This window comes from Diospyros lotus, chromosome 5 (assembly GCF_014633365.1).
Source record: "Diospyros lotus cultivar Yz01 chromosome 5, ASM1463336v1, whole genome shotgun sequence".
In the NCBI taxonomy this organism is placed as follows: domain Eukaryota; kingdom Viridiplantae; phylum Streptophyta; class Magnoliopsida; order Ericales; family Ebenaceae; genus Diospyros; species Diospyros lotus.
The window spans coordinates 25,208,758-25,280,846 of record NC_068342.1 but is presented as its reverse complement, the minus strand read 5'-3'; the positions used below and the strand labels follow the sequence as shown (position 1 = coordinate 25,280,846).

Genomic DNA, 72,089 nt, shown 5'->3' with positions numbered 1-72,089 from the left:
TCACTACCGCGTTCCACGATTCCTCCTTAGGACTACTCTAAATGTCCTATCCCGCACGGAAGATTTTCGGTCTCACTTGACCAATTTCCTAATGTGCTGCTCCACATCCTCGGCATCTGATTGTCACCTACAGTTCACTAAATTGCTCAGGCCCATGGGCCACTTGCCCTCAACGCGAGCCAACTCATTAGTCCTCTGCCACACAGTCCATAACATCAAATCCGTTACATCGAGCTTTGCACTCTTAACATCAAGGCTACTTAAAGCCTTCCCGAGCTACGATGGTTCCACCACCATCTTACCAAAGCCATCTTACTTGGTTATCCTTGCCTTGATAACCTCAAGCTCCTACCATAAGCCCTACTCCTCATGACTTCGCATCTCTTACCGCTTCAAGACTCTCAAACCATTTCACCTCTTGAGGCCTCATGATTTTACCCCACAAGATCACACCTCACAGCTCTCACTCAACATTTGAAAGCTCAAACTTTCCACGACAATGGATCCCAATCCATCATGATTCATTCGCCCCCTAGTTCATCCTAAAGCTTGGTTATCATAGATCTCTCAATCCACAACCATAACCATAAAGTACCTACCATTACCCTCTAGGTAAATTGAGACCTCTCATCTCTTCTTGCACACTCATAAATGCATTCTGTCACTACGCCCGGCCTGACCTTTTTGCACGCCTTGCTCGGGCTCCCATGACTTGAATATAAAATTCAGGGCTTCCACATTGCTCACCATGCCCCTACCCACTTGGCATCCAAAGTTGGCATTTCTTGTGCACGCATAGCCCACGGATGTCCTGTTGCCACAATTCACTACCCTCGGCCCACATACCGCTCATACCCTTCATTGGGTGACCTCTGCGTCTCCCTTTAAGGGTCTCGTAACCTTAGGAGTCATCTCGACCCCAGGCATCATAATGAGGGTCTATTCACCTCTCATCTCTCGACCTTAGGCGTCCCACCTGACCCCAAGTGTCAATGAGAGTTTAGATTAACCCCTCATCCATCATTCACAAGAACGGTTACTTTGGCCTTTCTCAACCAGGACTTCCAATCCCATGGCTCCCACACGCATATCTACGCATGCCCAACTCCTTTATCCCAAATCTGGATCCTCTTGGATTCCAGCTCGACTCACTTGGGATTTCCATCTCACACAAACACCCGCTAGGGTCCTTTTGCCACATACCTATCCTTTCTTAGGATATATCCCATTTCATCATGAAATCAACTAGGGTCCACTCATACCTTAGGCACGTCCCCTCCAGGATCGTCATAACAATATAATTATATGGCACCGTATGCATCCCTCATGCATGACTCACACCCGACTCCCCTTGGAGTCTTTCAATGAACTACCAACGTCATGCCTACCCCGGCCATGACTGGCATATGCTTCACATGCTCGCTCCACCTAGAGCCTCTCTACAAGCAACTTTAGCTTGCTCCATTTTCGGAGCTCGTCACACAACCTGTTGACGACTTCTTTCTTTGGGCTTCGAGCTAATTTCAACCTTAGCTCACCCTAGTTCAAGCACGCAACCCTTAGCACATCACCTCTACGAGAACCACTCCATTCCCTCATATGGGCTTGTACATCTCCCCAACATAGGTTGGTCCACTAATCCCTTCCTGGATTAGCTATACCTCGGGCTCTCCTTGTCCCATCATGATCCTTATCATGACTCGGCTTTGTGTCCCCACACAAGCCTCAACACTTCTATCGCAAGGAACTCTTATCCTTAGAATGCCTCATGAACCTCCAAATTTCCACATTCGGGTTCTTGATACCAATACCCACACTTGGGCATTTGACTCTTCATTGCTCGACCCGTATATCTCTTACAGTATATCATCTCAAACATGATATTTTCCCTTTCCTATAGCAGGAATATCCGAGCACTCCATTTCCATCACCGTAGACCTCCATGTCTCGACCCAACCCCTAGGGTCCCCGATCACTTGTGGTTCTACCTCCAAGGCCTTCATATCAACCTTTGACCACATTTCCCCCAAGCATCTTCCACTTGATGCTCCAACCACGCTCTGATACCAATCTGTAACGCCCCGTTCCCACTCGCGGGTGTTACCGACGATAATCTCCTGGATTCCTCGCCCCAAAGCCCGAATTTGAAGGGTAGACTATGTTTCGTGATGAAACGTCCTAGGTGGGGACTAGGCTTCATCTGGCCCTTCGCTTACCTAGGATCCATAAACACCCTAAGACCTCGCGAGTTTCTTATGAACGAAGAAATAACCCGCTACACCGCCTAAGGGCCTCAAGATGCTTCTTAACACCGGGCTAGACTAAGGGGAAACTCATACTCAGAAAATCCTCCAATTTTCCAACATTTCATCACTCGGGGACTCCTTCGGGGAATTTTATAAATTTTTTCTATAGCCCAAAATCTCCCAAAATTGGGCTTAATTATTCCCCCTTTTTTTTCCCCTAATTTCAGAATTTTTCCCCTTTTTTTTTTTTCGCGCGGGTCCCATGGCCGGCTGGGCCCTCCCTGGGCCCGGCCGCGCACTGGTTGGGGCGGCCCCAGCCGCGGCCACGCGGGCCGGCCGCGCGCCCCAGCGCCCGCGCCTGGCAGCCCCCCCTGCTGTCTTCTGCAGCTGCCTCCAGACTTCTTTTTTTTTTCTTTTTTTTTTCCTTGGGCATTTAAACACCAAATTTTTTAGAAATTTAAAATAAATAAATAACTCACTTTTCTTCAAATTTGCCTTTATTTCTCCAACAAAAATCCTTTTTATTTGCATTTTGGATGCTTCTCACAACACACCCCACAATGAGACTTACACCATAACTTAAGCTTCACATGCTATAAGCCAACATCTCATCCTAAAAATAAAATCAAATACTCTCAAGACATGAAATACACCCATGATCTTAGGCTTTAACAAGCCATTAACAATCAAATAAAAAAAAAATAATTTACAACATGCTTAGGCTTCCAAACCCAAGCTAAATTACTTGAGTTCCCTAGGGTCTTCATTTCATCAAGCATGCTTAACCTTCCAAGATCCCTTCCTTCTTGCACATGAGATACCTACATGGTGAGGATAAAAACCTCATGAGCCATTAAGTTCAATAAGGGTGCAATGACAAAAGTATGAACATGAATAAATAAATGTGATGCCAATGCATGTATGCAACATGGTTAGGGCTTCCACATCCTCACAACCACCTTGGTTTGAGGCTTTAATCTACCCTACCCCACTCAACCTCATGGCCATAGGTCCTAGAACAAACAACATGCCAATGCACGCATAGAATTCATGCATCATACTTACAACTTGCAAGCCACCATCCCATGGGGCTATCCCTTACCTTAACTCCATTCCTTGAAGCTTGAACCCATTCTAGCTTTATTCCCACTCTTCTCCTTGAAAGAACCTTGAACAAAATAAATCCCATGGATTTAGAAGAAATACTTTAGGAAAAAGGAAGGAAACCTAGCCTTTAATGGCTAGAAAAATAATACCTCCCTTACCTTTCTTCTTTTCCTTTCTTCTCTTGGGAGAAAATTCTTCTCTTTTGCAAAAATGGGAGACTTCTCCATCTCTTTCTCTCTTCTTTCATTCTCTCTTCAAATGGCCAAAGAAGACAAGTCTTCCTTACACTTGCTTATTTGTATTATTTCTCCCATTATTCAAGAACAAATTCTAGCCTTTGGATCTTATGGATTTAAGAGAATAAATCCTAGCCCTTCACCCAAAGCACAATCCATGTGCTTTGTAAGAACAAATCTTGGCCATACACTTTACTTTTCAAGAATACATCCTAGCCATTGAAAGAAACACAACCCATGGCCTTAGTCTTCTTAAATCTCAACCATTGGATTTCTTTCACTTTTCCAAGACCAAATCCCCACCATTCAAGAAAGCACAATCCAAGACTTATGGAGAGCTTAGATCCCAACCTTTGGATTTTCTTTGGAGATTAAATCTCCACCTTCCACCTCATCTCTTCTCTTGGATTAATAAACCCACATGGAAATCCATGCCCACTTGAAGGATTTAATTTCATTCATTGGATTTAATTCCACTTTCAAGGCAAATCCTCCACCCTTGGATTATCTTGAATTCCCATTTCTTTCTCATTTATTTAAATGGGACTATTTTCAAGCTATCATCTTGAAAGACATATATATACATAATACATATAAATTAAATCCCACATTGTCCAAACATTAATGGGTGACTAATTTCCCATTTTCTTTTGGAATTTTCTTTAATTCAAGTAATCATTACACCCGCATGGCTAAAATGGCTCATCTTATTTTCTTTTCCATTTAAATAAAAGCCACCATTTTTGCTTGAACAAGAATATGCCAAGTGTCACTCTAAGACACAACTTGGCTTCCAAGCTTTAATCTCATCCATCCATGTGGCACCACCAAATAAATACACCAATTTAGGAAAAATTAATTATTTCCACTCCCATAATTAATTTCCTCTTTTTCTCATATTTAATTCCTTTATGGAATTTCTCTCCAAAATTACTAAAATACCCTTTGTGAATTTTCAATCCCATTTATCTCCACATAATGCAAAATGGGAACTAATTCACTTCCACACTTAATTTCCATCTTGGAATTATCTCCAATTTACCAAATTACCCTTTATTGGACTTTTCATTATCCAAATTACCAAAATACCCCTCTCATAGGGCACCCTCAATCTCAAGGATCCAACACCTTCTCAAGGGTATTTTTGGAATTTTTTCACTTTCTTTCTCATTCTTTTAACACCTGTAACACCGGGTGTTACACGGGTGTCACAAAAGGGATATCTTGGGAGCCTATATAAAGGGGGGAGACTTGAGTGGAAGTGGGGTGTGGCAAGTATAGGGAGTTCTGGCCAGCGGTTGTCGAACCACTCCAGAATTAGAGATCTATATATCTCTTCTCTAGTTTGCAGCAAAGTGCACCCTAGGTCATCTCTCACAAGGAGCCTCACCTTCTTCTACCAACAAGGAGGACCAATATAAACAACAACTTGTTTAGGGGGGGGTTTCGACAGAAAACTAATTAACAAAACAGAAAGACAAGGATGGATGAAAAATCAGTAAAAGAAATGCAACCGGCTGTGTATTTGTCCCCTCTATGAAATCTTCCTCGTCCAATCTATAAATCTTAGCTTGTTAGATGTTTTAATCTCCCGATATCAAACTTAAAGCATCCCCAACAACCGTCCAAGGATTAGAATGATTGGAATAACAAAATGAATACAGAAACCTCTCCAACAAAATGCAACCATTCATTCACTCTCTATTCAACCTATCCGGACCTATGCAAGAACAACCATTCAAGCACATAATATTCATTTCCGAGATGTTATACCAACTGGCTATAACATTCTGTTCTCTTAAGCATTTAACAGAAAATGAAACCATGCAAATTCACACAAACCTGCCATGAACTCCATGCATTCACAAATCTGCTCAAACTGAACCAAATGGAAATGAACAAGATTAAAACAAACATGGGAATTTGGGTATATGGTATGTTCTAAGGATGAGGACTCCTTGATATTGAAGTGTTGAGGCTCGTGTGGGGACATGAAGCCGAAATATGACTAGTCCGGGAGGGGATTAGTGGAGTGTCCCTATGTTAGGGATTTACCGAGCATGTTCGAGGGAATAGAGTTGTCCCTTGGGAGTGGTGCAGTAGGGCATGCACGCTTGAGATAAAATGAGCTAAAGTGGGTGTTAGCTCGAGGCTTAAGGAAAAGACTTGATATCAAGCAATGTGACAAACTACTGGGAATAAGGTTGCTTGCAGTAAGGCTCTGTGGGGAGTATGCATGTAATGCATCAGTATGTCATGGCTAGTGAAGGCATGATGTAAGCAAAATTCGGAAGGACTCTGAGGAGAGTCGGGATGCTAGATAAATGTGATGCGATGTGATCGTATTGCTATGATGATCTCAGAGGGGATGTGCCTAGGGTATGAGTGGACCCTAGTTGGCTTCTTGATGAGACGAGGTCTATCCTTGGGAATGATAGGCATGTGGCAAGTGGACCCTAGCGAGTGTTTACATGAGATGAAAGTCCCAAGTGAGTCGATCTGGAATCCAGGGAAATCCAGATTGGGGATTAAAGAGTTGGTCATGTGTTGATATGCGCGTGAGAGCCATTGGATTAGAAGTCCTAGTTATGTAGGGCTAAGTGACCGTTCATGGGATCGATGGATGAGGGGCCAATCAAAACTCTCATTATGACGCTTGGGGTCTAGTGGGACGCCTAAGGTCGGGAGATGAGAGGTGAATAGACCCTCATTATGATGCCTGGGGTCGTGATGACGCCTAAGGTCTCGAGACCCTTGATGGGAGACGCAGAGGTCACCTAATGAAAGGTATGAGCGGTATGTGGCCTGAGGGTGATGAGTGTCTGGCAACAGGACATCCATAGGCTATGCGCGCAATGGAAATGCCAACTTCGGATGCCAAGTGGGCAGGGGCATGGTAAGCAATGTGAAGGCCCCGAATTTTATATTCCAAGTCATGGGAGCCCGAGAGAGGCCTGCTGGAAGGCCAAGCTGGGCATCGTGACTGAATGCACTATGGGTGTGCAAGAAGAGACGAGAGGTCTCAATTTACCTAGAGGGTAATGGTAGGTGCTCGATGGTTATGGGTACCGGAGCTTGAGATAGGCTCAGCATGTTGGTTTTAGTTTGAGAGTCTCTTAAGAGGTAAGAGATGTAAAGTCCTGAGGAGCGAGGCTCATGGTATGAGCTTGAGGTTATCAAGCCAAGGATAATCAAGTAAGATGGTGGTGGAACCATCGTAGCTCGGGAAGGCTTTAAGTAGCTTCGATGCTATGGGTGCAAGGCTCACAGTGACAGATCTGATGCTATGGACCGTGTGGCAGAGGACTAATGAGTTGGCTCGCGTTGAGGGCAAGTGGCCCATGGGCCTGAGCAATTTAGTGAACTACAAGTGACGGTCAGATGCCGAAGATCTGGAGCAGCACCTTGGGAAGTTTGGTCAAGTGAGATCGATAGTCTCCTGCAAGGGATAGGACATCTAGAGTAGTCCTAGGGAGAAATCGTGGAACACGAAAATGTTCTGATGGTTTAGTTGCCGAGCAGGAAGCTTGGTAGGGCGAAGCTACGGGTGCGAAGCAAATCAGTGATGGGCCTGAGCCATGCTGTTGGAAACTATTGTTGGGCCAATGTATGGGAGCAACACGGTAATGATGATTAGGTGTTGGCTCTCCGAAACATAGGGCAACACGATGGGGAACTAGTGTTGGGCCAGTGTATGGGAGTGACACGGTAATGATGGTGACTAGGTGTTGGCTCGCCTAAAGCACAGGGCAACACAGTGATTATGCAGATGGTCAGGGGCTAAAGATTTGTAAGATGCGCGATAGAGGTGACGAAAGTTGTGGCCAGTTCCACAACCCAGCTGCTAGTAATAAGAGCGGTTAGGACGTTGCACCCGAGTTAGGGGTTAAGCCTTTTACTTCGATAAGTAGTGTCGAAGTGGTTTGGCTAATGTTTGGGTGTTGTAGCACTTCGAGATGTTTGAGAAAGAAACCCGGGGAAAAGAAACGGGTCTAGCGTGGGAATAACGCTACAGTTGATGCCTACGGCCGACGGGTCTAATGCTAAGGACCACTGGATGTAGACGGTTAGTTCACGGGAGGGACTGCAGCCCTCTATGTGAAGTAACCTGTCTGCGGTGGAGACGATTAGACGTGAAGACCTGGGGTATGCTGTAGGTTATGTCTGGGCCAGACCTAAATTTCCGTGAGGGTTGAAAAAATCATCGTAGTGCCTTTTGTTGTCTTGGCAGCAGGAAGATTTGTGAATTGATTGGGTGATATCCTGTGGTATGAAAACGAGATGCGTGGCAATGCTCCTTGTTAAAGGATGCTAACGCAGTTGTGGTTAAATTGATCGCAATTGATCGGGTAAATTGAGATGATGGACCCAGTGTGATCTTGCAGTAATGCATGAAGATGGGTTGATTGGTGGAGTCGGTAAATGGCACTGAAATGTTACGTAAGTGCCGTGGAGGGTGAGACTTACGAGTTGGAAGCCAACCATGAGATGGGATTATTGAAGCGCGTGAAGGCTTCAAGTAAAGGGATCTCTAATCCTATGATGTGAGGTGTGGCAACCTGAACGTGTGGCTGAGGCACGGTTTGAAATCCATGAAGGCTTGTAATTGCACGGTCTAGTATTAGTCCTGATGTGTCGATGCGAAAATGAGGAAGTATCCTCATGTAGCACTGGATGGATTTTCGGTTGATGACACATGATCAGTTGCCAGGTGGTAGCACCTGATGGCAATGGTGAGAGCATGAGGCTCGAAGACTGTGAAGTTGTAGCCTTGTTGATTAACCATGTACATAAAGGTTCAGCGGGTCCTGGTGGTTAGACCAGGCAAATTTTGAGAAAGAGATCCAAGGTGATAAAAGATGGTTGGTCAGAGCATAATCGTGCCGCTTAAAGGAGTGTTACTCTGTAGCAAGAGTTATAAATAGTAAAGTTGAAATGTGTTATGGGTAAAACGTGAGAGGTTCTCCCGAGAAGAGTTGAGCAAAGGGCAATAACGTTAGAATGACATCCTAAGGCATTACCACTCTAACATGATGAATCACCCGGAGAAAGCCATCGTGATGGCAAGTGCCTGAGTAGGAAGGCGAGTCTTACGGCATCGTGTGGAAGTGTAAGTTCCACAGGAGGGACATGGGTGATTTCCAATGGGTGGAGTTTAAATCGAAGTCATAGTCGATGATTGCAAGTGTAGTGCCTGGAGGAAGGTTGTGTTGGTTATGAGCTGGGCGATCTGGTTAAAGCTAATCGAGTTGATTAGATGGAAAGTGAAGGCGAATTTAAGGCGTCTTCAGTGGGTGACGAGAGCTCGAAAGAAGAGCTTGTGGGACGAGATTGGTTTCCAGGAGTGGTGTTGAGGTGATGAAGTCACCTAAGGGCTATGAGCGATACAGCTCGAAGGACGCCTTAGTGTGTGGGCAATTGATGAGATTTAACCTCGTGGTTAGGGGTTAATGGGTGTGAAAGAAATCAGCTAGTGGAGTCGATTGATGACTGGCTGAGGGTAGCCGATGGCAACCAAAGGCGCCAATTGGTGATAGCGGCAGCAGCAATGCAGCGGCTGGCCAAGGTCGTGAGGCGTCGTAAGAGTAGTCAGTCAGTGGCGTAGGTGGCTCCTGAGTCGCGGTTGCAGCTGGATGTGGTGCTAAGCGATGGCAAGAGGTCATCTTAGCTGATGATGATGGCATTAGAGCCAATGTGGTCACTCACTGAGGTGTGAGCTGATTGAAGCAAAAGGTACAAGCAGAATCCGAAAGAAGCCAAAGTCTCTTAGGGAATAATGCTAGCTGCTATCAGCATAGCAAGGTGATATGAGGAAGGCAGCCTAAGAGTGAGGTCATGCTGGTTGTGATGACTTGTGAGATTCAAGGAGCAGCGAATCTTTTGAGATGACAAGGTGGTGTTATCGTCGCTGTCAGGGAAAAGATGGTGACAGGAAGACCAAAGGTAACCATTTTGTATGGTAGGACATCGAAGCCGAGTGTGCATGGCCATGAAGGCTAGTGCTTGTGAAATTTAAGATGCAACGACCGTGGGGGAGAAATTCGTTGTTGTCGTGGTGTTGTCCTTGCCGAGGAGGACAAAGAGAATTATTATGCATCGTTGAAGTTAGGTGTTTATTGCGAATTAAAAATGAACCTGATTTATGATGGTTGAAAAGTTTCATGCCTCTAGAGTAAGAGGCTCGGTTGAGAAATGGTGAGATTTGAAAGGTCCCAATGAAATTGAAACTAGGCGAGTAAATTTGGCTAGAAGATCGCTACAAGAGTAGGGGTGTAACCATGATAGCTTGTTGTGGTGTGGACCAAAGGCACGAGTCATCCTACAGGTGCGATGCATAAGTGATTGTGCAGATGGTAATAAGCCAATCACTTGTGCCACGCACCGTGGGTGATGACGAGGGCTGATTAATGGTTCCGCGACCTTAAGCACAATGGTAGGATCCTTGACTCGCGGTAGGGTTTAATAGCCAAGATAAGGCCTAGCATGGGGCATGATTGTGAAAGCTGAATTTGGTGAAGTATTGAAGAGGGGTTGCTCAGTGAAGAGTTCCCTTGTATGGGTAAGAGACCCCTACTAGCATGCAATATCGGCTAGTAAGTATCCTTATGTGCTTAATGCGAAGAACTCCTGGTTGGGAGATGGTTGTGGCCCGAGCATGATTAAGCTCGAGGTGAGATTGTAATAGTGCGTGCATCGCCAAGCTCGAGTTGGACTCGGGTAATGCACGTATGGTTGAAATGTGAAATTACCTGACATGGTGTTAGGTATATCGATTTTGCGTAATCGTATCGATAAATGAGGGTCGGCTGGTCAAGGTAGAAGACTATGTATGAAATGGTCTAAGTTGACTGGGTGAACCAAATGGTTGCTTCCCATGTAGTGCTAACAAGGTTAGTTGATCGGTAATAAGAAGTTGCCATGAGGATCAACTTAAGTTGTGCATGCTTGTGATTAATGGCAGTATGCCATGGTGGCGTAGGTGTTTGAGTGTCTTGTGGGCACTAAAAGAAACATTGCGGCTGATGATCAGTGCTAAGACGTTGCTGGTTGGACTAGCGTAAAATCGTGGCCATGTGTGATTGGCAATGGGAAACGTTGCCGTGTGTGATCGGCGTAAAATCGTAGTAGACTGATCAGTGATGCAATGTTAGTGAGAGTTGTTTCGGTTGATGCGAAAAAGGGGAAATGGGAAGTAAACCTACAAAGCGATGCTTAAAGGCAGAGAAAATCCATCCGGAGATGGATATCGTTGCAGTAAGCATGACCAGCGACCAGTGGTGCGATTTGGCGGAAGGCCAAGGCGGTATTCGGTTGGTGAATGTCCTCGAGAGGCGGATGACTAAAAGCCTAAGCGAAACCCTAAGGTGGGTATAACCCAAGGTAAAGGTAAGAAATGATTAGGCTATGAGATTCTCGAGCACTAGAGTTTGGCATATAGCCTGAGAATGTGATTATCTTAGGCAGGAGATTAAGGCAAAGTGAATTTCGAGGACGAAATTCTTTAAGGAGGGTGGAATGTAATACCCGGTATTACATGGTATTGTAAATAGATAAATTTTGATTATTTTGGAAGGACCTCGGGTGGTCCAGGAAGGCCAAAAATAAATTTCGAGCAATTAATTAATAAAATTACCGAATTGACGGCTGGGAGTGCCTTGGGACTTGGATGTCCAGGGAAGAGGGCAAGAGATTGGTGAGTGTCTCGAGATGAGGATAGTGGCGTTGAAAGCAGTCCGATCGGGAATAAATTTCGGAATAAATTCTGTATAAGCCCGAATGGGTGCCAATACCGAATGGTCGTAGGGGACCTCCGGGAAGCTGAGGGGACCCTAGGGGTGGTCCGGTTTGGCGAATAAGGCAACTCTGAAGTGTTTTCAAGTCGAATAGAGGTCCCACGCAAGCGTAGAGACGAAATCGATATTCCCGAGTAAATGCCGATATTTAATTTTGAGAAAATTAAGAATCTTAGTGGCTTAAGGGTAATTAATTAGAACCTTGAGAGGGCACAACTGCTATTATAAAAATCCTCAAAGTGCAATTATTAATTGGTTAAGTGGGATTATGAAAATTAAATGGGTTTAATGTGTTATATATGCATATTATATATATATATACCGATATATATGCGGCTGAGTGAGTGTTGTAAGCATTTCAAATTTTTTGAAATCAAAACAGAGGGAAAGCTCGGGAGAGAAGGAGAGTGATGGCCGAGAGCTTTCGCGAGGGAGCTATGGCCGAGAGATAGCCGAGAGATCAAGAGAATGAGAGAAAGATGGAGAGAGGGAGATCAGGCCGGTGGCTGGAAGAATAACCAGCGGCGAAGACGGCCATGGCCGACGCGGGGCATGCAGGGCGAAGTAGCGGGCTGCGGTGGCTCGCGTGGAGGCACACGGCGGTGCTGTCCAGAGCTTTAAGCAGTGTGGAAGCGGCCATCAGGGTCGCGTCTAGCAGCGGCGAAAATGGCTGGGGAGCTTCGGAAGCCATCAATGGCAACCTCAGCCCTGGCAGCGCGTAGGTTGCAAGAGAGCAGCAGTAGCGTCGCGGCTGGGGTTGGGTGATGGTGGCGACGTTGGCCGCAACTCCGACCAGTGATGGTCTAAGCGGCGAGGGCTGGTATCGGCTATATAGAGGAGCGGCCGTGAGCGAGGAAGGAGAAGAAGATGCGCAGTGAAGAAGAAGAGGAACAGTGCACGCGCAGGGGAGGCGCGCGGGAAAGAAAAAAAAATAAAAAAGAAAAGAAAAATAAAATAAAAGGAAATAATGGAAAATTCTGGAAAATGGGGAAAAATAGGAAGAAATTCTAGAAAATTTTGGAAAAATTCCAGAAATTAATTCGGGGCTTGAGGAACGTGTCAGGAGCTCAAAAATGGGATTTTGGGCGCAAGTGGCGGCTCAGGAGCCAACGCCGGTGTGGGCGTTTGATTGGTCTTCTTCTCCAGATTAATCGAGGTATTTAATTTAATTACGTTCTTGTTATTTTCATTATGTGAGATAATGAATTGTGTAGTGTTGGTTGGATTGAACCCTCGGGTAGGGTTGATTGGAAATTGTTGAGGGACGGTTTTTATGGTGTGTGTGGCAAAGTTGAGAGCATTGGTTTCACGCCGGATGTTGATAGAGTTGGGTTTGTGTGTATTTGCCTCTAGGTTCGATCGGGAAGGCAGTGATCCTAGAGGAACTTGCGGTTCAGGCTGGAGTTCGTGCCGAAGCAGAGAATAGGCTTCGAGCCAGGTAAGGGACGGCCCCATGTGGAGGTGGCCTTGCAAGTTGGTAAATATGCTTGATAATGTTTTTATGTTGCACTGGCATGTAGTGGTTATATCTTGTGTGATGCAAGAACTAGTGGACCTGTGGCCATATGGAGGACTAGTGGTGGGGGCTGATAGGTTGATGCCTCAAACCTTAGTGGGTTGTGAGGACGTGTGAGCCTAGCCTCATTTGCATGCATTTGGCATACATAAACATGATTATATTCATATTTACATGCATTGCACCCTTACTGAGTCTTTATGACTCATGAGGTTTTACCTCATGTGTAGATGATGCAAGTCCGGATGCAAGCAGGGATGGCGCCGGGAGGCCGTTGCTCGATGTCGGAATGGCAGGGGCTGGTTGTTGGAAGACTCTCCTTGTTCTTGATAGCTGGAGTTTGGCTGCTTAGCTTCTTGGATTGAGGAGGGTTGCTGCTCTTTGCTACCCTCTACATGCTGCTGCTTCATGTTTGATGATGGTGGAGGGGTTGGGATGATTACCTCTTTCCCACTTCGAAGCATGATGGCACTAACATTACCCCTCGGATTGGCAACTGGTTGTGAAGGAAGCTGCCCTGAACCTTGACTCCTTAGCTCATTGATGTTTGTGGCTAGCTGGCCTATTTGGGTCTCCAAATTTTGAATGGTGGTTTCTGTTTTTTGTTGGAATTGGAGTGTATTGGCTGCTAGTTGTTTAACAAGATCATCCAAGGTAGGTTCTGACTTGGGTAATGGTGGTGCTTGTTGCATGGCTTGATTCAACCTTGGTGGTGGAGCATGGTTGCTGGAACTTGGAGGATGGAACCTCTGCTGAAATGGTTGATTCTGGTATGGCTGCTGCTGCTGCTGCACATGTTGATTGGAAAGGCCGCCATATCTGAGGTTCGGATGGTCTCTCCAACCTGGATTGTAGGTGGCTGAGTATGAATCATACTTGTGTTGTGGCTGCTGGTGGAAAGGTGGATTGTGCTGCTGGAATGGTCTACCAGGGAAGATGCCAGCAACAGATTCATTATTTTCTTGCAACTGTGGACATTGGTCTGTTATATGGGATGGCAAGGAGCAAATGCCACAAAGTTGCTGCTGGGGTTGCTTTCTCTCTAATGCCAACTGCCTGACCATGGAAGCTAATTCCTCAAGCTTGTTTTCTATCCTCTGCTAGTCCATAGTGGCAGCCACACTGACTTCATTGATGGCTTTTGTAGGAGTGTTAATTCTGGTGCCAAACTGCTGAGCATTTTGTGCCATCTTTGATATCAGCTCTTGTGCAGCTGCTGGGGTCTTCTCTGCCAAGGCTCCTCCACTTGCAGCATCTACCAAGTACCTGTCCATGGGGATTAGACCTTCATAGAGATATTGAATTAGGAGTTGGTCACTTATCTGATGGTGAGGACAGCTGGAACACAACTTCTTGAATCTCTCCCAATACTCATGTAGAGTCTCACCACTCATCTACCTTATACCACAAATTTCCTTCCTTATGGATGCTATTCTGGAGGCTGGGAAGAATTTTTCCAGGAAGATCCTTTTCAATCCATCCCAGCTGGTAATGGCAGCTGGTGGCAGATAGTAGAGCCAATCCTTGGCGGATCCATCAAGTGAGAATGGGAAGGCTCTCAGCTTGATTTGCTCTTCATCTACTCCTTGTGGCCGCATGGTTGAGCAAACAACATGAAACTCTTTAAGATGCTTGTGTGGATCCTCTCCTGCAAGACCATGAAACTTGGGCAACAAATGGATCAGTCCAGATTTGAGTTCAAAGTTAGCATCCAACTGTGGGTATTGAATACATAGGGGCTGATAATGCACATCAGGTGCAGCCAGCTCTCTAATGGTTCTACCATCCAAATGACCATGATTACCATTATTGCCATTGCCATTGCCATTACCATTACCATTATTGCCATTACCATTATCTGCCATATTGATGAATTCTGGAATAGGTTCGGATGAAGTATTAGAAACACTGTTAAGGTCAATCCTATCCCGAGACTTAAGCTCTCTAGCTTGCCTTCTAAGAGTGTTCTCTAATTCAAGATCCAAGTCAAGTAATTTTTTCTTAGAAGACCTGGTCATGCACTAGAGATCAACACAAAAACAGCGCACAAAATGGCCTATGCATACCAAGAACTTAAAAGGTCAAAAACACACAAACACAAAAACAGGTCAAACAAGAAGCCTTTAGATGATTTTTTTATGCAATTTTTCACAAAATTTCAACACAAAAACATTGAGGGACCTAAAAACACTAAAAACCACACCAAATTAGCCACTGAGAAACACAAAATGGCCCAAAAAGTGGTCTAAATGTTGGAATATGGCCAAAAAAGGCTCTTGTCATAGAAAATCTGTGAGTATTGATCCCCACACCCCCATTTCTTTGGACACCAAAAATCAGCTCAATCGGAGCAAGTGGAAAGCTGTGAACAGTAACCGGGAAACTGAGTTTTTTTTTCCTCAAAACTTGCTCCTATTTTGCCTCAGAAACCACTCTATATGCAAGAAAACATCAAGGAAAGCATATGGACTTGAAAGAACATCAAGTAGGGATGAGAAAGAAAGAGGATGGCACTGGTATCTCAAGCTCAATCCTTAAATATTGCTATCTGTCATGGAGGTGGTCAAAACCGTTGTTGAATGGAAGGCTGCTGTGGGTGATCTCCTCTTGGTTGCAGCTGTTGGTGCCTATCTGCCAAAAGAAAAGGGAGATTAGTGTGGAAGGTAAAGACAACGTTGAATGGAGTGTTAAAAGAGAGAAAATAAAAGGAAAATGTGAGAAAGAAAAACGGAATATCCTCTTGGTCAGGTGATTTGCTGTCAGAGGCATAAAAGTGGGATTCGGCTTTCTCTAAATAAAGGAAAAACGGTTATGCTCCTTGATCTGCTGCAGGGTTGTCTTCTTGCTGTGTGAGCTTGCTTTTCAGCGCCTATCAGAGCACATGAAGACCAGAGAAGGACACAAGGTGTGATACTGAAAATCAGAGAAGAGAAGAGAAGGACTGCAGGTGTCTTTTTGCTTTTTCAGTTGCTGCAGGGTTGCTTTTCCAGTTGCAGGTCGTGCAGCTCTCTCCAACAGCCACTTCTTGGTTCAAAAATGATTCCAGAAACGAGAAAACATAAAAGGAAAATACACACAAACAAAAGGAAGATCGAAAAGGCAAATAAGGCTTTTCTGTTGCTGCTTGCTATCAGTTTATCTCAAGAACAGAATAGCTTTTCACCAAGAACACAAAACTGATAACCTTATCAACAACTGATAACCTTTTCACCAAGAACACAAAACAGAAAAAACAGATAAAACACTCAAACAAGAAAACAAAACAAATAGAAAATAGGGTCGGTCCTTTATGTTTTTAGAAGAAAAACTTGGCTCCCCGGCAATGGCGCCAAAATTCTGGCTAGCGGTTGTCGAACCACTCCAGAATTAGAGATCTATATATCTCTTCTCTAGTTTGCAGCAAAGTGCACCCTAGGTCATCTCTCACAAGGAGCCTCACCTTCTTCTACCAACAAGGAGAACCAATATAAAGAACAACTTGTTTAGGGGGGGTTTCGACAGAAAACTAATTAACAAAACAGAAAGACAAGGATGGATGAAAAATCAGTAAAAGAAATGCAACCGGCTGTGTATTTGTCCCCTCTATGAAATCTTCCTCGTCCAATCTATAAATCTTAGCTTGTTAGATGTTTTAATCTCCCGATATCAAACTTAAAGCATCCCCAACAACCGTCCAAGGATTAGAATGATTGGAATAACAAAATGAATACAGAAACCTCTCCAACAAAATGCAACCATTCATTCACTCTCTATTCAACCTATCCGGACCTATGCAAGAACAACCATTCAAGCACATAATATTCATTTCTGAGATGTTATACTAACTGGCTATAACATTCTGTTCTCTTAAGCATTTAATAGAAAATGAAACCATGCAAATTCACACAAACCTGCCATGAACTCCATGCATTCACAAATCTGCTCAAACTAAACCAAATGGAAATGAACAAGATTAAAACAAACAAACCAGGTTTTTGTAGCTCATCCGGGACTCAGATTTCACATGGATTCAAGATACACAACCGGTTACAAATGCTCTAGCCTATCATTATAGCAAGGAAAACAAAGTGGAACAAAAGATGAAGGAAACAGAAAAATGCTAACAATCAAAAACGGCCAGAATCCTCCCTCTTTTCTCTTGCCTCTCCCTTTGAAATAAGTGCTAAGAGGCCTTAAATACATAGCTAAGAAATGAAGAGCTAGGAAGGCTAGGGTTGGGCCTAGCCCAACAGAAAATAAGTGAGCCTAAAATCAGCAAAATTGAGCAGCCCAAGTCTGCTCCTTGAAAGTGAGCCCAAGCTCCTTTAGTTGAGCCACTTCTCTAGCCCATCCAATATTCCCTAAAGCCCGGATCCATAGAAGTAAGATAGAAAATAGTGTAAGGATGGTTTGAAGTATAATAAAATAGAAACAATGAAAGATTAGCAAAAATTACTTCAAATGGCGTAATAAGATTGAGGTGAAATGCCAAAATATAGCATAAATATGCATGCTATCAATTTCACCAAGTAAAACAAGGAGGAAAAGGATCAAGAGAAGCAAAGAAGAAGAAGGGTGGTGGCTGATAGTGCGCATATTTTATATTATTTATCCCTCTTATTCCATCTTCATTGCACTCTATTTAGGTTATTTCATTTGTCTTTTGTTTATTTTATTTTATTGGGCTTCACACTATTTTTATTCTTATTTGGCAGATTTGGGCCGCAGATTTGAGCTATTTCGATAGAGGCGCAAGTGGGCTTCGCAAGGTGGATGGACATCGAGATTGAAAGAGGCAACCATTCTTCATTATGGGTTATGGGCGAATTTAGAATCCATTGGGCCCTTTTTAATTAATTAAATTATGGGCCATATGTAATAAATAATCCCTAAGCCCATTTAGCCTAGGTTTTGTTTTTCCAAAACCCTATAAATAAGAGTTAGCAAAGAGGCATGAGGGTGGCCGATTTTGGAGGATTTTCACCGCTTCGATGGAAGGCTAATTCGCTTGTAATCTACTACATTCCCGTTCCCCTTACCCGGTTTGAGTCTCGATCATGTAGTCAAATCCTGTTAGGAACTCGATTCTCATGTTTTTATTGATGATTTCATTTCTTTTCCTTCTCTAATTTTATGTATGTTTCTTTTACGTGGTTGTGTGAATGCATGCATGATATTTGGATGGGTTTAATTGACGTTCTCGGTTGAGGCTTTGATTAGAAAGAAATGACATATATTGTACGAGCGATTGCTCATTTTGATTTAATCTTTTACGGTTGTAGAAGAGTAGAATCAATCCAAACAAGATATTTTCATAAGTGAGACGGGGATTACCGAGGTAAGGAGGTAGGGTTTGTAGCGGGTTACGTTTTAGTTGGTCGAAAATCCATCTTTGTTTCATTCTTTAGCGTTTTTAAGTTCAGTTTTCATCACAACCCCCCCGTTTGATCTTGTTTTGACAGTCGTTGACAGTTCGTTAGGAGACGACCTGGGGAGCATCCTAGCTGCAAACCAGTCCTAATACATACACTAATCTGATCGGCTCGACAGCTTCGATTAGTGGCGGGCAATCGACATCTCATCGAAAATCTGCTAATATAGCAGAAAAATCAAAGAGGTAAGTTGATTTTCTTTCTATAGGGTCGTAGAGCACGAAAAGGGGAGTCCGTAGGTTCAAATGGAGGGTGAAATAGAGCTAAAATAAGCAAGTTACAACGTTTTTAATTTTCAATTGCAGGGTCCGTCGTGAGGAAAGGGACGGCGCGTGCAACGCACACGCCAATTGCTGCTGCGCATGGCCAAAATTTTAGGGGCGTGTGAGGGCCCCTATTGACCTAAACATTTTCATTTTTATTCCTTAATTTATTTCCTATCATCCTATGTAAAAATATTTTAGGTTGGTACCTCGAACTGTGTGAAACTGCAGCTAAATCGAGCCGAAACCCTTGTGAACAGTAACTCGACAAGGACAACAGCTAAGGTGAATGGTTTCTTGCATATTCCTTGCTACATATTGATCATTTATTGAATCACTTATGTTAGATGCGAACCTACTCACTTGATTTCCTTGTTTAGCATGTTTCTTTACTTATTACATCACTACATAGCATGAGGTGTTGTGGCAAGCTAGTGGCCGTCATGAGTGGCTCTGTGGAGTCACATATTTGTGTTTGATGTGAGCATGGCGTGCACGGGGGTGATTGCAACACCTTGGCATGGCTTCCACAAAAGGGGATTTCACTTTGCATACATGCATTACATTCATGTTTTACTTCTTTCATGAAACCAATTCACTTAGATATTTATTATCTAACTTGGGTTGATGCCCCTGGAACGTTCCACGTTCCAGGTATGTTTGAAGTGTTAGGAACTAAGAAGGCAAGCAAGGCAAATGGGAAGGAAATTATGGACGCTTGATGTTTTTTTTCTTTTATCTTGTGGCTTGATGTGTAATCTTGATCAAGTTATAAATAAAGCGTTGTATCAGTTGATGGTTGTACTACTTAATGTTAAACTTAAACACCACCTAAAAGAAAGGCTTGTATGTGTTTATATCAACCTAGGAAACCCTTTCAATTCTTCTGGCAGGTTCGATCCATAGCTTTCGTTACTTGGGGTTTCCTAACACCCCTTAAGCGGTTAGGTGTATGTCTTCCTGTGATATTTGAGCTAAGGGGGTGTTACAGTGGTATCAGAGCCAGGTTACTATGATTTTGGTTAAGTTATGATTTGACTGACATTGAGGTTTTTGATGTGTAGTAGGATATGAACCCCAACGAGATAGAGAACCAATGCTAAAGGGCCATTATGGGTTGGTGGACTGCGGTGCTCTAGGGACGCATCATGCATCCTGTAGATGCTCTAAGGAATTTTCTTGATATGGTTGTTCCCGTTATACAACAAGTTCCACCAAGCCTAATGCTCCCATACAAAGTAGATCTTCAATTGGGCTATTTGGTATCTATACTAACCCCGAAAATGAAGGAATTAGCTCATCAACTTTTGGGACAAGCCCTTTACCCTGATATTGAGACATTTGCCAATCACTTGTGTGAGGCAAAACTAAATCAAGGAATTGGTGACATGCCAGTAGATGCAGATGACCTTGTAGACTTTCCTGAGGAAAGGGAACTGACTCCTCCAATCGCATCAGAGTCAGAAGAGGAATAGTTCTATCTTGGACTAGGAAATTTTGTGTGTTGTAGATATGTATGATAGACACCAAATCAGATATGTTGTAATATACTAGTGATGGTAGAATAGGTATAGCACTTACCCCTTACTCTCGGGAATTTTGGATTATACGATAAAATAGAATAGTAAACTCGAATGGTGTAAGTGATACTCTAGCAGTTGTGTATAAAGAAAATGTAATGAAATAGTTATAGTATAAAGTGCGATGGTCTAATATAAAGTGTAGTAGTTATGTATAGTTGGATGTGTACCTGCGTAAGTAGAAATGGTAAACAAAAATATAGACTATGTAAAACCCTTTTGGATTTTGGATAAGGTTGGGGATGGACAAATTGGGTGTGGGGATTAAGTGAATATTAATCAAATTAAGAAATAATTTTCACTTGAAGCATTTAAAGAAGGATAGAGTTTGAGAAAGACCTCGCAAGCACTTGGCAGATACAAGTATTTTAAGAACCTAAGGGCATTAGAAAAGTATTTTGTGAGATAGTGGTAGGTCTGACCATAAGGGTTAGTGTTATTTTCTTTGAGAATTTTAGAAGCCCCAATTATGATTTTTGCAAGACAAGTCTAGCTAATTTGCTTTATGGACTCAAACATGTGATCCTTAAATGTCGTTCTTATAAACTTTGTGGTTGTTTCAGATTGTGAACACTCGACGATCCCAAACCCTCAGACAAAGGGGTGGCACCCAGGAAGAGGAGGCACGATGTCCCTAGGAGGAGAGAGTAGAGTTATCCCAAGAAAACTCGTCTCAAGGTGAAGGTTAGGAAAGTGAGGACCATATAGATCGAGTGGAGCGAGTTCTAGAACATATGGTCACGTATATGCAAGGGACTCAGCCACCGGGTCAAAATGTTCCTCAAGTGTCGGATACCATCGACAGGTTTCAACGATTAAGTCCTCCTGTTTTTCGAGGAAGGGAAAACGCTGACCCAAGCGAAAGTAAGTATTGGATAGAACAACTCGAGAAGATTTTTGACTTCATTTGATGTGGGGACGGGGAGAAAATAATTTGTGCCACTTTCATGCTCCGAGATGAGGTGGACCATTGGTGGCAGATGATGCAAAGAACTTTACCCGACCCTACAAGACAAGGTATGTCAGTTGTCACATAGGTTGAGTTTAAGGAATTATTTTACACTAAGTATTTTCCTTTATGCAAAAAGTTAGAAAAGTGCCGAGAATTTATGAACCTAAAACAAACTGGGGATATGTCAATTACCCAGTATGAAGATAGCTTTTCTCGGTTAATTAAATACATACCAGTTTATAATTTTGATGAGGAGGCAAAATCTCAAAAATTTCTTGACGGGCTAAAACTTGAGATACAACTGGCATTAAGTTCCTTAAGGGCCCGTAGTTATGCAGAGGTGGTTATGCAAGCGTTAACAGTGCAAAGTAACCTTGTTCGAATGAATGCTTTAAGGGTGGAGCTGCAGGAGCCTGAGGGCAGGAACGCGGAGAAGAAGCATCACTTAGGAGTCCGAGGAGGGAATTTTAAGCCTAATAGTAGATGTCCCAAGTGTCAGAAGTTCCATCTTGGAAGGGCATGCCAGAGCCGGACTCAAGGATGTTACTCACGTGGGAGGAGTGACCACTTGGCTTGTGATTGTCCCAAGGGACCTAAGTGCTTCAATTGTCAGAAGGTCGGTCACCTCTTGAAGGACTGCCCACAAAGGAAGCAAGTCGATCAAATGGGAACAGGTAGAGGAGACCAAGAACCGCGACAAGGATGGGTGTATCTTCTGACGAGAAGAGATGCCGACACAAGCCCATCAGTCATACAAGGTACAATGATCTTTCTCAACACACCAGTACAAGTGTTAATTGATCCTGGATTTACACATTACTAGAGGATTTGGTGTGTCCTATGCTTGTGGCTACTTCTTTAGGGAAACAAGTAAGAACTAGCACGGGGTATAAGGAAGGAAAGGTTGAGTTAGGTGACAGTAAATTTGCACTTGAACTCACATCATTAGAAATCCAAGATTTTGATATAATCCTTGGAATGGATTTTCTCTCCACATACAAGGCCCGAATTGGTTGTCAGACAAAAACGGTAGAACTTCAAAATAACCAGGGAATTTGGGAAAAGTTTCATGGACAAGAAAGTGATGAAAGGATTAAATGGATAACAGCCCTCAAAGCTATCAAAATGCTAGAGAATGGAACCTATGGGTACTTAGCTAGTGTGTAAATAGAAAATAAGAAAGTTGAACTTGAGGACACGCTAGCAGTAAATGAATTTTCTGATGTGTTTCCCGAAGACTTACCTAGGTTACCCCCTCACCGGGAAATTGAATTTTCTATAGAAGTTGTACCAGGAAGAAATCCCATTTCCATACCACCATATAGAATGCCCCCTACAGAATTAAAAGAGGTTAAAAGTCAGTTGCAAACCTTTTGGATAAAGGATTCATTCAACCCAATACCTCACCCTGGGGAGCACCTGTGTTGTTTGTTAAAAGAAGGATGGAAGCCTAAGAATGTGCATTGATTATAGGCAACTAAACAAGGCGACTACCAAAAATAAGTATCCCCTCCCTAGGATTGATGAATTATTTGAATAGTTGCAGGGTGCTAAAATATTTTCTAAAATTGATTTGAGGTCTGGTTATTATCAGTTAAGGATTAAGAAGGAGGATGTCTGTAATGCCCCGTTCCCACTCGCGGGTGTTATCGATGATAATCTCCTGGATTCCTTGCCCCAAAGCCCGAATTTGAAGGGTAGACTATGTTTCGTGACGAAATGCCCTAGGTAGGAACTAGGCTTCGTCTGGCCCTTCGCTTACCCAGGATCCATAAACACCCTAGGACCTCGCGAGTTTCTTATGAATGAAGAAATAACCCGCTACACCGCCTAACGGCCTCAAGATGCTTCTTAACACCGGGCTAGACTAAGGGGAAACTCATACTCAGAAAATCCTCCAATTTTCCAACATTTCATCACTCGGGGACTCCTTCGGGGAATTTTATAAATTTTTTCTATAGCCCAAAATCTCCCAAAATTGGGCTTAATTATTCCCCCCTTTTTCTCCCCCTAATTTCAGAATTTCCCCCCCCCTTTTTTTTTTTCACGCGGGCCCCACGGCAGGCTGGGCCCTCCCTGGGCCTGGCCGCGCGCTGGTTGGGGCAGCCGCACGGGCTGGCCCCAGCCGCGACCACGCGGGCCGACCGCGCTCGCTGGCCGCGCCAGGCGGCCGCGCGCCCGTGCGCCTGGCAGCCCCCCCTACTGCCTTTTGCAGCTGCCTCCACACTTCTTTTTTTTTTCTTGGGCATTTAAACCCCAAATTTTCCAGAAATTTAAAATAAATAAATAACTCACTTTCCTTCAAATTTGCCTTTATTTCTCCAACAAAAATCCTTTTTATTTACATTTTGGATGCTTCTCACAACACTCCCCACAATGAGACTTACACCACAACTTAGGCTTCACATGCTATAAGCCAACATCTCATCCTAAAAATAAAATCAAATACTTTCAAGAGATGAAATACACCCATGATCTTAGGCTTTAACAAGCCATTAACAATCAAATAAAAAAAAAAAAATTTACAACATGCTTAGGCTTCCAAACCCAAGCTAAATTACATGAGTTCCCTAGGGTCTTCATTTCATCAAGCATGCTTAACCTTCCAAGATCCCTTCCTTCTTGCACATGAGATACCTACATGGTGAGGATAAAAACCTCATGAGCCATTAAGTTCAATAAGGGTGCAATGACAAAAGTATGAACATGAATAAATAAATGTGATGCCAATGCATGTATGCAACATGGTTAGGGCTTCCACATCCTCACAACCACCTTGGTTTGAGGCTTTAATCTACCCTACCCCACTCAACCTCATGGCCATAGGTCCTAGAACAAACAACATGCCAATGCACGCATAGAATTCATGCATCATACTTACAACTTGCAAGTCACCATCCCATGGGGCTATCCCTTACCTTAACTCCATTCCTTGAAGCTTGAACCCATTCTAGCTTTATTCCCACTCTTCTCCTTGAAAGAACCTTGAACAAAATAAATCTCATGGATTTAGAAGAAATACTTTAGGAAAAAGGAAGGAAACCTAGCCTTTAATGGCTAGAAAAATAATACCTCCCTTACCTTTCTTCTTTTCCTTTCTTCTCTTGGGAGAAAATTCTTCTCTTTTCCAAAAATGGGAGACTTCTCCATCTCTTTCTCTCTTCTTTCATTCTCTCTTCAAATGGTCAAAGAAGACAAGTCTTCCTTACACTTGCTTATTTGTATTATTTCTCCCATTATTCAAGAACAAATTCTAGCCTTTGGATCTTATGGATTAAAGAGAATAAATCCTAGCCCTTCACCCAAAGCACAATCCATGTGCTTTGTAAGAACAAATCTTGGCCATACACTTTACTTTTCAAGAATACATCCTAGCCATTGAAAGAAACACAACCCATGGCCTTAGTCTTCTTAAATCTCAACCATTGGATTTCTTTCACTTTTCCAAGACCAAATCCCCACCATTCAAGAAAGCACAATCCAAGACTTATGGAGAGCTTAGATCCCAACCTTTGGATTTTCTTTGGAGATTAAATCTCCACCTTCCACCTCATCTCTTCTCTTGGATTAATAAACCCACATGGAAATCCATGCCCACTTGAAGGATTTAATTTCATTCATTGGATTTAATTCCACTTTCAAGACAAATCCTCCACCCTTGGATTATCTTGAATTCCCATTTCTTTCTCATTTATTTAAATGGGACTATTTTCAAGCTATCATCTTGAAAGACATATATATATACATAATACATATAAATTAAATCCCACATTTTCCAAACATTAATGGGTGACTAATTTCCCATTTTCTTTTGGAATTTTCTTTAATTCAAGTAATCATTACACCCACATGGCTAAAATGGCTCATCTTATTTTCTTTTCCATTTAAATAAAAGCCACCATTTTTGCTTGAACAAGAATATGCCAAGTGTCACTCTAAGACACAACTTGGCTTCCAAGCTTTAATCTCATCCATCCATGTGGCACCACCAAATAAATACACCAATTTAGGAAAAATTAATTATTTCCACTCCCATAATTAATTTCCCCTTTTTCTCATATTTAATTCCTTTATGGAATTTCTCTCCAAAATTACTAAAATACCCTTTGTGAATTTTCAATCCCATTTATCTCCACATAATGCAAAATGGGAACTAATTCACTTTCACACTTAATTTCCATCTTGGAATTATCTCCAATTTACCAAATTACCCTTTATTAGACTTCATTATCCAAATTACCAAAATACCCCTCTCATAGGGCACCCTCAATCTCAAGGATCCAACACCTTCTCAAGGGCATTTTTGGAATTTTCTCACTTTCTTTCTCATTCTTTTAACACCTGTAACACCGGGTGTTACATTCCTCCCCCCTTAAAAGAATTTCGTCCTCGAAATTTGCTTTACCATCATCTCCTACCCAAGACAATCACATTCTCGGGCTACTTGCCAAATTCTCCTGCTCGAGAATCCCATAGCCTACCCATTCTTCACATTTACCTCGGGCTACACCTACCTCAAGGCTTCACTTTAGGCCTTCGATCTTCCAACTCTCGAGGACATTCAACAACCGAACACCACTTTGGCCTCTTGCCAAATTGCACAACTGGTTGCTGATCACGCTTACCGCAACGCTATCCATTTCTGGATGGATTTTCGCTACCTCGAGCATCACTTTGCAGTCCACTTCCATTTTTTCCATCAGTCAAAACCACATACGCTAACATTGCATCATTGATCAGTCAACCACGATTTTACGCCGATCACACACGACAACGTTTCTTACTGCCAATCACACATGGCCACGATTTTACGCTGGTCCAACCAGCAACGTCTTAGCACTGATCATTCACCGCAATGTCACATTCTAGTGCCCATTTGACACTCGGACACCCATTCCACCATGGCATACCGCCATTAATCACATGCCTGCATAGCTTGAGTTGATCCTCATGGTAACCTCTCATTACCGATCAACTTACCATGCTAGCACTACCTGGGAAGCACCCATTTGGCTCACCTTGCCAACTTCGACCATTTCATACATGGTCTTCTACTTTGACCAGCCGACCCTCATTTATCGATACGATTACGCAAAATTGACTTACCTAACACCATGCCAGGCTATCACACATTTCAACCCTGTGCACTGCTCGAGTTCACATCGAGCTTGGCAACGTATGCACCATTTCAATCTCACCTTGAGCTTAAGCATGCTCGGGCCATAACCTTCTCCCAACCAGGAGTTCTTCGCATTAAGCACACAACGATACTTACTAGCCGATATCACAGGCTAGTAGGGTCTCATACCCATACCAGGGAACTCTTCACTGAGCAACCCCTCTTCAATTCTTCACCCCATTTCAACTTTTACAATCATGTTCCCATGCTAGGCCTTACCTTGGCTATTTACCCTACCACGAGTCCAGGATCCTACCATTGCGCTTAGGGTCGTGGAACCTTTAATCAGCCCTCGTCATCACCCACGGTGCGTGGCACAAGTGATTGGCTTATTACCATCTGCACAATCACTTATGCATCGCACCTGTAGGATGACTCGTGCCTTTGGTCCACACCACAACAAGCCATCATGGTTACACCCCCCACTCTTGTAGTGGTCTTCTGGCCAAATTTTCTCACCCAGCTTCACTTTCATTGGGACCTTTTAAATCTCACAATTTCTCAGCAAAGCCTCTTACTCTTGAGGCACGAACTTTCAGCCATCCTACATCAGGTTCATTCTCAACCCGCAATAGACACCTGATTTAAACTATGCATAATGGTTCCTCTTGTCCTCCTTGGCAAGGACATCACCATGACAGCAACGAATTTCTCCCCCACGGTCGTTGCATCTCAAAATTCACAGATACCAGCCTTCATGGCCATTCACACTCGGCTTCAAGGTCTTACCATGCACAATGGTTACCTTTGACCTTTCTGACAACTTCTTTTCCCTAACCGCGACGATGACACCACCATGCCATCTCAAAAAGACTTGCTGCTCTCTGAATCTCACTGGTCACCATAACTAGCACGACCCCACTCTTAGGTCGCCTTCCTCAAATCACCTTTTATACATATAGCATCTAGCTAAATCCCTAAGAGACTCTGGCTTTTCCCAGATTTCTCATACACTTGCTACAATCAACTCACACCACTTGGTGAGCAACCACATGGCTCTAACACCACCACAACTTCACTAGCCAATTTCTTTTCACAACCATTAACCTTAGACAGGAGGTTAATTCTCATCAATTGCCCACACTCCAAGGCATCCCTTCAACTGCATCACTCACAGTCATTAGGTGATTTCATCACCTCAACACCACTACTGGAAACCAATCTCGTCCCATAAGCTCTTCCTTCGAGCTTTCTTTACCCATTGGTGATATTTTAAATTTGCCCTCAACTTCTGACTAACCAACCCGATTAGCTTTAGCTGGATCACCCAGCTCACGACCAACACAACCTGTCTCCAAGCACTACTCTTGCAATCATTGACTATGATTTTGATTTAAACTCTACTCACTGGGAATCACCCCTGCCACTCATGTGGAATTCACACTTCCATTTGATGCCGTAGGACTCACCTTCCTACTCAGGCATTCGCCATCACGTTGGCTTTCCCCCCGGGTGATCCACCTGATAGAGTTGTAGCCCCGTATGAAGTTCATCCCACACTATTGCCTCATGCTCAACTTCTCTTGGGAGAACATCTCATGTTCTGCCCTGACAACATTTCAACGCTACAATTTACATCCCTCGCTACGGAGTAACACTCCTTCAAGCGGCACAATACTGCCCTGACCAACCATCTTTTATCACCTTGGATCTCCTTTGCACAATCAGCCTGGTCTAATCACCAGGACCCGCTGAACCTTTTATACTAAAGGCATACACGGCAACCAACAAGGCTTTACACCACAACCCTTGAGCCTCACGCTCCATTATTGCCATTAGGTGCTACCACTTGGCAATTTCTCGTGTGTCATCAACTGGAAACCCTTCCAGTGCCACATGAGGACACTTCCTCATTTCGCATCGACACAACCAAGACTAACACCAGACTGTGCAATTGCACACCTTCTCGGATTTCAAACCGTGCCTTAACCACACGTTCAGCCTACCATAACTCACGTAACTGGATTAGAGATTACTTTATTTGAAACCTCTGCACGCTTCAATTTCCCCATCTGATGGTTGGCTTCCATTTCGTAAGTCTCACCCTCCACGGCACTTACGTATCATTCTCGAGCTATTTACCAACTCTACCAATCAATCCCATCTTCATGCATTACTGCAAGATCACACTGGGTACATCATCCCAATTTACCAGATTACTTCGATGAAATTTAACCACAACTATTTTAACATCCTTTAGCAAGGAGCATCATGGGAAGGTAAACGTTGTGGCCGATTCATTCAGCAGAAAAGAGCCTGCCTTGATGGCCAATTTGATGAATCGGGAGTGGGAATTGGTGGAGGCTTTTAGCCAATTGGCAGTAAACAAAATTCCTAAAGAAACTTCTAGTTACATCGATGGCCTAGTGGTTCATTCTCAACTGTTGGAACAGATTCGGCAAGCCACTAAGGAAGACCCAACACTGAAACTGTGGATCGATGACCAAGGGCAGGTCAAGAATCCCAGTTTTAGTTTCTCAAATGGCATACTGCGATTCGCCAACAGAATTTATGTATCTAGAGTTGCAGAATTAAGGCAAACTATATTGGACGAAGCTCATCGAGCCAAATATACGATTCATCTTGGCGCTACGAAAATGTACAGGGAATTGAAAAATGTGTATTGGTGGCCGGGAATGAAAAGGATGTGGCGCGACAATTGGCTCGATGTGATACCTGCCAAAGAATCAAAATTAAGCATCAAAGACCGACTGGGAAATTGCAACCTTTGGAAATTCTTGAGTGGAAATGGGAGCATATCACTATAGACTTCGTAATAGGATTGCCAAAACGACCAACAGGGAATGATGCAATTTGGCTTATTATGGACAGACTGACAAAATCTCCCCACTTCTTATCGATGAAGACAGAGCAGCCTGTTAGCAAACTACCTCAACTGTACGTAAAGGAAATTGTCAGGCTACATGGAGTAGCGGTCAGCATTATCTCTTATAGAGATCCAAGGTTTACCTCTCGGTTTTGGGGAAGCTTGCAAGAGCGTCTGGGAACACGCTTACAAATGAGTACTGCATACCACCACAGACGGATGGCCAATCAGAACGAACCATCCAAACCCTGGAAGACATGTTAAGAGCATGTGTAATTGACTTCTCAAAGGGATGGGAAGAACATCTGCCTCTAATTGAGTTCGCATATAATAACAGCTTCCATAGCAGTATCAGTATGGCCTCATACAAAGCCCTCTACGGTCGAAAATGTAGAACTCCTCTATGTTGGACAGAAGTAGGGGAAGGGCGTATAACAGGACCTGAAATTGTGCTATAGACAAATGAGAAAATCAAGATAATTCGAGAACGGATCAAAATGGCCCAGAGCAGACAAAAGTCTTATGAAGACCACCAGATGAGGGATTTGGAGTTTCAACCAGGTGACAAAGTGTACTTGAAGGTTATACCCTCTCAAATAATTTCCCAGGGAAAGAAAAAAGGAAAGTTAAGCCCTAGGTACATTAGACCATATGAGATCTTAGAACGAGTCAGGGTAGTTGCTTATCGATTGGCATTACCTCCGATGTTGTCCAACATACATAATGTCTTCCATGTCTCTCGACTCCGGAAACATAAGCTTGATCCCACCTAGAGGATTCCTGTAAAGACTATCGAGCTGCGAGAAGATTTAACCTATCCCGAAGAACCAGTCAAAATTTTGGATACAAAGGAGCAGGTACTAAGGAACAAGACGATACCTTCAGTAAAGGTCTTATGGAAGCATCACAACATTGAAGAAGCTACTTGGGAAAGAGAAGAAGAAATTTGGCAGAATTATCCAAATCTCTTTGACTTTAAGGAGACTTGAGGAAATTTCGAGGATGAAATTTATTCTAAGGAGGGAGGGATGTAATACCTCGAAGCTTGATGTAAAGCTTAGATGTTGTAATGGAAATTATAATAATGAAATGAATGGTATTTTGATTCGGGAAAAGAGAGAAATCTTTAATTTTATTAACATGTGAATATAAAGAGGGGTCAGAAGTACCTAGGGGAAGGAGTTATCAAGATAGGATTCTATGTTTAAGGGAGGAAAAAGTGTTTCCAATGGAAATTAAGAGTTAAAATGTAAACAGAAGTGGTTTCAGGGCATTAATCTAATAAGAGAAAGGAGGAACCAGGCCTAAGTGCAAATGTTACAACTTGTTAAAGGTAAGTTTGTTTTTAATGAAAGGTAATGATGGTAATGATGAAATCTTATCCTAAGGACACACGAGGAAGCTTAGGATTGGATGAAAAATAAAAATTAGAGTTAAAGGATATTCTAAGAGATAAGGGGAGATTTAGTCATGATAACTTAAGAAGAAAGGGATATAACCTAAGAAGAAAGGGATATATTAAGATATGGATATCTTGGGAGCCTATAAAGGGGGGAGACTTGCGTGGAAGTGGGGTGTGGCAAGTATAGGGTGTCCACCAAGTAAAACAAGGAGGAAAAGGATTAAGAGAAGCAAAGAAGAAGAAGGGTGGTGGCGGGCTACCGACATCTCACCATAAATCTACCAATACAGTAGTAAAATCAAAGAAGTAGTCAATTTTCTTTCCATAGGATCATAGAGCACGAAAAGAGGAGTCCGTAGGTTCAAACGGAGGGTGAAACGAAGCTAAAATAAGCAAGTTATAGCGTTTTTAATTTTCAATTGCAGGTTCCTTTGCGAGGAAGAAGACGCCGTATGCAACACATGCGCCAGCTGCTGCTACGCGTGGCTGCACGTGGCCACCCTTCTAAGGGCGCGTGAGAGCCCCCATTGACCTAAACATTTCTAGTTTTATTCCTTAATTTATTTCCTATCATCCTATGTAAAAATATTTTAGGTTGGTAACTCGAACTGTGTGAAACTACAGCCAAATCGAGCCGAAACCCCTGTGAACAGTAACCCGACAAGGCTAGTAGCTAAGGTGAATGGTTTCTTGCATATTCCTTGCTACATATTGATCATTTATTGAATCACTTATGTTAGATGCGAACCTACTCACTTGATTTCCTTGTTTAGCATGTTTCTTTACTTATTACATCACTACATAGCATGAGGTGTTGTGGTAAGCTAGTGGCCGTCATGAGTGGCTCTGTGGAGTCACATATTTGTGTTTGATGTAAGCATGGTGTGCGCGGGGGTGATTGCAACACCTTGGCATGGCTTCCACAAAAGGGGATTTCACTTTGCATATATGCATTACATTCATGTTTTACTTCTTTAATGAAACCTCATCACTTAGATATTTGTTATCTAACTTGGGTTGATTCCCCTGGAATGTTCCACGTTCCAGGTATGTTTGACGTGTCAGGAACTAAGGAGGCAAGCGAGGCAAATGGGAAGGAAATTATGGATGCTTGATGTTTTTTTCTTTTATCTTGTGGCTTGATGTGTAATCCTGATCAAGTTATAAATAAAGCGTTGAATCAGTTGATGATTGTACTACTTAATGTTAAACTTAAACACCACCTAAAAGAAATGCTTGTATGTGTTTATATCAGCCTAGGAAACCCTTTCAATTCTTTTGGCAGATTCGATCCATAGCTTTTGCTGCTTGGGGTTTCCTAACACCCCTTAGGCGGTTAAGTGTATGCCTTCCTATGATATTTGAGCTGAGGGGGTGTTACATGAATTTGATTCATCGGCATCCAAGACTCACTGACGTGGCATGCCACCTAGTATTTTAAAATATTTTGAGTGGCCCCATATACACGTGTAAAAAAAGGCTATTATCACGAAAAGTTCAAACATTTTCATGTTTTTGCGATTTTATCCAAAAGTTTTAATTTTAACAATAAGGTCTTGATTTGATCAATTTGTTGCAATTTTATTCATGACCCGGATCCAATTCGTTAGCATCCAGGACCTGCTGACGTGGCATGTCACTAGGCATTTTAAAAAATTTTGAGTGGCCACACATGCACATATGTACAAAAAATAAAAAAACTAAAATAATGTTAAATATATGTTATATATATATGTGTGTGTGTGTTATAGATATATTTATAAAGGAAGGTAGGTAGAGGACAGGGACGACAACGACGGAGGACTGCAACGGTGACAAGCGACAATCTTGGGCTGGAAGCGGTGACCAATCTAGAAACTAGAAGTGGTGATGAAGGCCGATCTGGAAGATTTTCAAATCTCAAAGCTTGATGGCTGATCGTTGATATTGATGGGGTCGACTTAAGCTACCGACGGCGAGGGCTAGGCAGTTGACAAAAGATGTCATTGACTCGCAAGAGTAGAGGGTAGTCGATCGCTTTCTGTGAGGTGGCTTCAATAGGAGGAAGCCCAGATCGGTGGTCGTAGCCGTGAGCAGGAGCAAGCCCAGATCGATCGTCGCCTCCAGCTTCTAGATCGGTCATTGGCGTCACCGTTCGCCATTGTCATCCTCCTTTATCACCATTACTGTCCTCCGCCTGCTTCCTTCTCTTTATGCATATATATATAACATATATATATGTTAAATATATTTATTTAATATTATTTTATTTTTTATTTTTTTACACATGCATGTGGGGCCCACTCAAAATGTTTTAAAATGTCAGGTGGCATGCCATGTCAGGGAGTCATGGATGCCTCTCGAATCGAACCGATTCATGGATAAAATTGCAACCAATTGATCAAATTGGGACCTTATTGCAAAAATTGAAATTTTTGGATAAAATGGCAAAAATGCGAAAATGTTTGGATTTTTCCTGCTAATAAGCCTATTTTTTTACATGTGTGTATGTGGGGCCCACTCAGAATATTTTAAAATGTCAGGTGACATGCCACGTCAGCGAGTCTTAGACGTCGACGAATCGGATTCGAGCTGTGGATAAAATTGCAACAAATTGATCAAATCGAGACTTTATTGTCAAAATTAAAACTTTTGAATAAAGTCGTAAAAACACGAAAAGATTTGAATTTTTTGTGCCAATAGACCTATATTAAAGGGTATTAGTATGAGGAAAATGAAAGAACATAGTACTCTTGCAAGAGTGATGTCAAGACAAGTATGACATGTAGTGATAATTGGTGTTGAGGACGGGCTAGAGATATCATATGGGGAGAAGTAATGTACGTTTTATTCCCTTCTGCGATTTTATTGCATGATCTATGATCATGAGTTTCATTTGGGAATGGATAGGTGGCCTCAAGTCAACCAATTTGGGTAAGTCATACACAATAAAAAAAATGCATTATGCTAACAGAAAAATTCACCAATAGGCACAAAATCCATTAGTATAGATGGGTTCTACCAATGCATTCTATTTCTATTGTGTAGATAAAAGATCTACTAAAAAAAATCTGCTACCAAAAGTAAATCTTTTAATAATGCTAAGGGTTTCCATTGGATAAAGGTATAAATATAATGTGTTCAAAATTCAAATCTAGTTCATATTGTATCATAGATAAGTATTTTTGTTAGTGTTGTGAAATAGTCTCTTAGGAGAGTCCTTTCGAAATAGGTAGTACATCAATTCAGGAGGAAGGCATCTCTTTAGTGAAATACCTTCTTAGGGTCAGAGCATTTTTCCCCTGTGAAAGCCCTTGTCCACCTATCATTCATCAGGGACCAACTTCTTGGACCTACATAGTTCCCTTTGTCGAGCCATGCTCCTAGAGGAACCCCGAGGAAATACGTCCATGCTTACATTACCTATGGGGTAATGCGGTACCCTATTTCAGACCCACTTCCTTCCAGGGGTCTTTCCCCATAGGAGGAGGGGATTTTTCCTAAAGGCCCTGATGAGAAACGTCAACTATTAGAGTATCAATGCAAGGGTTTATTTGGATTTTCAAAACTTTTTCGAAAAACCAATAAAATGGTAGAGGAAACATAAACCAAAAATACCCTTGCAAGACTCATTTCAATGTCCATATGCTATCCAAAACTAAACCATGCCATAGGGGGTTTAGTAGGTATACCTTTCAACACTTGAAAGTCGATATAGAGGTTGAAATCCTTCTGGTTGTGGCAAATACTTGCTCCAAAACCAGCTCCCTAATAATCCTTTCGGTTAGACTGAACCGTCTTCCAAAAATACGAAGGGCCTATCGAGTCTATACTCCAACGAGATGGTTAATCCCACTACTCTCTCTTTGTGCTAGACAGAGAGAGTAAGGGAGATTAAGGTTGGGAATCAAATGGGTTCAAAATGAGAAAACCCAAGAACCAAAAAAGTATCATTATTTTGCTTGGGTTGCTATAATAGCAATGGAGGAATAAAGAGCTATGAAAGAAGGTAAATTAGAGAGGGTTTAAGCTCTCAAGAATGAGAAGGATTCGGGCAAGGGTTTTTGGGAGAAAAGCCAATGCAACAACACACCCATTTCTTCTCCCATTTTGCTTATATATATATCAAATAAGCAAAATCCTAGCTGCCCAAATCACTCACAACTGATAAGGGATCTGCAAAATCAGGCTGGAGGCATGGAGGAGGTTAGGAGAACACATGTCGTCCTCCCTCCGTCCACCCTTGCCACGTGCTCTAGCTTTCGATTACAAAAGACGACGAAAAGATAATGCATTCACAACCTCTGCAACAGGAACAGTCGACCGTTTGCAAGGAGCTGTCAACCGTTTCTCTTGGAACTGGTTGATCGATTCACCAGGCTATCGACTGTTTTGGCCCCTTATCAAAAACTTCCAAAAATTGAATCTAGGCCCCACCAAAAACACTTAGTGACACTTTCACCATCTCATGATGAAACCGAGGTCCTTGTTAACTCTTAATGGTATGTCCATCAACTCTTGACAATTGCTCCTTATTAATTTGATCGTTGAACCCAATCTGTTAACTCTTAATGGTAAATGTCATTAACTCTTAATGACGGTTCTAACTTTAATCACTTAGTCAACCATCACATCCGAATATGCGTGTAACCTTCTAGGTTCACAATTAAGTGGCAATTAGGACACGTCAACCATCTTGACATTGACCAAACACTTTTGGTCTACAACGAGGATCTCTCAATCTCCTCAAAATACCTTGAAAGACCCTGAGTGACAACTAGCATTATGTTAGGACGATCCTACCAGTAATGAAGCCTTACTTCAGAACATAACCTATTCGGGTTTTTGATTCCCATATACTATAATCCCTCCATCTGTTATCATCCCGATCGAGTGAAACTCATGGATTGATTAAACTCAGTAACTCGATGATTATGCTAAAATTAATGTGGTGAGAATGAGACGACACATCGGAACTCTTTAAGACATTGGAACACTTTCCAATCAAGTGTATCCTGGCCAAGGGTTTCTACTATCAAGACCACCACTGATCGCATAGGATGTTCACCTCGCACCGGAGGTGTAGGGATCCCATTAGTAATCACTTGCCTCCATATGCCACTACACAGGGACTACACAGTACATCTCCCACCTAGTAACCAGATGTTTCTTAGCAATGGAAAATCCCTAGCACCTCTCAGCCATGTGATAACTGTGTTTCCTTCTATCAAAGGACCAATAACACAATCGAAGCCTATGATAGACAATCCTCTCAGCCATGTGATCTACCACGTGCATCATATTCAGTAGATGTTCCACTAACATCCACCCACATGTATACTATATCCATCTCATGGATTATGCCATACGACTCACCATCCTTTATCATTAGCATCTCATACTAACAAAAGGTAGTATCTCATGTGCCAATCCGTACTCGACTAGTCATAATCCCCATCTAAGAAGTCTAAGGACTGGAAATTATCATTAAGATTTCCTTATTTCAAAGGTCAATTATCACACATTCTTAACACTTAAGAATAAGACTTTCAACAAGAAATCTAATGATTCATTCATATGTAATGATTGGAGAGCTATGAATGAAGATATGACCTTAAAATATGAAAACATATTTTGTTATATATATTGCAAGAATTACATCATTAGTTCCATAATTATAAATATCATATGCCATCTAAGTTTAGCATTAGGGCACCGACACTAACAAGCCTTTCTAAGTTTAACTCCAAGACTACACTTGTAGATATTTACGGATCATAATGCAATGGAAAAATAAAAAATTTAGTTGTAAATACCTTTAGGATCTCTCCAAGGGAATAGATTACGGAATAATGGCAAAGGATTACCTCTTCATGTGTAGATCCAATCCCGAAAAGCGGTGATCTGGAGTCGTTCAATTACCCAGCCTCTAACGGTATCCACGCAAGCTTGAAATCCAAGAACCTTGCAGGGGGTGACTTCCTTAAGGAAGAAAAGAGTGCTAGCTCAAGAGGGCGGTGTGAGAGCTTTCTCTCATACACGTCAAACGGCATAAAAAACTAGGAGAGGCTTCAAGAAACAAAGGGAACACATAGGGGCTATTTATAACTGTTAGTGTATGCCCTATGAACCAAGTGTGGTGAGCTCATAAATGATACACTAAGATGTAAGCCAGTGTAGGCTTCATAAACCAAGTGTGGTGGTTTGGTGAAAGATACACAATGATCGTTGCAATGATAAAATAAAATAGGCACTATTCATCATTTGTACTTAATTGTATGTAAATGACTAAGGATGAAGTTCCGAGGACTAACCTGTGTGGAGAGTGGTTAAAGTTTGACTTTAATTGTAAGAGCACTCAACACATACACCAAAAGGTTATTAACTTAAAACATAGTCCCTAGTCAAGGTGTCATTGAGAAGGGGTATCAATGATGCATGCGAGACTGGTATACATGTTGCCTCTGTCTTAAGGAAGATAACAACCAATCTTACAAAGCTGTTGGTGTGAGATCCAAGGCAAGTGTATGGGTGCTTGTTGGAGAACAAGTTCACTGGACATGACTCAACATGGGATTCCATAAGGTTTTCAAGTGTCTATTGAAACTCTAGTGCCAGCTGTATAAACACTACAAAAAAATGGCATTTAACGGCATTTTGTTCTGCATTTAACCGCCACTAAATTAGCTATCACGGAGCATTTAGCGGCGATTTTCATCAACCGCCGCTAAGTCATATTTTTTGCGACAGTTTAAGAACTGCCGCAAAATAGGTGATTTAACGACAGTTTTTAAAATATTTAGCGATGGTTTCGAAATCGTTGCAAAAAATTTCAAAAAAAATGAATTTTTAATTTTAGCGGTGGTTTCAAAACTGCCGCAAAAATTAAAAAATAAATAAATTTTTAATTTTAGAGACGGTTTCAAAACCACCACAAAAATTTTTAAAAAATTGAATTTTTAAATGCCGCACCTCACACAAGCATGGGCAGCTAGGTCGCGCGCCCGGCCGTCAGGGCCTCATGCCTGCACATAGGCACGGGCTTGCGAGAGCGCCTAGCCCCTACGCGCCAAGTGGTTGCATGTTCGTGCGCCACGTGGTCGCATGTTCACTCACCACATGGCGATGCTGAAAATTAATTCCCAACCTTCCCCTCCAACAGTCTCGAACATGGGACCTCCCCTATGCACCTGCATGCACGAACTATCTGATCTACGAAGCCTCCTTGTAATATATGCACGCATATAAATTATCTACTAATTCAACCATTATTTTTTAGAATTATATTTTATATAAATTAAAAAATATTAATTAATTGATTATATTTTAAAAGAATAAAGGAATAAATTAAAAATAAATTAATTGAGTTAAATTAAACAAATTAATTGATTGAAAACTAAAAAAAATATTTTATCTATTTTTTAAAAATTATTAAAATTTTATATATTAAAATTTTAATTAATTTATTTTCATTTTTTAATGAATTTTGTGATTAATTTAAATTAAATTTTAAATTACTTTTTAAAATTTTATATTTTTTTATTAATTTAAATTTTAATTAATCTCTTAAGAAAAATTTAATTTTTTAATGAATTTTGTGACAAATGTAAATTTAATTTTAATTTTAAATTATTTAATTATTTTTTAAATTTAGCGATAGTTTTTCAAAACTGCCATAAATGTTAATTTAATTTTAATTTTAAATTATTTAATTATTATTTGAATTTAGCGGTAGTTTCTAAAAATCTTCGCTAAATTCAATTTTTTAATGAATTTTGCGACAGTTTTTCAAAATAGTCGCAAATGTTAATTTAATTTAATTTTTAATATTTAATTAATTTTTGAATTTAATTTTTGAATTATTTTATTATTTTCTTAATTTAGTAGCGGTTCTTTGAGAATATCACAAAATTAAATATTTTAATGAATTTTGCAGCAGTTTTGAAAAATCGCCGCAAAATACTATGTGTTTGCGACGGTTTTGAAAACTGCCACAAAAAAATTGCCGCAAAAAAAATAATTTTTTTGTTATGAAAGTCATTATTTGACTTGTGGTCATTATAGTATCTTGTGTGTGGATTGGCATACTTTGACTCCGTTATGAAAGTATCCAATAAAGGGTGTGAACTCAACGGTGATTGGGTATGTCATGAAGCATACAAAGGTTGTGAGTGATCCAGAGAGGATTCATCAACCCTTAATGTGAGAATGTCTCTTGGGCCCCTTTAATAAAAAGGTAACTGTTAAATCTATGCACAGTGGGAATTTGATTTGAGATTGAATCTTAAATCAAATACTCTTAAAGTTATCCTTTTGATATATCAATGATAGAAAGACCAAACTTAGAAGAGGTGACATCTAATCCAATCCTCTGTTTGGTTGAGACAATTTAAACCGATTAAGGGATAACATTACACATATATGGTTGTAGCCTCCACTGAAAGATTGGTGATTGCTATTATTCCTTTTACTAATTGGGGGCCTTGATGGATTGCTAAATCCCACTCAAGATTTATGGTTCTTTTCGGGAAATGAATCATTGTCAACATATGTAGAAGCCTAATAGGTCACATGCAATAAGACAGCATGATGAGTTAATTACGGGCTCGATAGGTTTTGTGAGTACACCTAAGTGTAAGAGCTAGAATTTCCTAAATATTAATGAGATTGATATTAAGAAAATTAATGTAAATAATTATCCTAATAATATGAGATTAAAGTCACTTAATGTCCAAATTTGGATATTAATTCTTATTAGGCTTTAGGGTTTTGTAACTTTTTAGCCCAAATTATTAGTTGATTTTATTTACTACTTACCTAGGGTTAATGGGTTAGATTAAGGAATTTAATTTGGGTTTTAAGTGGCTGATTTAAAATGTTTAAATAAAGCCAAGCCCAATGAAAGAGGAGCCACACTCATGAGCTTTAGTCCACTCAAGTTAGGGTTTTCATTAAAACTCTATATATACCCTTGTTAAGAGTCAAAAATTAATGATCTTTGTGATTGCCAAAAACCCTAATTGTGAGTCTAAATTTTGGCTATACTCAAGGGCAACCTCTTGCCTCTAAAATTCCACCCTCCCATTGAGCTAGCACTCCATGATACCCTAGGACAGTTGCTCCTATTGAGGTTCCAAGTGTTGTTCACGTGGATTACACGTTAGAGGTTGGGCGATTGTGTAGCTAGAGGCAATCATACTTTTCGGTGATTTATGCTAGAAAAGGTATTAGCTATCTTTCTTCCGTGATCTATTTCCTAGGAGTCAATCCTCTAATGGAATCCGTGAATAAATTTTTTTTAAATTTCACTCTGTATGTGTAACACCCCCTTTCCTAAAACTGCCCTAGAAGAGGTGCTATGGGAAAAATAGATAAAATAAAATAAAATTCTCTGATAAACTGAAATTTGATACCATAACTGAACATCTCAATCAACTGAAATAAAAACTGAGTTGAAAGAACTAAAAACCATAAACTCTGTCTAAGGGAAAATCCCTCAACTGAAATATAAAATAATCCTAATTTGACAAGACACTATAAAACTCTCAAACATCTTTGATCTTGAGCGGCTCCATGTACACACACTACTGACCACTGCTGCTAGGCCCCACTTCTGGTACTCCCCCACTAGGACTTAGAATGGTGAAGAGTACAAGGTGAGCTACAAAGCTCAACATGTAATAAGCTAGAAAGAATAACTAAAGCTGAATCGAAGAATATCGATATTGATAAATTACTTACTGAATTTGTACTGAGTATAATCATTATCTGTTTGCATTCACAAAAATGTAATGCACATAAACTGTAAACTAAATGCAGGTATGCAACTTTGGCACATAAGCCCACACAATCTATAATACATATCTGACTGATCTGAATCCTACATACATAAAAACTGTAAGCACATACTGTGGGCAATAAGCCCCTAGCCCCCTAGTCGTCACTAAGCAAACAACTCATATCTGAGCTATAACTGAAACTGATGAGATCCCTGCGAACTAGCCGCCTGACGCGCATAATGCAATGCAATGCTCATATACATGCTGGCACACGATATGTGGTGCTCCATATAAAGTCGTGCTCAATGCTCATACCAAGATGTATGCATATAATCTCACGAAATAATGCTAATCATGTCATAATAAATGCTAAACATATAGTCCAATCTTTAATATATTGGAATACAAAGATTCTATGAATTATGTATTATGGTATGGACATGTTAGATTTATCATATTTGGCATGAGAATTTAATATTTGGAGGTATTACATTTTTTTTTTTTTGAATAAAACTTGAATTAAGCTATACTGGAAGTTCAATTGGAATTCTAGAAAAGCCATATGGATATCAGGAAGGATATCCGGATATGATGAAAGACATCCGAATATGAAAAAAAACTCATCCAAATACATTGGCATTCAAATCAGAAGCTATTCGGATATGCTGGGATGTATTCGGATATGAACTAAGACATCCAGATATGATTCAGGTCATTTAGATATCTCACTGAGGCATTTGGATATGAAATTCCAAAACTTGAGAGGGACATCCAGATATAAAACAACGCATTCGAATATACTAGGCCTATCTGGATAGAAGGGAAAGGCATCCAGATATGAGCTATCTAGATGTACGAAAAACCATCCGGATATCACACGCAAAGAACTTATAACTCATCCAGATATGGGAAGATCCATTTGGATATCTGCAATTAAATTTGACGAACATGAACGCTAACAGAGGCTGAAATCTATAACAAAACTTAATGATTCTATACCATTCTGAATAAAATATTGGGAAAATGAATCCCATTTGATATGAAACAACTTTAAGGATGATTCAAAGATAATATTTGATTAAATCGCTATAAAGATCATGTATATATGAGAACTTGCCTCTAAAAGAAATAAAAGGAGGAAGGAATTTGCAACTCAAAAGAAAGAAGAAATAATATGACTTGCACTCCAAAATGGAGAATGAGTAATAGATCTTGCAATCCAAAATGGAGGAGTAATAGAACTTACAATCCAAGCTGGAGAAAGAGTAATAGAATTTGCAATCCAAGATGGAGAAAGAGTAATAGAATTTGCAATCCAAAATGGAGAAAGAGTAATAGAACTTGCAATCCAAAATGGAGAAGGAGTAATAGATCTTGCAATCCAAAATGGAGAAGGAGTAATAGAACTCACAATCTAAAATGGAGAAGGAGTAATAGAACTTGCAATCCAAAATGGAGAAAGAGTAATAGATCTTGCAATCCAAATGGAGAAGGAGTAACAGAACTCACAATCCAAAATGGAGAATGAGTAATAGATCTTGCAATCCAAAATGGAGAAGGAGTAATAGAACTTGCAATCCAAAATGGAAGAGTAATAGAACTTGCTCATAACTTCACTATTATACACACATATATATATACGTCTCTACTTATTGATATAAATCTAAAAATTACAACAAAGAACTGGAATAATCTAAAAACGAAACTAATATGAACCTGTAATGGAAGGAATTATAGGGAAGTTACTTGCCTCGATAAATCTTGATCGACTCACACGATCTCAACCAGAAATCTCCTATGCAAAGCAACTTCTACAACTCACAGACTTCTTGGTTCTTTACTCCTCACGCGGGGTGAAGAAAACTATGGCTTATGTGCTTTTATATAGATAAAGAAATAGTCTTAGAAGCTCATCTCCTTTTCCTTTTATAATTTGGAGTCCTTATTCTTAATTAACTTGGAGACTTCAAACCTAAACCTTCTCATGTATGGATTCCCCCATTTACATAATATCTCTAATTAAATATTTCCTAATAATAGAAAATTTTTATTTAAAACTCTAGAATTACCTTCATGCCCTTGCATTTAATTTCCACATAATTTAAATGCCTTTAAATGCTATTCCTCTCATTTAAAAAATTATAAATTGCCACATTAAATAATTAATTGGCAAATTCTCTTAGCCAAGAATTAAATAAATAATTAAATAATTCTTAAATAACTTCTAGGCCATCCAACGGGTTGTTATAGTATGTCTACACGGATTCCTTTAATAACCCCTAGGCATAAACCCTAATTGAGGTTTGGGCCATATTTTAAGCCCATGTTATAAACCCTTTGGGCTTTCCTTTTATTCTTCATTTCGGGCTTTAGTTTTAAACACTTTAAAATAGCCCACTAAGCTCCTTAATCCACCCAATATCTTTAGGTTAGTTTAATAAATAAGCCCATATATTAATTAAGTAACAATCCACCAAGACCCAAGCCCTTAATTTGGTTAGCCTAGTCCAACTAGGTTTTCAAGTAAATTATGAAAAACTTAATTAAAAGACTTATTTATTTTAAGTTCTAAAATATTAACTAATAATATTTAAGAACTCTAGCTCCTCATTAGGATTCCTCGATCCTAATCAAACCCATCATTACCTTGTAATTGCAAACCCATATTGCGTGTGACCCATCAGGCTTTTACATATGTTGGCCATGACTTTATCAAATAAAGTCATAGACACAATCCATCATGGCCTCCAATTGGTGGAAAGATCAATTTATGATCACTACCTCTCTGTGATGGTCTTCTCATGCAATTCAATCCCTTCATGGATTTAAAGTGTCTTAATCAAGCGGGGACATGGATTGTGCATCAATCCCCATTCAGTACCTGATTATAATATTTATTTGGTTCTTGAAAAGTATAGCTTCATAGGATCTCTATCATGTTATGGCCATAGACTTACAAGCTATATTTCTCCAAAGGGCCCATGAGACATATCTCCCCAAATTAGGGGTCAATGAATCCTATCTTGGCTCAACACAACCTTCACATGCTTCATGGCATACCCAATCACTACCGTACTCACACCTCTTATTGAGATGCTTCCTTCATAGTGTCAAGGCATACGAATCCACACGCAAGACATAGTGGTGACCTCAAGTTAAAAGATCACTTGCACAACTACCACTAGAGGTTTCCTTAGATACTCTTGCAAGATCCATAAGGAATCATTTTGGTCGGGTCATAGTCTAGTGAACTTGTACTCACAAACAAGCACTCGTGTGCTAGCTTAGGTATCCCATACCCATAGTTTGTAAGATCAACTACTACCTTTCCTAAAGGTAACAACATAGCACACACTAGTCTCTTTGTGTCATTGATGTCCTATCTCGATGACACTTTTGACCAAGGACAAGTTTAAGGTTATACTCTTAGGTGTATCAAGGACCTTATAATTAAAGTCACATCTCAATTTCTTTCTACACAAAGCAAACCTAGGAACTTTATCTTTAGGCATCTTGTATTTGAGTAATTACTAAATAAATAAATACAAAAGACAAAGTTTGCCAATAAATAACATGAACATGAAACAACTAGATCTATTACTCAACAAATATACCATATCTTAATATATCAAGTACAACTTAACTCTTAAGCTATAGGGCATACACTAACAACACCGTAGGTAGAGGAGACACGCTGTCATTTTCTCGAGAAAGAGCATAACAGCCTTGCACACGTGTTTCATGTGTCCTTATCCCCCTAATACCTATAAATAACCCCTAAATCTTCAATTTTGGGGACAACAAAAAGCAAGCAATAGAAGCAACACATAACACAAAACAAGCCTAATAACTAGCAATAGCCAACATCCAACCCGCACGACATTTATGCATTTTTAGGGTGTAATATCCCATATTTTCAAACTCAAATATGATGTAATACTTGAGATTATTTGGTTCTAATACTTGAGGAAGTAGGTCATTTCAAGGGATTATAGAAGGCTTGAGACAAAAGTTCAGTTTCTGAACCAGGGGTAAAATCGTAAATATTGAAGTTCGGGTAAAAGTGTAATTTGCCTAAAACCTTGGGATATTAGCATAATTTATCCTTTCTTTGGGGGCTAAAATGCAATTAAAGAATGGCCTGGGGACCAAGTTACAAGGGGTCTAAGTGCAATTACCTAAAAAGTTTAAGCAAATGTGTAATTCTTGAAACTTCGCGACTAGATCATTAGGGTAATGAACTGACCCAACTAACCATTTTAGAGTCATGATTTCGGATTCCAAACTTATTCCAATATAATTAAGTCATGATTGCAGATCTCAAATAACATTTAATCCACTCTGGATCATTTTGAAATCCAAGGCTTAACCTCCAAAGTCTCCAAACCTTATCTTCAAGGACACATGGCAAGCAACCATTGGGCACTTGGAAGATAAAATAAGGTCACATGATGGCTCATAATGACCCCCTTGAGGTGGCATCGCATAATTGGCCAGAAAAGCTTACTTAGTCCCCAAGTTTGCTAAAGTCTCCAAACCTCATCCTTAAGGACATGTGGCAAGCATTCATTGACCACTTGAAGATAGGATTTAAAGCCTTATAATGACCTCGCAAGGTGGCGACGTGTGATTGGCCTAGGAAGTCTATAAAGAAACCCATGGGTTTGTTTACAAATCATTCTAAACATTTCTAAAGAGAATCTCTGCTAAATTGAGGGAATCAAATGGAAGGGTCTTGTTCTTTAGAAGGATGGGACAGTTCTACAAAAACAAGGAAGAAAATAGGTGGAGAATCGAGGGAGAATGGGCCTCGCTAGAGTTTATGAGTCTTTCTCAAAGTTCGTGCCAATCAGTCAGAAAACTATGAGAAAACTCATTCCCACTCGTTGTAAACTGTGCTTCCTAAGGTAATTAGTTAAGGTGAGTGGTTCTTGCATGCTTCTTGCTTCCTCATGAGCATTTTTTGCTTCACTTGCTCTCTTGAGCATTTGTTACTTCACTTGTACCTTGAGCATTTGTTGCTTCACTTGTGCATGGTTGTTAACTTGCATATCATGCTTTTGTGGCTTACATGTCATATTTTCCTTGGTTTATGCATATTCCTTCTGCTTTGTCATACATCATGTTCATTGTGGTGACTGTGCCTAGTTATTAGGATATCATGGGTGTGTTAGAAATCATGATCTGATCATACGCAATAGAAAAATAAAATTTGATTTTATTAGTATCACGTTTTTCAAATCTTACGATTTAAATCGAAGACATAAAACAAAAAGTTACCTCGAAACGAAATTTGATTTCGTAGCCGATAACCCGCCTAAGATGTCGAGTCAGTCCACCCGAAACCATCAAGACTCCAAAAGACTTGAGAGAAAAAAGGAATACGGAAATTTTCTCTAAAATTTTTATTTTCGATTCAACTGATTGATCTATTGGATTCTGGGTTTAATGTCATATTTATAGACAAAACCCTAAAACCCTAAGTGCTATTGGACCGGGCTTTAGGTGCTAGCAAAAAGCCCAATCCAACTTAATAATTAAATAAATAATCATATTACTTATTTAATTATTCTTATTTCTTTAATAAATAATTACACTTATAATTCTGTAATTCCATAATTACTAAATTTACCCATTTTTTTTCTTTTAAAACGATTTCTATTGGGTGGGACTTTCTAGGTTCGCAATTAAATTAGCAACGAGAATTAATTAATTATTAATTCTCGTAAATCATGAGTGACATCTAGCAATATGTTATGATTACCCAATTTAATGTGAAGCAGGAATGTGATCCTTACACTACGGTGCCCTACAATACTATCCCTCTATCATACTATATCCCTACGAGAAATGAGATCACGGTCAGCAGGTCAAATCTCTCGATCTCGTTATATGACCAAATCCAATAATCACACTTGACTAATATGATACAACCTCTACGAAATCCAAATTCCGTCGTCATATTACCTCGGCCAAGGATTTATCATCAAGTGACCACTAAATCGCATAGGATATCCTCCTCGTATATCTCAAGGTGATAGATTCCATGTCTGATGCACACATATCTCGTGTGTCACTGAACCAGGCACATAGATACGTATGGCTATCCCTGATTACGATAACCATATAATATTGTTGATATCCTAATCCACCAACACACAGATATCCATGTCATCTCAAGTCTAAGGACTAATGTAAATTCGTAGTTAATATTGAATCATTGACCCGTGAGATAAAACCCATGTGATTCAATATTAACAATCCCATTCAGTGAACTCATTCCTATAACAAGCACCTACTCATCTTCCTTCTGTATCTCATACAGAGTGGTACGAGACCCACCAATCTTATCTTTCAGTATCTTATACCGAACAAGGAGGAAGACGATGTGCCGACCTTTGCGAGTTGCTAATTATCCAGATTAGGAACTCTATGGCCAGGAACATATTTATATTATAACGTATTGTGGATTATCCATCTCGATTATTCTTAACAATTAAGAATGATATCCACTCCTTATTATACTAAAGGATATTTGTATATTCAATTCAAACCATATTGCAATTTAAATTAAACATAAAACTTGCCATTAAATAGTGTTTAAAGAATTACAAGATCAAGCCCTATTGTGTCACTATAACTGGTCTTAAGGGCTTATATCTAATAATCTCCCACTAGCCCTAAGACCACTTTGAATGGTATCTCATACCCCATCTATCTAGATGAGAATCTAGTTGCTTCTAGTTCATAGCCTTAGTTAGTGGATCTGTTGCATTCTCTGATGTATCTACTCTCTACATATTAACATCTCCTCTACCAACGATCTCTTGAATAAGGTGGAAGTGTCTCTCAATGTATTTGGACTTTTGGTGAGACCTTGGTTCCTTGGCTTGCGCTATAGCCCCATTGTTGTCACAAAATAGGCGCACGATAAACTCTATTGAGGGAACCACTCCAAGTTCTATCACAAACTTCTTGATCTAGATGGCTTCCTTCGTAGCATCAGATGTCGCGATATACTCAGCTTCTGTAGAAGAATCAGCAGTAGTATCTTGTTTGGAACTCTTTCAACTAAATACTCCATCATTGCAAGTAAACACATAACCTGAGATAGACTTTTTATTATCAACATTTGATTAGAAATTAGAATTTGTGTAATCTTCCAATTTAAGTTCTCCCGTTCCAAACGTAAGAATCAAATCCTTAGTCCTTCTCAAGTACTTAAGGATGTTCTTAATAGCAATCCAATGTTGCTCACCTGGATTAGATTGATATCTACTTGTAACACTTACAGCATGAATGATATCAGGCCTAGTACATAACATCGCATACATCAAGCTTCATATTGTCGAAGCATAAGGAATCCAAGACATGCGATCTCTCTCTTCTTATGTTTTGGGACACATATCCCGAGAGAGGTGGATTCCATGTCTAAAGGGCAGCAGGCCTCTCTTGGAATCCTCCATGTTGAACCTCTTCAACACTCTTTCTATGTACTTGATTTGGGAGAGCCCTATCAATCTCTTGGTTCTATCCCTATAAGGCAACTTCTCCCAAATCTTTCATGGAGAATGTACTTGACAACCATGCTTTTATTTTTTATAGCAATCCTACATCATTCCCAATGAGTAGGATGTCATCAACATATAGGACCAAAAACGCAATCGCGTTCCCACTAACCTTTTTGTATGCACAGGGCTCGTCATGTTAGTGTAGGTGCTCTAAACTCAATCAGATTGGGCATGTTGTACACTGATAATTGTAATCATGTTTATTATTTGAATAAGGAGTTGTTCAAATTCACAAGAAGTCATTCTATTAGTTTCTTATTGTTATTGTAATAACCAAATGAAACTAGATAGAAGTCCATATGATGTATACTGTGATTAATCTATAAAGATGTGAGATGATGCATCACAGTTTCTAGACATCATTAAACGTCCCAAGTCGTAGCAATGTCAAGAATGGACATTGACAATTACGGTAAGACTTGTATGTGCTATGTTTTTGCTATGTGATAGCAATGGGGGTCTCACACCCATAGACATAGGGATGTCTAGACAAGTACATAGGTGACCAATGTTGGAGAATGTGTCACTAGACATGACTCACCATGAGAATCCATTTTGATTATATGTTGATGGAATTCTCATACGAGATGGGTGTAACTAATCCTTGGACCTGAGGTTGTCACGATCATCTCATAAGAAGATTGGTATGCTTTGACATCGTTTCAATGGGCCTAGACAAGGGCTACACGTGGACGATCGTTGGGTATATCATGAGGCTTATGGAGATGGGTGCATAGCCAAGATGGAACTCGTCTGTCCCTTGATAGAGGATGATGTATCTAAGGCGCCTTCAGTGGATATTCACTTTAAATCCATGGCCATGGTAAAAGAGATCAATAAGGAGTTATTGATTTACTTTCTATTAAGTGAAGATATCCAGAAGATCGAAGAAAAGTCATGTGATCGTTATCAAGCAACACATTGCCATACTTGAGATCACATAAGATACATTGATGAGAGGATCGAATTACATGGTAACCATGCTCGTGAAAGGTTATTTGCGGATTATGAATCCTTCTGAATAATTGGGTAGGCATGACGCCTTGCTAGAGGCTAATCTTGTCTTATCTGTTTGTACCAACACATTGCCAACATATTCGGAAGCCTAATGAGTCATACGCAATAGGCACGGTCCCTGGCTTAAACCAGGAGAGTGGACGTATGGTTAAGTGGGACACTTCGATAAGAAGTTGTGCCGTCGTAGGTTCTCACAGAAAAAGAATAAATAGACGTAATGATGTCAATATGACGAGGAGTCGTCATAATGGAAAGAGTTTCCTAAAATGGCAATTAATTAAATTAGGAAGGAGTTTCTAATTTAATAATTTTCTATTTGTTGGAGTGGAAAATAGGAAATAAAATATATTTGGGCTTAAGTTAATATTTGGACTAAATTGAATTTGGGCCAAATATTAAATTAAATATTATATTTGGACTAAATTGGATTTGGGCCAAATATTAAATATTATATTTGGGCTTGAATTAGATTTGGGCCAAAATATTTTATTTAAACCTATAAAAGGATTTGGGTCATTTAATTATATTTCTAGTTGGACTAGAATAAGCCCACTTAATATTCTAATTAAACTAGAATTAATGGGCTAGCCCAATCCATTAGGGTTTTAGAAACCCTATGATATTTCACTATAAATATCCCTTTATGGGTTGCCCAAAAGTGAAGAAAAAAAAGAGAGGGGTTTTTGTGTCATTTTTCAAGAGTTGAAAAATGTATTGCCGTTCACTCTTTCCCATTTCTTTTGGCATCAATACGAAACGAGGGGGTTCTTTTACCATCCATACACAAGCCGCGCAAAGGAGAAGGAGCTAGCACTCCCATCACGAGTTAGAGGCCGGATGCTTGGACGGCTCGAATCTGTGAACGACTCGATAATCTAAAGGTTAGATTTATTTATTTATTTGTGAATGATTTAATCTCGACGTTGATCCAATTGCCGGGATCGGGGTAAGTTCAAAAATTTTGAACTACGCCGTTTACCCCGTAGCGATCTTGCCTTACTTTCACGTCAATGTTTTGAATGAACCCAAACGATTTGACTTCATTATTAAAACGAATGTTCCAACTCCTGAATGCTTGCTTAAGACCATAAATGGATCTCTTAAGCTTGCATACCTTCCCTATTTGATCCTTGGGTGTGAAGCCTTCAGGTTGTTCCATATAGATATCCTGATCTATATAACCATTTAGAAAAGCTGTCTTCACATCCATTTTCTAAATCTCATAATCACAATGAGAGGCAATGGCTGGTAGAATCCTAATGGATTTAAGCATGACAACTGAAGAAAAGGTTTCCTCATAGTCAACACCTTGCCTTTGACGATAACCTTTCACCACTAATCTTGCTTTGTAGGTCTCTACCTTTCCATCCAAACCTATCTTCTTCTTGAAGACTCATTTACATCCAATAGGTACTATACCTTTTGGTGGATCTACAAGAGTCTAGACCTGGTTCGAATACGTGGAATCCATTTCGGATTTCATAGCCTCTAGCCATCTTTGTGAGTCGATATCTGACATCGCCTCTCGATAAGTGGTAGGGTCATTTGAGTGATCATGGTCTCCTACTACGAACAACTCTTGTTCACTTAAGAAACCATATCTCTCAGGTTGCCGAGGTGTCCTCTCACTCCTCCTATTGGGAGGTGCAAGACTCGGCCTTGGCTCCTCACTTGATAATTGGACATCTTGTGGGATAGATTCAGGTTCGACGAACTCTTCACCAAGTTCTATTTTCCTTTTTGTTCTACCTTCTTGAATAAACTCTTTTTCAAGAAAAATGGCATTTCTGTTAACAACTACTTGTTGCAGCTCAGGAATATAGAATTCATATCCTAATGTATCCTTACGATAACCTATGAAACTACCCTTTAAAGATCGAGTCTCAAGTTTTTCTGATTTGAGCTTTTTTAGAAAAGTTGTACATCCCTAAATCTTAACATGTTTAAGATTTGGTTTCCTACCAAACCATATCTCATATGGCGTTGTAGAAACTGACTTGGAAGGTAATCTGTTTAGAAGGTATATTGCAGTAAGAAGGGCATGACCCCATAGGAACAATGGTAAGTCATAATAACTTAACATGCTTCGGACCATATCTAATAAAGTCTGATTCCTCCTTTCTGAAACCCCGTTCAGTTGACGTGTTCCTGGTGGAGTGCGTTGTGAAATAATACTCAAAAATTTAAGAAAATATTCAAACTCGTGACTTAGATATTCACCTCCACGATCTAATCGTAAAGCTTTTATCTTTTTACCAATTTGATTTTCTACTTCAGCTTTAAAATCTTTGAACATTTCAAAAGATTCAGATTTATGTCTCATGAGATAAACATATCCATATCTAGACATATCATCTGTAAAAGTTATGAAGTATTGATAACCTACTCAGGCCATTACATTAATTAGCCCACATACTTCAGAATGTATGAGTCCCAACAATTCTGTAACTCTGCCCCCTTGTCTAACAAAGGGTGATTTTGTCATTTTTCCTAGGATACAAGATTCACAAGTTAGATGAGGTTCAAAACCCAATGGGCCAAGAAGCCCATCTTTCTCCAACTTAGTGATTTTGTCATCCCTTATATGACCCAATCGATGATGCCACAGAATTTTGGGATTTGGGTTATCCCTTTGTCTCTTGTTATTATTCAATACACGCAGATGTTTATCATCATCAACAGTTACATTCAAAATGTAAAGACCATTGACAAAATTACCATAAGCAATCAATTTATTTCCAAAATAAATCTCACAAACATTATTTTTAAAAGAAAATTCATAATTCTCTTTCACTAAAGCAGGAATAGAAATAATGTTCTTAAAAGCTCCGGGTACACATAAATAATTGTTTAAAACTAAACTATGTCCATGCGATAAAGATAAAGTAACAGTGCTAATAGTCGTGGCTGCAACTCTTACCCCGTTTGCCACCTTCAGCACGATCTCATCATTTGCGAGCCTTCTACTTTGCTCCAGATCCTGTACAAAAGCACAAACATGAGTTGTCGCTCCAGAATCTAGAATCCATAAAGTAGAACAATGAGCAATGGAAAAATACTCGTGAACTATCATCACACATTCTGCTGTTAGTGTAGGTGCTCTAGACCCAATCAGATTGGGCATGTTGTACACTGACAATTGTAATCATATTTATTATTGAATAAGGAGTTATTCAATTTCACAAGAAGTCATTCTATTAGTTTCTTATTATTTTTGTAATAACCGAATGAAACTAGATAGAAGTCCATATGATGTATACTGTGATTAATCTATAAAGATGTGAGATGATGCATCACAGTTTCTAGACATCATTAAACGTCCCAAGTCGTAGCAATGTCAAGAATGGATATTGACAATTGCGGTAAGACTTGTATGTGCTATGTTTTTTGCTATGTGATAGCAATGGGGGTCTCACACCCATAGGCATGGGGATGCCTAGACAAGTACATAGGTGACCAATGTTGGAGAACGTGTCATTGGACATGACTCGCCATGAGAATCCATTTTGGTTATATGTTGATGGAATTCTCATACGAGATGGGTGTAACTAATCCTTGGACCTGAGGTTGTCACGGTCATCTCATAAGAAGACCGGTATACTTTGACATCATTTCGATGGGCCTAGACAAAGGCTGCATGTGGGCGATCGTTGGGTATATCGTGAGGCTTATGGAGATGGGTGCATAGCCAAGATGGGACTCGTCTATCCCTTGATAGAGGTGAAGGATCAGGAACGAGGATACAAAAGCATGAAACGGAAGCGTTTTAAAATCAAAATCGTTCCTCGTATTGATTAGAATCTAGGAGACTTACTTTTTCGGCGGATTACCGGACGGAATGGAGCGATGGGAGCAGGATGCGCGGGAGCTTCTTCGCGTGGTGGAGACGACGGCTGTCCTGCTATCCTTTGGCTCCTTCGCATTAGAACTCAAAAGCACTCTTTCGATCTTCCGGAGTATGACTCGAACTCCTGGCCTCTCTTTCGGTGAAGAAGAGCAAAAAACGACCTTAGATGAAAAACAACCAAAGAGAGGTATATATAGGGAGAACCCTAGGGTTAAAACCCTAGTGGGCCAAACCCTAATAGGCCAAGTCCATTTAATTAATTTTCTAATTGGGTTAGCCCAATTAATTAATTAAACTAATGAACTATTATTTTATTCTAGCCCAATTAATTATGGACCATCCTGAATAAAATAATTCTCTCTCAATGTAATTCACCCAACAAGCCAAATGTATTAAAAAATACATGAGTTACATTGAGCTACCCCGGGGACCAAAAGACAAATTATTCACGGCTACTAAAATGACCAAAATATCCCTGCTACCTAGTAGCTATATTTTGGCATTCTAAGTGTTCCAACTATCACCATATGGTAACACTGACCCCACGAATAATTTTGCATATGCCATGTCTTTGACCTACTAGTGTAATGACGAAAATACCCCTCTGCGTAACACCCATCATTTAGAAAGGAATAATGTACTAACACCTCTCTAAATGATTTCTACCATCCTTAGATCACTAGTCCAATAATCCGTGACTACTCGAATTTACTTGCTTATCACTGGGAGCTACCCAGAAGCACACACTCTAAAATCACGTTCCTAGGGCCCTGGATTATTTGATTATTCTTGGACAATCACAAGGGGGTGAATCACAGAAACTATCTTGTATTAGTCTGTCTTAGCTAATTAGAAACCATACTCCTAACTCAAAAAGATATTGATCTTTGATAGACCTCACCTACAATGAATCTAAGAATATAGCTCTAGGTTCACTAGACCACCAACTAATACTCAAGTATTAGCGTACTCGTCCACGTAGTAGCAGTGATAGACTAGCTCCATGATAATTAGTACTTTGTCATTAGCTTCTATCACAGGTCCACTCTACGCATTCCAAATGCGCTTGTACAATTAGAGTAAATGGACTGTTTACTGGCTAAGGCAAGCCATCCTCCATTAGGATCTATTGCACAATGATCTTATCATGATAGAATGCCCAATTCTATCAAAAGATCAAGAGTAATATTTTTCTTGCTTATTAAGTACCCATGATTCATGCCTAACTGTGAAGAACGACCCATCACATGAATCACTTACTTAATAGCATGGACACTTTTCCAACAATTAAATGCAAATAATATATGTGCCATGAACTGAATAAAAGAGACATCATTACCATAAATTAAACAAAACATGTCTTTAGGGCATACATTTCCAACAAGAGGATGATGTATCTAAGGCGCCTTCGGTGGATATTCACTTTAAATCCATGGCCATGGTGAAAGAGATCAATAAGGAGTTATTGATTCACTTTTTATTAAGTGAAGATATCCGGATAACCGAAGAAAGACTTATGTGATCATAATCAAGCAACACATTGCCAACTTGAGATCACATAGGATACATTGATGAGAGGATCGAATTACACGGTAACCATGCTCGTGAAAGGTTATTTGCGGATTATGAATCCTTCTGAATAATTGAGTAGGCATGATGCCTTGCTAGAGGCCAATCTTGTCTTATGTGTTCGTACCGACACATTGCCAACATATTCGGGAGCCTAATGAGTCATACGCAATAGGCACGGTCCCTGGCTTAAACTAGGAAAACGGACATATGGTTAAGTGGGACACTTCGGCAAGAAGTTGTGCCGTCGTAGGTTCTCACGGGAAAAGAACAAACAGACGTAATGACGTCGATATGATGAGGGGTCGTCATAAAGAAAAAGGTTTCCTAAAATAGCAATTGATTAAATTAGAAAGTAGTTTCTAACTTAATGATTAAATTAGAAAGAAGTTTCTAATTTAATAATTTGGGCTTAATTTAATACTTGGGCTAAATAAAGTATTTGAGCCAAATATTAAATTAAATTAAATTAAATATTTGAGCTAAATTAGATTTGGGTCAAATATTAAATAATAAATATTATATTTGGGCTAAATAAGATTTGGGCCAAATATTAAATATTAATTATTTGGGCTTGAATTAGATTTGGGCCACATATTTATAAATGAATTTTGGCCACTTTAATTTCTAGTTGGACTAGGATTAATGGGCTAGCCCAATCCATGTCCCCTAGGGTTTGGGAAAACCCTAGGAGGTTGCTTCTTTATAAATAGCCCTTTATGGGATGCCCAAATTATGCCTCTTATTTTGTTGGTTTTCAAGAGTTGAAAATCAATTATTTTCCCGTCCATTCATAAGCCTTGTTAGGAGAAGGAGCTAGCACTCCCATTCCGCTCTCCTCGCCAACGGACGTGCGCCGCGTATCACAAGTTAGAGGCCGGACACTTGGACGGCTTGAATCCGCAAACGACTTAAAAATCTAAATGTTAGATTTACTTTATTATGTATATGATTGTTTGATTTAGACGTTGATCCAATCGCCGGGATCGGGGTAAGGTTCAAAATTTTGAACTACGCTGCTTGCCCCGTAGCGATCTTGCTTTACTTTCATCTGCTTCCTTCTTCAAGGAACTAAGGTAATCTTTGCAGTTTCTTTTCCAGTGCCCGTCCTTGCCACAATGGAAATATTTTCCTTTGGCAACAGCTTTTCTCTTCTTCTTACTTATTGTCTTGGCCCCCTGTGGTACTTGCGTGGCATTTTTCTTGCCTTTCTGCTTCCTAGTCTTTCTGGAAGAGGTAACAGCCATCACAGTACCCGATTTCATATTGCTCTGTGCCATAATGAGCATGTTCATTAACTCTACCGGTGTACACTCTATTTTATTCATATAGAAATTTGATATGAAATTCCCATACGAATCTGGCAAAGACTGAAGAATCAAATCAATTTGGAGGTGAAGATTCAACTCATCCCCCAAATCCTTCAGCTTCTCTGACAAAGAGATTATTTTGAGAACATGTCCTCTTACTAATCCTCCCAGAGACATCTTTGCCCTAAATAGTGCCTTAGTTATCTCATATCTTGCACTCCAACTTTGTTCACCATACAACTCTTGCAGGTGTGTGGTGATAGAGTACGCGTCAGGCATATTCGCATGTTGACGTTGTAATTCACTACTCATTGAAACAAGCATATAACTCCTAGCGGTGAGATCATCATCTCGCCACTTGGTGAGAGTATCTTGCTCCTCTTGAGTAATGTTTTGAGAAACATTTTCTCCTCCATCATCATGAGCAGGCATAGGTACAGGAGCATCTAACACATAAGTAATTTTCTCCAAGTTCAAAATCAGTTTTAAGTTTAAGAGCCAATCATTGAAATTTAGTCCAGTTAGCTGGTGCTTGTCAAGATTTCTAGTAAGTGGGTGCAATGAAGCCATTTGATGTATCTGCAGAAAATAAATAGATTATTAGATATCTTATTTTCCTTAACTATTTGATTTTGGTCTTTAAATCAAACAGTGTCTCCCACTAAGTTTTTCAGCTTCCTTACTCCCAATAAAGGAAAATGCGAATTCACGTTAGCATGAATTCCAGTGGGCATTTGGATTCTTATCAAACTTATTACTCCTCATATAATAGATTCTTGGAATAACAAATTCAATAAGTGAACAACTCTTGTCCAGTGCATCTCATGTACGGCCCAAATATTATCTTGTCTCCCAGTCCAATGTACCTCACATAATAGTTTCTTGGCAATTGAACATGGTTAAATTATACCATCATGCTAATAAGTCTGCATAGTTGAATATCAATCCCCCCACATAACAGGTTCTTAGGTCTCAATATTTGTGCATCCCCGTCTCATCAAATGATAACTAGAAATTAAAAACATTTTAACCAGTGTGCAACCCCTATGTATCCATAGTCGGTCAACACACGAATCAAAATGCCCTAATCTCTACCGTGATGGAGAGCCCCAATTAAATTGCATTAACTCTTAAGGTATAACCGGTTACAATTTAATTTTACAATTATGGGAGATTTCTGGTCTAATTTTTTAGGTCTCACTTTACACATGTAATGTTTTAATCATCATTCATCAACTATGTAAAATAAACATTGCATAAAGTAGTCGATATGGTCATGGACTCAAACATGCATTCTAAGCACGATTTTGACCATTGGAAACGTGTGGTGCATACGTGGGTGCAATAAAAGAAAACTACTTATAACTATTACAAGCATAACCTGTTTACATAGGGTCTTCGTGTCCTCGATTGTTTCACCTTTGACGACTCTATTCCACATTGTGCCACCATTGATTGAATCCCCACTTTTACATTCACTATAAACTACTTTTAATAGAATAAAAGCGAAAATAAAATTAAACAAATAATTTTACAATCGTTATCCAAAAACAACAAATCTCGGCATGCAGGCCATCAAATAAAACAATCCATACATCCACACAACACATACATCAATTATGTAGTGTCCTAAATCCATAACCAATATCGATATGCGACAAGGCATCCACAACATGCTATTTAACAATTAAAAAGCATATTATAAAATTTATATGATTGTCGAACATGAGTATAACAATTATACCTAAAGTGTTTTGAAAACCGTTTTTTTTTCAAATTTATTTTACTGGAAATATAAAATAAATAATTAAAATTGGGAGGGGGAATAGGGGCCGCATGCGCTTAACAACGCGTGCCATGCACGCGCGCGCGTGGCCACCTACGTAAGGCACGCGGCATGCAGCCCGCATGCATGAGGCGCGTGGCTAGGCCAAGGTCGTAATCGCGGGGCAAGCCCACGGCCTAGAAAAAGGGAAGCGAGCTCAGCCTGCTTTGTGCAGGCACATGCCGCCCTAGGCGATCGCGGGCTATGCCCACGTGGTGCACTCGCACGCTATCGCCCCTGATGTTGCACCTTTTTGTATATTAGTTTTGATGATGATAAACATATATTGGTTTAATCCCTAAGTCATGTATTTAGTCTTAAAACAGTCTCCTAAAATGATTTTCAAATTAGCTTTGAAGTTGTTGGTCAACATAGAGCTAAATTTGTTCTAAGGCAAAAGACCAACTAGAACATAAATGTGTTTGGTGAAAAACCAATCATAAATATGAAAAATCATTTATGTTAATCTCATGTTTCAAAATATGGAAAGGTTTTGACCCAAAATTTAAACGTATGAAATGTAACACCCCATTTCCTAGAACTGATCGAGAAGAGGTGCTACTAGGGATAATAAAATAAACTGGCTGATAAACTGAAATCTGATACCATAACTGAACATCTCAATCAATTGGAATAAAAGCTCTGAGTCAATACAGACTGGAAACCATAAACTCTGTCTAAGGGACAATCTTTCAACTGAAATATAAAATAGATCTAAACTGAGGAAATACTATAAAACTCAACGGACTCCCAGACATCTTTTATCTTGAGCGGCTCCATGTACACACACTACTGAATACTGTTGCTAGGCCCCACATCTGATACTCACCTGCTAGAACCTGGAGGGGTGAAGAGTACAAGATGAGCTACAAAAGCTCAGCAAGTAATAAGCTGGAAAGAATACTGAAGCTAAATCGAAGAATATCGATATTGATAAATAACTCACTGAACTTGTACTGTATAATCACTGTCTGTTTGCATTAATAAAAATGTAATGCACATAAACTGTAAATTAAATGCAGGTATACAACTTTGTCTCATAGGCCCACATAATTTGATAATACATACCTATCTGATCTGAAACCTGCATACATAAAAACTGTAAGCACGTACTGTGGGAAAAGCCCCTAACCCACTGGTTGCCACCAGGCGAGCAACTCATAAACTGAGCTGAAACTGAAACTGATGGGATCCCCGCGGACTAAGCCGCCTAGTGCGGATAATGCAATGCAATGCTCACATAAATGCTGGCACACAATATGTAGTGCTCCATATAAAGTCATACTCAATGCTCATACCAAAATGTATGCACATAATCTCACAAAATAATGCTGATCATGTTATAATAATGCTGAACATGATATGATCTTCATCTATATGTTAGAATACAAAGATTCAATGAACTATGATTTAGGGTATGGGTATGATTAACTTGTCATGTTCTGGCTTATGAATTCAATGTTAGAAGGTATTGAATACATTAATTGAATTAAACTTGAATTAGGACTCACTGGAAGCTAAATTGGATTTCTGGAAAAGTCATCCGGATATCAGGAAGGATATCCGGATATGATGAAAGACATCCGGATATGAAGAAGGCTCATCCGGATACACTGACATTCAACGTAGAAGCTATTTGGATATGCTGGGAAGTATTTGGATATGAACTAAGACATCCGGATATGATTCTGGTCATCTAGATATCTTATTGATGCATTCAGAAATAACTGGGGACTATTCGAATGAAAATTTCAACTTTTAAGGGAGGCATCCGAATATCAGGCGAGACATCCGGATATTATCTTGACCTTTCCGGATGTATAAACAAACCATCCGGATATCATACTCGAAGAACTTTAGATACATCCGGATATGATACAAGGTATCCGGATATTAGAACTTAGAGTAATAGAACTTGCAATCCAAAATGGATAAGGATTAATGGAACTTGCAATCCAAAATGGATGAGGATTAATAGAACTTGCAATCCAAAATGATAAGGATTAATGGAACTTGCAATCCAAAATGGATAAGGATTAATGGAACTTGCAATCCAAAATGGATGAGGATTAATGGAACTTGCAATCCAAAATGGATAGGGATTAATGGAACTTGCAATCCAAAAAGGATGAGGATTAATAGAACTTGCAATCCAAAATGGATAAGGATTAATAGAACTTGCAATCCTAAATGGATAACGATTAATGGAACTTGCAATCCAAAATGGATAAGGATTAATAAAAGTTGCAATCCAAAATGGATAAGGATTAATAGAACTAGCAATCCAAAATGGATAAGGAGTAATAGAACTTACTCATAACTTCACTGTTATACGCATATATATATATATATACGTTTCTGCTTACTGATATAAATCTGAAAACTACAACGAAGAATTGGAATAATCTGAAATCAAAACTGATATGAACCTGTAATGGAAGGGATTACAGGAAGAATGCTTGCCTGATAGAACTCTTTGATCGAACCCTGGAGTGATCCTGAAGACTCTAGCAAGCCTCTACTATCTCTTGGCTTTTTTGTTCTTCACACGGCGTGAAGAAAAGCTAAGCTAATGGGCTCTATATATAGACATAAAGTCCTAGATCTCTTTCCTTTTATAACTTGGAATCCCTCTCCCAATTAAACTTGGAGACTCTCAAAACCTTCTCCTATTGGGACTAGGAGACTCTTAATCTAAATCCATCTCATACATGGATTCTCATTCTTCTTTAAATATATAGTCCCACTTAATTAATAATAATACAAAAATTATTATTAAAACTCTCAAATAATAATAAAACTCTAAAATCACCTTCATGCCCTTGCATTTAATTTCCAAAATAAATAACTAGAATTAAATGCTCTTTAAATGCTATTTATATAATATTCTCTCAACTAAAAATCTAAATTGCCACCTTGGCAAATTCTTTTAAACTCCAAAATTAAAAGAAATAAATGTTATTCTTTTCCTTCAAAATCTCTAAATTACCACATTAAATAATTAATTGGCAAAATCGCTTAATCAAATACTTCAACAATTAATTAAATCATTCTTGAATAAATACTGGGCCCTCTAACGGGTCGTTACAATTTCTCCCCTCCTTAAAAGAATTTGGTCCTCCAAATTTGTACCTGGTTACTCAAACAACGAGGGGTAAAGACTCATCATCTCTTCTTCTTATTCTCACGTCGCCTCTTCTGGCGAGTGTCACTGCCATTGCACTTTTCACGAGAGGAATTGATCGATTCCTCAAAATTTTTTCTTTTCGCTCTAGAGTACTGGTAGGCATCTCTTCATAAGATACGTCTTCTCTGACCTCAAGATTCTGAAAATCAATCACATGCTGAGGATCTGGAACATACTTCCTCAACATCGAAACGTGAAACACGTTATGGACATGGGACAAGTGAGGTGGCAAAGCTAACTCATATGCCAAAGTCCCAATCCATCTCAAAATCTCAGATGGACCAATGTAACTGGGACTAAGCTTCCCTGTTACGCCAAATCTGCACACCCTTTAATAGGCATGACTCTTAACCAAACATGGTCACCTACCTCAAACTTGACGTCTCGTCGTCACTTATCTGCATAACTCTTCTGTCTGTCTTGTGCCGTTTTCATTATAGCTTTGATAACTCAAATCTTTTATGATGTTTTCTCAATAATTTCAGGACATAATAAAGCCCTATCACCAATCTATTCCCAACATATCGACGATCGACACTGTCGCCCATACAATGCCTCATACAGACATTCCAATACTTGAATGGAAACTATTATTTAGGTAAATTCTACCAAAGGTAGATACTCATCCCAACTACCTTGGAAGTCTAGAACAATAGCTCTCGACATGTTCTCGAGAGTCCTAATAGTCCTTTTTGACTGGCCATCTGTCTGCGGATGAAATGCTATACTAAACTTCATCTGAGATCCAAATGCATCATGCAAAGCTCCCAAAAATTGAGAAGTAAAACGAGGATCTCGATCTAATACAATGCTGGCTGGAACATCGTGTCACTTCACGATCTCCTCAATATAAATTCTTGTAAACCTATTCAATGGGTAAGTCTTCTTAATAGGAAGAAAATGGGCTAATTTAGTCAAACGATTGATAATCACCCATATAGCATCATAGCCTCTAATCATTTTGGGTAAACCCATCACAAAAATCCATAGCAACATTATCCCAATTCCACTCTTGAATAGGTAATGGAACTAATAAACCTACAAGTTTCTGATGTTCCGTTTTAACTTGTTAGCATACTGAACACTATGAAACATATTTTGCTACATCTTTCTTCATACCACTTCACCAATACTATCACTTTAGGTTATGGTTTATCTTTGCAACACCTGGATAAATAGTATAACGACTTTTGTGTCCTTCATTTAAAATCTCCTGCTTAAGACTTCCATCATCGAGTATACAAATATGTCCTTGAAATAAGAGTATACCATCACTCCGTAGAATATATCCCAAAGGAGAAAATTTCCCGATATCTGCCAAAATCTGAGCCAACTTCTCGTCTTTTGATTGTTGGTCCTTGATTAAATCAAATAACTTGGGTTGTATTCTCATGTAAGCACAACTCACAAACTGATCTTTCCTCTGGGGCTGAAATAGTTAAAGCACTTAATTTCTCTAATAACTTCCATTCTTAAACCATCATCATAGCTATAGAAGCTCCTCGCCGACTCAAAGCATCGGCTACTACATTAGCCTTTTCTAGATGGTATAGAATCTCATAGTCGAAGTCCTTAAATAACTCGACCCAATGTCTTTACCTCATGTTCAATTCTTTTAGGGATAGAAGATAATGTAAACTCTTATGATCTGTATAAATCTCAATATTCTCACCATATAAATAGTATTGTCATATCTTCAATGCAAATATTACTGCTGCCAACTCCAAATCATGAGTAGGGTAGTTCACCTCGTGTTTCTTCAATTGTCTTGAGGCATAAGCATTAACTCAACCTTATTGCATCAATACGCAACCCAAACCTGAATGGGAAGCATTATTATAGATGGAAAATTTCTCTCCACTTCTTGGTATAGCTAAGACTGGTGCGGTGGTCAACTTCTGCTTTAATTCTTGGAAAGCACGTTCACACGCATCATTCCATTCCAACTTCTCTCATTTCCTTGTTATCTTAGTCATAGGGGAAGATAAACGAACAAATCCCTCAATGAATCACCTATAAGATCCTACAAGACTTAGAAAACTACGTATCTTTGTCACTATCGTAGATCTCGGCCAATCCATAACTGTTTTAATCTTGTTTGGATCCACTGAAATACCGTCTCCAAACACCACATGACTTAGAAATCCAATCTGAGTGAGCCAAAACTTACACTTACTGAACTTGACACACAATTGCTCTTCTCTGAGCCTCTATAGTACCGAGTAACATGCTCTATATGCTCCTTTACACTAGGTGAGTAACTAAAATATCATCTATGAAGACAATAATGGAGCAATCTCGGTACTCCTATAGAACTTGATTCATCAAATCCATGAAAACAGCTGGAGCATTCGTTAACCCAAATGGCATCACCACAAACTCATAGTGTCCTTAGTGAGTCCTAAAAGTAGTTTTCTGAATATCATCATCTCTGACTCACACCTGATGGTAACCTAATCTTAAGTTTATCTTTGATAACACTTTAGCTCCTTGCAACCGGTCTAATAAGTCATCCACTCGAGGTAAAGGATACTTATTCTTCACTGTCACCTGATTCAACTGACAATAATCTAAGCACAACCTCAAAGATCCATCTTTCTTTCTCACGAATAATACTGGAACGCCCTATAGGGATGATCTGGGTCAAATGAAACCCTTCTCTATTAATTCCTCTAACTGGGCCTTTAACTCCTTTAGCTTATCAAGTGTCATTCGATATAGATCCTTAGAAATAGGCTGTATACTAGGCAATAACTCAATAGTAAACTCTGCTCCTCTCTGAGGAGGTAATCCTGGTAATTCATCAAGGAAAGCATATGAGAAATCTCGTACTACTGGCACCTCAAACAACTTCTTCTTGCTTCTCTCATCTAAGGTAACAAAAACTAGGTAAACTTTACTTCCATCACGCATCAACTTCTCTAATTTCATCACTGAGATAATTGGAATCATAGCCATAGGCTTGACTCCTCTATATATCTGAACCAGCTATCGAGGTAGATCAAAGTCTATAATCTTCCATTGACAGTCAACTCTTGCATAATGCCGTGACAACCAATCCATGCCAAGGATCAAATCAAAATCCCTAACATCAAGAATTTCTAAGTCTCCAAATAGCTTCTTATCATGTACCTCGATCTCAATTCTCAAACATTTCTCTTGATAACATACTCTTGCTAAACTACCATGGCATAATCCACATGTAATACCCGGTATTACATGGTGTTAAAAATAAATAATTTTTTATTATTTTGAAAGGATCTCGGGTGGTCCAGGAAGCCCAATGGTCAATATCGAGAAATTAATTAATGAAATTTGCCGAATTGGCAGCTGGGAGTGCCTCGGGACTTGGATGTCCAGGAGAGAGGGCAAGAGATTGATGAGCGTCTCGAGATAAGGTTAATGGCGCTGAAACCAGTCCGACCGGGAATAATTTTCGAAATAATTTCGGTAGAAGCCCGAGTGGGTACCAATATCGAATAATCGGAGGGGACCTCCTGGGAGCTGAGGGGACCCTAGGGGTGGTTCGATTTTCTGAATAAGGCAATCCTTAAGCGTTTTCGAATCGAATAGAGGTCCCATATAGGCGCAAGGACGAAATCGGCCTTATCGAGTAAAAAAATCGAATATTAATTCTTGAAAAATCAACATTTTGTGTGATTTAGTAAAAATTAATTAAGGCTAGAGGGCCAGGTGCAATTAGTAAATTCCTTAAGTGGGATTATCGAAATTGGGCAGTGAAATAATAGTGTAATTGGGGAATTAAAATGTAAATTATTATATATATATATACAGTATACGCGAAAGTGGGGAGGAAGCTTCCTCCCCTCTGATATTTTGAAATGGCCGAGAGCCTTCACTAGGGAGAGAGCAGAGAGTGAGAACCGATCGAGAGAGAGGGAGATCAAGTGAGGGAGATGGTGGCTGGCCGATGGTCGACCAGCGACCTGCAACCATCGACAGCGGCGGTCGCGGGCAATGGCAGTGGCTGGAAGCGTCGGCCATGGCTGACGCAGGGCGGAGCTGGAGCGGTTGCAGTGGCTCGCGTGGAGGCGCTCGGCGTTGGCTGGAAGGTGTTGATAGCGGTTGTAGTGGTGCAGGAGGTCGTGGCGGCCAGTTGAGGTTGCAGCAATGGCGGGAGCTGGCTTGGCCAGCGGAGGTGGCTAGAACAGCCATGGCCGCCATGCGCAAGCAGCTGCTCGCGGCGTGGGGGCAGCTTGAGGCGGCGGCGGCCGGACAGTGGGTGCGTGATGGCGTGAGATGGCCGTCGGTGGTGATGTTGGAGGGCAGCGGTGGCTGAACTGGTGCGCGAGGGCGCCTGCACAAGGAAGAAGAAGAAGCCGCGAAGAAGGAAGGAGAACAGGGGCACGCGGGAGAAGAAGAAAAAAAAATAGAAAAGGAAAAAAAATAAAAATAAAAGAAAAGGAAATAATGGGAAAAATAAGGGAAAATAGCCAAAATTCCAGAAAAATGGGGGAAGAGTCTGGAAATTATTTTGGGGCACAAGGAACGTGTCGAAAGCTTGAAAATGGAGATTTTGGGCTTGAGATGGCAGTAATGAGGCAATGCCGGTATGAGCGATTGATCGATTTTCTCTTCCAAATTATCTGAGGTGAGTTAATTACTTCTTTTCAAAATATTTCCTTTATGTGAGATATTAAATTGTGGAGTGTTGTTGGATTTAACCCCGGGTCGGGGTGGTTGGAAATTATTAAATGGCTGATGTATGCCGTGGTTGGTTGTTTGGAAATAGTGTTGATGGTGATTTTGCAATGTGTGGCAAAATCGATGGCATTGGGTTAATGCCGAATGTTAATAGAGTTGGGTTTTTATGTGTTTGCCTCTAGATTCGACCAGGAAGGCGGTAATCCTAGAAGAGCTCGGAGTTCGGGCTGGCGTTCTCACCGAGGCAGAGATGAGGCTTTAAGCCAGGTAAGGGACGGCCCCATGTGGAGGTGGCCTTGCAAGTTGGTAAATATGCTTGATAATGTTTTTATGTTGCACTGGCATGTAGTGGTTATATCTTGTGTGATGCAAGAACTAGTGGACCTATGGCCATAAGGAGGACTAGTGGTGGGGGCTGATAGGTTGATGCCTCAAACCTTAGTGGGTTGTGAGGATGTGTGAGCCTAGCCTCATTTGCATGCATTTGACATACATAAACATGATTATATTCATATTTACATGCATTGCACCCTTACTGAGTCTTTATGACTCATGAGGTTTTACCTCATGTGTAGATATTGCAAGTCCAGAGGCAAGCAGGGATGGCGCAGGGAGGCCGTTGTGGCAACTAGCTGAGTTGCCCGAGTTATGTATTTTTAATATTGCTTGTATATAGCCAGGGGGCGTGGTGTATGTATACCCTTGTGAGTAAATGTCTGTGTTATTGAGCTTAAATGTATTTAATTGTTGTAATCATCATAGTGTGATAGATGATTATGAGATTGCTTGTTGAATGTGGCATAGTTGGTAAAGCCAAGTTTCGGACCGAGTCAGGATCAGCAAGGTATGTTCTCATAAATCCCCAATACTCAACGAAGTGTTTGTATGCTAGCTAGTGCCTGGGTCACCTCTGGCTTGCTATGGGGCGAGTTGAAGAGAGGTGAAGCTCACTCGGGTTTCGGGTCTCAGTCCGCTGTGTTTTCTTGATTGAGTTGGGACCGATTCCTGAGTGGAGCGAAGGGAAGGACGAAGCCTAGTTCCCACCTAGGGCGTTTCTCTTGAAACATAATCCAACCCTTCAGTTGTGGTTTGATAGGTGAGTAATCTGGTCGATTATTTACCAGTGGCGCTCGTAAGTGGGAGCGGGTCGTTACACCACACTCTGAGCTCTTCCAAAAGCGTGGCAAATATCAGCACACAATCCTCTCTAGAATTTAACATCCTTCTTAGCTTCAGTGGACACCAACTCTGAGGCTTATATAGTCAAGACTATAAACTCTGCCTCATCTTGGGCCACTGTCTTGGTACCTTACACCAACTCAACGAACTCAAAAACTTTCTGGTCCTTAACCCATGCTGAATAATAAGCGTCATTTAACACTTGCTAAAACTCGACCCATGCGGGTTCTTGATTACCAATCTCTAGCGGACAGTCTTCCACCATCTCTCGGCATCACCTCTACATAAAAATGTGCTAAGTCGCACTCGGCGATCGTCTGTACAATCGATAGCATCTAATTCTCAACTGCTGTTGCATATGTGCCTCCATAGAATGCTAATGGTCGGAAGGCCATGAAATCCTTTAATAACTAACTCCCTATATCTGCCTCCACAACTAAAGCTATTGGAGTGACTGGCTTACCGCCACTACTACCTCCTACTTCTTGGGGAACTTGTCCTTGCCTAACTAATAACTAGGGTATCTACCACCCTCATCAATCCTACTAACATACCTCGTATCTCGACCAATCCTGCCGTAGATTGCGACTGACTCTCCTGGTGAGCCTAACGTGGATACTAGAACCTCATCTGTAATAGAAGTAGCCTCATTGCGAGTACGAGGTCGTCCTCTTCTATTACTCATCTTCCTGCATGACCACTTAGGGTTAGAATACTGCTAATTGGGGCAACATATCTAACTGACGGACACAAGTCCTAACTCTACCCAACATCTTATGTGTGTACGGGAGACTCCTCAAAACACCGCTCTAATACCAATACTGTAACACCCCCTTTCCTAGAACTAATCGAGAAGAGGTGCTACTGGGGATAATAAAATAAACTGGCTGATAAACTGAAATCTGATACCATAACTGAACATCTCAATCAATTGGAATAAAAGCTCTGAGTTAATACAGACTAGAAACCATAAACTCTGTCTAAGGGACAATCTTTCAACTGAAATATAAAATAGATCTAAACTAAGAAAATACTATAAAACTCAACGAACTCCCAGACATCTTTTATCTTGAGCGGCTCCATGTACACACACTACTGAATACTGCTGCTAGGCCCCACATCTGATACTCCCCTGCTAGAACCTGGAGGGGTGAAGAGTACAAGGTGAGCTACAAAAGCTCAGCAAGTAATAAGCTGGAAAGAATACTGAAGCTAAATCGAAGAATATCGATATTGATAAATAACTCACTGAACTTGTACTGTATAATCACTGTCTGTTTGCATTAATAAAAATGTAATGCACATAAACTGTAAATTAAATGCAGGTATGCAACTTTGGCTCGTAGGCCCACATAATCTAATAATACATACCTATCTGATCTAAAACCTACATACATAAAAACTGTAAGCACATACTGTGGGCAAAGCCCCTAACCCACTGGTTGCCACCAGGCGAGCAACTCATAAACTGAGCTGAAACTGAAACTGATGGGATCCTCGCAGACTAAGCCGCCTAGCGCGCATAATGCAATGCAATGCTCACATAAATGCTGGCACACAATATGTAGTGCTCCATATAAAGTCATACTCAATGCTCATACCAAAATGTATGCACATAATCTCACAAAATAATGTTGATCATGTTATAATAATGCTGAACATGATATGATCTTCATCTATATGTTAGAATACAAAGATTCAATGAACTATGATTTAGGGTATGGGTATGATTAACTTGTCATGTTCTGGCTTATGAATTCAATGTTAGAAGGTATTGAATACATTAATTGAATTAAACTTGAATTAGGACACATTGGAAGCTAAATTGGATTTCTAGAAAAGTCATTCGGATATCAGGAAGGATATCCGGATATGATGAAAAACATCCGGATACATTAACATTCAAAGCAGAAGCTATTCGAATATGCTCGGAAGTATTTGGATATGAACTAGGACATCCAGATATGATTCTGGTCATCCAAATATCTCACTGATGCATTCGCATATAACTGGGGACTATTCGAATGAAAAATTTAACTTTTGAGGGAGGTATCTGGATATTAGGCGAGACATCCGAATATTATCTTGACCTTTCCATATGTATAAACAAACCATCTGGATATCATACTCGAACAACTTTAGATACATCCGGATACAATACAAGGTATCCGAATATTAGAACTTAGAGTAATAGAACTTACAATCCAAAATGGATAAGGATTAATGGAACTTACAATCCAAAATGGATAAGGATTAATGGAACTTACAATCCAAAATGGATGAGGATTAATGAAACTTGCAATCCAAAATGGATGAGAATTAATGGAACTTGCAATCCAAAACAGATAAGGATTAATGGAAGTTGCAATCCAAAACAGATAAGGATTAGTGGAACTTGCAATCCAAAATGGATGAGGATTAATAAAACTTGCAATCCAAAATGGATAGGGATTAATGGAACTTGTAATCCAAAATGGATGAGGATTAATAGAACTTGCAATCCAAAATGGATAAGGATTAATGGAACCTGCAATCCAAAATGGATAAGGATTAATAAAAGTTGCAATCCAAAATGGATAAGGATTAATAGAACTGGCAATCCAAAATAGATTAGGAGTAATAGAACTTACTCATAACTTCACTATTATACGCATATATATATATATACGTCTCTGCTTACTGATATAAATCTGAAAACTACAACAAAGAACTAGAATAATCTGAAATCAAAATTGATATGAACCTGTAATGGAAGGGATTACAGTAAGAATACTTGCCTGATAGAACTCTTTGATTGAACCCTGGAGCGATCCTAAATGAAAGTAAAGCAAGATCGCTACGGGGCAAGCAGCGTAGTTCAAAATTTTTGAACCTTACCCCGATCCCGGGGATTGGATCAACGTCGAAATCAAATCATTCACAAACAAATAAATAAATCTAACCTTTAGATTATCGAGTCATTCGCGGATTCGAACCGTCCAAGCGTCCAGCCTCTAACTCGTGATACACGGCATGCATCCGTTGGCAAGGAAAGCGGAATAAGAGTGCTAGCTCCTTCTCCTTTGCGCGGCTTGAGTATGGACGGTAAAAGAACGCCCACGTTTCAAATCGATGCCAAAAAGAAATGGGAAGAGTGAACGGAAATACGTTTTTCAACACTTGAAAAATAACACCAAAAACCCCTTTATTTTGGGCAACCCATAAAGGGATATTTATAGTGAAATATCCTAGGGTTTCGAAAACCCTAATGGATTGTGCTAGCCCATTAATTCTAATTTAATTAGAATCTTAAGTGGGCTTATTCTAGTCTAACTAGAAATATAATTAAATCGCCCAATCCTTTTATAGGTTAAATAAAATATTATGGCTCAAATCTAATTCAAGCCCAAATATATTTTATTTAATATTTGGCCCAAATCTAATTTGGTCCAAATATAATATTTAATATTTGGCCCAAATCTAATTTAGTCTAAATATAATATTTATTTTAATATTTGGCCCAAATCTAATTTAGTCCAAATATTAACTTAAGCCCAAATATATTTTATTTCCTATTTGCCACTCCAACAAATAGAAAATTATTAAATTAGAAACTCCTTCCTAATTTAATCAATTGTCATTTTAGGAAACTCTTTCCATTATAATGACCCCTCGCCATATCGACATCATTACGTCTATTTGTTCTTTTTCCGTGAGAACCTACGACGACACAACTTCTTGCCGAAGTGTCCCACTTAACCATACGTCCACTCTCCTGGTTTAAGCTAGGGACCGTGCCTATTGCGTATGACTCATTAGGCTTCCGAATATGTTGGCTGTAATACCCGAGAATGATTTGAGGTCATAAATAATATTTGATGAAGGGCATAAATGGACTTTGTGGAAAATAAGACTATAGGGTACACTAACGCAACATTGGACGATCGAATTAGTCAGAGGGAGTACCCTGGACCCTGGATAGCCAAGGAAAATGGTATAGTATCGACAAGTAATACGAGTTATGATTTTAGGCATCAAAAGAAGTTGGATCGGGAACGGTTCCCGGTATAGCTAAAAAAGGCAATTGTGATTTAGGCTGAAATACCGAATTATCGTACGGGGCATCCGGGAAGTCAATGGAACCCCGAGGAAGTTCATATTTGGCATATAGAGTAACCCTTCAGTAGTTTTTGGAAGAAACAAAAGGGTTTGTAGCTAAAACGAAGATTCGGGCCTAAGTGCAGTTTTTTTCGAAATTGACGGAGGGAGATCGAAACGATATTTTTTCAGAATTTTAAAGGGAATGTTTTAGGATATTTCAAAGGGTTATAAAGGTCTTTAAAGAGAAATTTAGTTTTTGAGCCGGGGGCAAAATCGTAATTTTTGAGGTTTGGGGTAAAAGTGTAATTTACCTAAAAATTAGGGGCATTAGCGCAATTAGTCCATTTTTCAGGGACTAAAATGCAATTAAAAATTAGCCCGGGGACCATGTTGAAAAGGGTCTAAGTGCAATTATCCAAAAGTTCGGGCCAAAGTGTAATTCTTGAAATCTTTTTACTAGGGGCATTTGGGAGATTCAGGAAAAAAAAGCTTCATAAATGACTTTAGAGATAAGAATGAAGTCTCATGATGACGTTAGAGATAAGATGAAGGCTCATGATGACTTTAAAGATAAGATTTGTATAAGATTTGATTGGATAAGAAAATATTTGATTTGGATAACAATGATTGCAGAAGATCTTAGAAGATTTTGGAATGATTACAAAAGATATTAGAAGATTTGGAATGATTATAGAAGATTTACAATGATTGCAGAGAATCTTAGAAGATTTTGGAATGATTGCAAAAGATATCAAAAGATTTGGAATGATTATAGAAAATATTAGAAGATTTGGAATGATTGGAAAAGATTTTGAAAGATTTGAAATGATTGCAGAATATATATTTCTTGGTGGCTAAGTTTCCTAAACATATAAATAGGGGCTCAAGGCTAAGGATTCTCTCATTCGAAATTGTGATACATTTGTGCTAGACGAGGTGCTTCGGGTTTAGTGGATAGAGCGTTTTTAAAGCATACGCGAGGCATCACACGCGTAGAGCACTTAGGCAGCGCATGAGGACCTGTAAGAAGGTGGTTTGGTTAAAAGACTTGAGGAGTTGCACGAAAATTGAGGTTGGGCACAAGATTCGAGGTGTTCTGAGTTTCGTTCAAGGTGAGTTGTTCGCTACCAAAATTTGGCTTTCTTATGAGTGGTTCTCCTCCAAAACTTGATTTATTGTGAGTGTTCTACCGAAAAACTTGGTTTTAAGTTGTGAGTGTTTGCCCCCAAAACTTGATTTATTGTGCTTGTTCTATCTGAACATATGGTGATTTCATGCAAAATGGTTTTGTGCATTAAAATGGTAACCGGTGACGGTTGGATTTATGAGGGAGGTTTGTCCCTAAACGTTTTGAACTGTGCATTGCATTTTATAAATGTTGTTTATACGATGCATTGAATTGTGAATTGTGGCATTGTCTTGAGTTTTATGTGTACGTATGGAATGTCAGCCTCGAATGTTGTCTGGATAGTGTAGCCATAATTCTCCAAGGGCGTGACGAAATAATAGGGGTATCTGATGCTGGTGTGCATGTCAGGATAACTGCCTTGGTTTCCGTGCCAGACCGTT

At 39.9% G+C, this 72,089-nt stretch overlaps 1 protein-coding gene across 1 annotated transcript; it reads right to left on the bottom strand.

The window, feature by feature from the left end:
* Positions 1-22,360: 22,360 nt before the first annotated feature.
* Positions 22,361-56,154, bottom strand: LOC127802163 (uncharacterized). The gene is made up of 2 exons (XM_052337865.1): positions 55,437-56,154; positions 22,361-22,437 (listed from the first exon to the last, which is right to left on the bottom strand). Exons 1-2 carry the CDS (start codon positions 56,152-56,154, stop codon positions 22,361-22,363), a joined length of 795 nt encoding a protein of 264 aa, XP_052193825.1.
* Positions 56,155-72,089: the final 15,935 nt, after the last annotated feature.

Excerpts from the sequence above, each read along its gene's own strand:
- LOC127802163 (XM_052337865.1), bottom strand. The coding sequence starts at position 56,154 with ATGGCTTCATTGCACCCACTTACTAGAAATCTTGACAAGCACCAGCTA. Across the intron at positions 22,438-55,436 it reads ACAGGGGGCCAAGACAATAA|GGGGCATTCTATATGGTGGT; the intron begins GTAAGAAGAAGA and ends TTAATTCTGTAG.